The 64,888-nt window shown below is 34.7% G+C and overlaps 2 protein-coding genes across 2 annotated transcripts; one reads left to right on the top strand and one right to left on the bottom strand.

Annotated features, from left to right (window-relative positions):
• Positions 1 to 4,799: 4,799 nt before the first annotated feature.
• On the bottom strand, positions 4,800 to 8,149 carry LOC132312961 (uncharacterized). Its single transcript, XM_059811534.1, has 2 exons — positions 5,512 to 8,149; positions 4,800 to 5,257 (listed from the first exon to the last, which is right to left on the bottom strand). Exons 1-2 carry the CDS (start codon positions 5,741 to 5,743, stop codon positions 4,929 to 4,931), a joined length of 561 nt encoding a protein of 186 aa, XP_059667517.1. The 5' UTR covers positions 5,744 to 8,149; the 3' UTR covers positions 4,800 to 4,928.
• Positions 8,150 to 8,176: 27 nt separating this feature from the next.
• LOC132312960 (UPF0481 protein At3g47200-like) lies at positions 8,177 to 12,747 on the top strand. The gene is made up of 2 exons (XM_059811533.1): positions 8,177 to 9,325; positions 11,182 to 12,747. The coding sequence occupies exon 2, from the start codon at positions 11,183 to 11,185 to the stop codon at positions 12,647 to 12,649; it is 1,467 nt and encodes a 488-aa protein (XP_059667516.1). The 5' UTR covers positions 8,177 to 9,325; position 11,182; the 3' UTR covers positions 12,650 to 12,747.
• Positions 12,748 to 64,888: the final 52,141 nt, after the last annotated feature.

Here is a 64,888-nt window from a genome sequence, read left to right as displayed (position 1 = left end):
TGGACTACTGTACATTTACACATATGCTTCACATTCCGAGAGAAACAAAAACAAAAAAAAACAAAACAGAAAAAGGCCAAAAAAAATCAAACAAAATACAAAAAAAAAAAAAAAAAAAAAAAAAGAATTCTGCTTTTGTATTTTTAACTTGACCTCTATCATAAACAAAAAAGTATATATATATATATACTCCAATGATGATCCACTCCACAGTTGGGCCTCACCTGCCAGTGGGATGGTCTCCGATGCATAGAGAGTCAAATCCAATTAGAATTTTATGTTTCAACCCAACCAATTAGGGTTTACAGGCCTTTTGATACATTTGCATGCGACCCAGGCATTTTTTATAACTGCAATTACATTACGACTCGACTTCGCAAAATTAAGGCACAAAATTATGGTCAATAATTCGGTCACAAAAAGGGGCGACATTTGTAACGCAATATGAGGCGTCCTAAAACGTTATTTATTTCTAGAGTTGATGATCAAGAATAGTAAGAGAAAGAAAAAGTCTTGGCAATTTTAAGAGTACCAACTTTTATTTCAGAAGAAAAGAAAAAAAAAAAAGAAATTCGATTTGATAATAAGAAAGTAAATTCCAGGTTCAATTATTGAATTAAAGCATGTTGTTCTTCGTGGAAGTAGACAATTTGCCATAAATTTCGTTTTTGTTTATGCTTTTATCTGTTAAAGTTGTCAATTGAGTGTGAGCGATCATAGCATAGTTCTCACTGCGAATAGAATGTCAAAGCATGAAAATGAAGAATAAAGTAAACATAATAATTAAACAACTTTGGCTATAATGAATCTTAAATCTATTATATTGTTTTTCTTCTCTCCTTTTTTCCCGGACATCTTCATGAAAACATGCATAGACTTCAAGAATATAAAAACTTGTTAAGGTAGCATCTGTCTGTCTCCACAAGGCCAAAATGGTCATCGCCAATGCTAGAATGAATGACTTTACAGTCTATATATACTGTTTTACAAAAATCATTTTGCTTTAGATTTAGTTATAATTTCTAAATTTCTATCCAAATTCACTCAAATTTGAATAGAAGTTCAAGGGTCTCATATCTCTTATAAATTTATAATATGCCAACAATGGATTATCCTCAATCATTAACGCACAAAATCCCAACTTCATCCAACCCTCCTCACATTCCATTAGCTACTTATCTTTATTGATGACAAATATAGGTTCCACCAAGTTCGTCCTTTCTCACACCCTCGAGACTCTTTAATCCTCCAACCCCAATTATCCCATGAATTTTAATTGTGTGGTTTAAAGCTTTTGTTCCTAAACACAACTTTATTTTATGGCTTTAAATCAAGAACAGATTACAAAGCTATGATAAATAATCCTTTCTTTTTTTTTTTTTTTTTTCTCCTTCTACATCTTCAACAAGTGCATTCTCTGTCTAAACAACCTAAAATCTCACACCTCTTCTTCCAATGTCCCTCTACTTCAGAAGCTTGGAATGTGAGTCGATCAATATTTGGATTTTCAGTTTCTGATAAGTTGGGCATCTGATTTCTGAAAGTTGGATATAGTGAACTCCCTTGGTAAGTAGATGAACACACTTACGAGATTGAAACGTATTGATATTCAAATGAATATTTGAATTTTTTGTTTTTAACAAGACTGTAAAATTATTCCATAAACAATGATACAACCTCCCAATTGTGAGAATGTATTATTATCGTTGTTCTATTATGAGATGGTACGATGGGTTGACCATTTGATTTGATATTTTGTCCTTATTTGCTTTTATCTTTCTTAAATATATTTAAAATGATACTTTAATATAGAAATTTTAAATTCTGACACAATTTCTTAGATGCGCGAGAAAGACGGCATGAGGTGCTGAATTTTATTTTATTTTTGTCCCATTTGTTCTTTTCTTCTGCATTGACCCATTAAAGTCGATGCAAAGTCTTTGTTTAACAAAGATATGCGCTGGAGTCCATGCAGGCTTCATGAAGAGATATGGATAAATGGAGAAGAAAAATAAAATAAAATAAAGTAATAAATTAAGATCCATTAGCAAATTAATTAAATTACTATATTTATTTTATCATGTTTTCACATTCTAATCCAACCGTGAACTAGATTAAGATTCAGGTGCAACCTCGAAGTACAGAGATTGATTTTTATTATTGTAGAGCTCCTCTTAATGCGCGTAGAAGTAGAACCCGTATATTGTTGACTTTTATTCTATTAATTTTAGCATCATATGAATAAAATAATAATACTTGTTATTGACTTGGGAAACAAATTTTGGATAGATATGTCATGGTTATGGCTACTTCATTGGACGTTCAGTTAAGTACTGACTTGAGTAGTTCTGTTTCCTGTTATCCTGTTGAACTTGAGTTCTTTGATGATAGTGTAATACCATTGAATAATTCTCCATTCTCAAAGTTGACGAATGGGCTCTAACACAATAACAGAGTAATATCATTGAATAATCGAGGCATTTTCAAAGATGAGTGGCGAGATTCGAACCCAAATATACAATAAAATGTGTGTGAATGAACGTTTGAATGTATTGCTTAACAATAATAATTATAACATGATTTATAGTACTTGCAAATACGCGTCGGTTCAAAATTATTTTTTAAGGGTTCAATACCATTACACATTTTCATAAATCGGTGAATTCAATCGATTTATATCAATATTTGCTTGAATTCGTTACACCACGACTATAAATCATAAATAATAATAATAATAATTTAAGGCGCATTTTATATTTATTTTCAATCATGGTCCAACGTTGAATCTCCTCTTAAAAGAAAAAAGAGACCTTATACCATCTAAGTTATAGCGCATTATTTGAGATTCTAATACATTGTAATTAATTTGTTTTGAGTAGTTTAGATCAATTATAAAAATTAGGAACAAATTACCTTCTGAGTAGTAAATCAGACCAAAGGCAAATCTTGCCTTCCAAAATAGAAAGTCAATAATTCAAGTATAAGAAAAAATGAGTGTATGAATGTATTTCTTCTTAAAAAAAAAAAAATTACAATAAACCAGTCAACTTACAAAAACTAAACTATTCTTCTTTGACAAGCATTCATATCCTCAAATAAATGATTTCCATCTTTAATTGGTCATTTACCATTAGAGAGATTACGATTTAATGCATTGAACTACTCCCTCATAAAATAATAATATATAATTTAGGATGTATTTATAAAATAATAATAAATTAAAGAGAAAAAAGTGGATCCCATTGAGTTATGTTTTTATTATATTAATTTCATAAGTAAAAGAATTAACACTGGCAGGCGTAGGATTTGAGGTCACCGTTACACTAGTTACGCAAGCTGATGGAATTTGCAGTGACTTCATCCACCTCGGTAAACATCCGACCTAATAAATTAATTAATCCTTTATTACATTCATTATAATAGACGGCATTCGTTTACCAACTTTACTTAGAATGGGCCTATATGTTGTCTTCTTGTATAATATTTGGTTTTTTGGATTATTAGATAAACAAATCACTTGCATCTCTCCCTGAATAGATTTTTACTGCCCGGTGCAGCTTGGTCCTGATTAGTTCGGTTTACAATGCACCATGCAGACTGAATGGATACCCTTACTATCCTGGTGTAACAAGGGAAAGTTTATCCCACGTTAAATTAGAATGAAAAAGTGAATTGGTATATTTAGGTTGGTTTGGGTGTTACTTAATAGTTTTTTTTTTTTTTTTTGGTAAATGGGTAAATGTGTACGTATTACAGTTAATATTAGAGTTAGACCCAATATTTGATTTAGTGTCAGGTCAAGCGCCTAATCCGGAGGTCGTCCGGGTCTGCACACCAGGTAGGCAAGGTGGTTCGAGTAGCAACAAGAGTGTTGCAAGTTCGGGTGAAGGAATATGTAATAAGGGACAGCTTGTCTCATCAAATCCGAATAAAAAAGTAAATGAAAAGTCCACTTAATAACTTAAACTTTTTAATAAATGAACAAACTTCCACGGGTTACACTTGCCATTTGTTTTTCATCAACTTTAATCAAAATTTAAAGTCATGTGCTGAGGCAGTGCTTAGCGTGTGCCGTTCCGGAATCCTACGCGATTGGACTTAGTCAACCATAGTGGGATATTAGTGAAAATCAAAGTGCTTCATAGCCGGTCGTCATATCACAGGTCGTTTTAGTAATACACGAAGTTTTGCATTATCAACAGAACAAACGCAGGGGTAAAACAGCGCATATGGTTCTCAAGGTGGGCAAGTAAGGCATATGATCGGGATTGAATGGTCTTTCTTGGTGGTTATCCTTCCGAAGATGGATTTGAACCCTCACTTGATTCATTTTATTTTTGAATGAATCCATAAGGACGACCTTTTTAGCCCGAAAGAAGCATGAAAATGAATTCGCTGTGACTCCTAATCTAATTATCATGAAGAGTTTGCTTTTGCCTTGAAGCTGCTAACAAAGTTTTGCCTTTTCTTACCGACCAAAAAAAAAAAAAGAAGTTTTGCTGCCTCGTTATGAAACAAAGTTCGTGTGAAGTTACTTGGACTAAGTTTGATTGATACATTGAGATGGAATGTAATTGGAAATAAAACGTGAATGGTGCACAAATGAAATAGTGATTCTGATTTCATTGGTTGGTTGTAATCATGTAACAATATAGAAATGACATACAGAGTAATAATTTATATTTTTCTATTTGGTCAAATAATTTTAAAAGTCATAATGAAATTAATTTTTTCAGTTCCCTTGTTGAATTAAATTTAATAAATAGTTAGAAATTACCAAATAAAAGAAAAGAATCATCTGAACTCAAATTGGATACACACTTCAAATTAAAGATCAAGCACAGCACGTACAACAACATTAATTGAAAATAGACCAAAATGAAAAAGAAACATAACATAGGCCTTGATCTAGAATTGATCACTCAGACTCAGAGGGAGCTCTTTAACATGCCCTTTACGGCAGATCTTAAGAGCTCGTGACCTTCTTTCACCTGCATCAATCCTTCACGCAACTTCTTTTCTCCATTGCCAGCCTTGTTAAAAAAATCTTCAAACTGAGGATTTGAAAACCTGAAGAGGGACAGGACATTTGCTGAATCAGCTATCTCAAGGCAATGTTCCATATCAAGATCATTTTTCGAGAGTTCTTCTAGAAGTGTCCGAAGACTGGGTTCCATAGTCTTCTTAAAATCATTCAAAATTCTCCTCATTGTAGGCCACTTGGAGAATCTTTGCCCTTCCTGATTATTTCTCTGATCTGTATAAAGAAGGGCAAAAAGATCAATATTCTTCGGAAGTTGCACTAAGAACTCATTTGCTAGAAAAGATCCTTTTGATAATACATATATATATATATATATATATCATGTGTGCATGTCATATATGTATATATTTAAGTGATCCACATACAAAGATGAATTTTGTTTAAGATCGATCATGATCTATGAACTACAAATTGGTATTGCTGGCTGAATTAATGCTTGGTGATATGTAGATTAAACTACAAATTACCTGGAGCTTTGCCATTGTTTGGAAAAGGTTTGAGAGCCTTCTCGTTTGGAGTAGTAGCGAGTCGAGATCTAGGGTTTTGAAGACCTGCCTCCACTCCTTGGGGTGGAGTGTTAGTAAGGATGACGCCGGCGTCACTAGTTTTTCGTTTCTTACTTACGGGACTGCCGGGTTCATGAATAAGGTCATAGGCATAGTCGTCGCTAGATTTCAGAAGGTATTTTTTCCCATCCATCAGGACTTCCTAATTCACCACTCACATTTTCTAAACTCGCTATATGTATATATAGCTCGATACTCATCCAACATGCTAGATGTTAATAAATGAATAAATATCTGCAATTTTTTAAAGTGAGCAACTAAGGACATTTAAAGAGTAAAATGCATTTAAGACGAAGACGAAAAAAAAAAAATAAAAACTCTCCCCCTCAAAATCAAAAATGATATTTTGAAATTTTATAATAATAATAACAAAAATATGTCAAAATTTGATTGTCAAGAAATATTTCGAAAACAATTTGGACAACAAAATTTTCAAATATTGAAGGGTTGTTTATATAAATATACTCATACTTAACATGTAACATGAGGAGTATTTTGTGCATAATTTTTATATAAAGAGAGTTTCTTGCACTTTACCATTGTATATAAATCGGTGGCATGATAGAAAGAAAGAAAAGAAGTGATAAATTTCTGATTTATATATAAATTGGTGGCACGCTAGTCTTCTCATCATTATTTATCTTGGAAGTCACACTCGCACACATCAGATAGCTATAGATGTCAGGAGACTCAGAACAATACTTCCATCCTGCGGGGGGCGGATGAACTTCATCCTCCCTGCATACGTGGCAACATATTATTGTGCCACGTATCCAATACTAAAACAAATATGAAGATGGGTCATGCCCATTTTTGCGGTTTAAACCCGCTCTTCTCTTTCTCTCTAAATGTAAAAGACTCCATTCTCATTCTCAGCCTCTGCCTTTCCACCACTCCTCCCACCACCATCAACGCCATCATCCTCAACGACGTCGCATCGGCACACTCTGCCAGAGAGATCGGCCACAGGTCCTACGGCGAGACCATCCGCTAGAAAAGTAAAGGTACGATATAAAATTTGAAACCCTTTTTGAACCCTAAAATCAATTGGTTTTTACTTGAAACACAAAATTTGAACAACTCATCTGATGCGTACCTCCCAAACTACAACCACTGTCAAGAGAGAGACCAATAAAACAAAAACCAACTAAGAAATCGCAAATACCCACCCCACCACAAAATCTGCTTTCCTTTTTATGGTCTGAATAAGACTGGAAAATTGACAATAGGCATTAAAAGAAAATCATAAAATTAAAAAATTTACAGGCCCGTGAAAGCAAAACAACAAACTACATAAAAAAATAAAAAAATTTACAGACCCGTGAAAGCAAACCATGGTCTCTGTCTTTATATGCCCGGTTCAAGGTCCATGAGGACGGCGCGTGGGAAGAGCCTCTCACAACTGGCCTCGTTGTAGTACACATTGACTTGCCTTGGTGGTGGGAGAAGGAGTGGAAAGGCGGATACATTAAGGCTTCTTTTGGATTGAGAAATTTAGAGGGATTTGGAGAAAAAAAAAAACAGGGAAGGATAGAGATGAGTGTGTTTGGATGGAAGGAATAGGAAAAAAAAGAAATGATTTGGAGAGATTTGGAGGGATAACAATCCCTCATTTGGAATCCCTCCAAAATTGACAAGATTTGAAAAAAAATAGAGCAAATTACAGAAGGGGCAAGGAGTTGAGAGACAGTCGACTGAAACTTTGTGAACAGCGACCAAACTAGAACAACAGGTGATAGAAATTGATTGATATGGGTTTTGATTTTTTTAACAATCTGAAATGATATGCGGATATAGGTTTTGATATACAGTTGCAGCGAGAGAGAGGGAGACTGAGAAGGAGATGGAGGCTATTGGGCAGGCTAATATATATATATATATGCAGTTGCAGAGAAAGAGAGAGAGAAAGAGAGAGTTGCGCAGTTGCAAAGAGAGAGAAAGTTGCAAAACAAGAATTACAAACCTTGATTAGTTGATTTTAGAAAAAAATTTAAATTAAAACCCATACATACAAGTTAGCAGTTGCAGAGTGTATATACATCTATACAAACACAAACATATATATATATATATATATCGTTATTTTGATGTGTGTGTCTATGAATGATCTCATCGATGAGCTCAAGTCAGCTTCAGCGGAAATTTTAGATGTATCTATCAACATTCAATAGAAAAAAAAAAAAATTACAAGAAAAACCTTGAAATCAGATGAAACCCATACATATAAGTTAGCAGTTGCAGAGAGAGGGGGGCAAGCTTGAAATATATGGGTTTTGATTTTTGGAACAAATTAAAATGATATGCCGATATGCAGTTGGAGAGAGAGAGGATCAGAGATAGAGGCGATGAGAGGCTGAAATGATTTTGTCCTACTAACCTTATCAAAAAGGGTAAGATGGTAATTCATTATTATCTTTTTTTTTCTTTTCTCTCCTTTGTGTTACTTAAACAACAATATTATCAATTCATTTTTTTTCTTTCATATGTATTCTAATATAAATATAAATTATAATTATCATTTCATTTTTTTTTTTTTATTTTTTTTTTTTTTTATAATCATTTCCTTTCTTTTCTCCGTGTATCCAAATGAAGCCTGAGAGAGGTCGTTGTGGCTGAAATTGCCCATAACTGTGGCTGATTCGAAGGTCCAGCAATGGCAGCAACGGCAGGAGGAATCATGAAAAATTCTTTGTCAGGGATGGCGTTCGGCAGAAGAACCCTCCCGCCACTGCCAACGGCCCACACCGGCACGAGACCTTGCTGCGTCACCGGCGCGACCGACGCGAAATTGGAAGAGACCGAATCATTTACGCCGTAGAAATCGCTGTTACACGCTTGCTTTCTCTTCTTCCTCGAGCTGTCTCCTTCCGATGTGGTCGTCGGTGTGGATGATGGCGTTGATGGTGGTGGGAGAAGGAGTGGAAAGGCGGAGGCTGAGACTGAGATTCGGGTTTCTGCATTTAGCGAGAGAGAGAGGAAAAAACCGGTTTAACTCGCAAAAATGGGCATGACCCATTTTCATAATTATTTTAGTATTGAACACGTGACGCAATAATATGTTGCCAAGTACGCCGGGAGGATGAACGCAGGATAGAAGTATTCTCCTAGATGTCACTGCTTACGCATGCTACAGTTAACTTCTAAATGGTATTAGATCTGCAGCATATTTTGTTTAGACTTAAACAAACCTTAAAACAAGTGCAGCTTCACTTCACATGGCCCATCCTTGGTTCATGTGATATTTGCCTTAATCAAGGCATGGTAATTTCAATGGCTATTTAGCCAAACGTCTGTATTACTATTCACGAGGTTGTCCGGACTATTTCTTATTTAATTATTTTAATAGGCAAATTCGGATATATAGCAAGAAGACAGGTCGTACTCGATCTTTATGTTTTTTCATGATATATTTGATTAATTTTAATTAAGCTATATATCCGAATTTGCCTCATACCAATAAATCCCCATTTAAGTATATTAAAATAATTAAATAAGAAATAATCCAGCTGTTACAAACTCTTCTCTTCAATAATTTGCAATTAATTAGATTCTAGTGGGAAATATAAATGGTATATATTCAGGATTTAAGTGAGACTGAGAACCACGATCAGTGCCAAAGAGGAGACCATAAGCAAAGCCAAGTCAAACTGAAGCATAAGGTTGGCAGCAGAACAGCATAAAGAAATCCTTTCCGGTAAAGAGAGGCAAGATCCAGGTAATATTTCAACTAATTGGTACCAAATTAGATATATATTAAGAGTACAGTCCTTGCCATCGTCCATCCTTCACTAGCTATTAGATTAACTCCTGTCCTATTGCTCCAATAGAGACAACTCAATCATCTAATATCCTTCCCCCAGCAATGCAATGGGTTCATCAGAAATCCATGGCCTATAGTCCACTGACTTCATCGTCTTTGGTCCTCCCTATTTGTACCTTGCCACTGTTTCGTCCTTCCGTTAGTTTGCAAGATTAATAGAATATCACCCATTTAAGATAGCTCTACAATGGCCAATTTTCATCACCAGCAAAATCTTTGTGGCTTTTTTCATACACTGATCCAATTGTTCGGCTTCCTTTCTTCTTTGGGCCAAGACTGCAATTCAACAGTATTTAATTTTAAGTTAGACTAACAAGTGTGTCCATCATATAAGGCCGAGCAAAACATACCCCAGTATTTTTTTTTTTTTAACTCCTCTCAATTCAAGTCAATCTAGACCTCTAGCTTGGCTTGTGGAATCTTCCATTTCATTATTTTTATTCTTATTCTTATTCTTATTATTTTGAAGCTTAAAGAAAGTGGAATTTTCCGTTATTCGGTTTGTGCCCCTTCTCATGATTTTTAGATCATCACCTCACTTCCAACACCTATTTTTATAGTAACTCTTACCTGGGCTGCTTCAATTGTGTCTTACCTGTCGCTGCTCCTGGTACGTTTGCCTTCTTGTTGGAGTGCGGCTCCCAAATTTTTATTTTTTTTGGGTCCAATTTGAGATTGGTTTCAATTTCCTTGTGTTTTCTGGCTTCTTGGTTAGCCATTTGGCTTGCTTTGTTCCCCTTATGTCTCTCGTATATGTCTTGAGTAATAATATTGTACATATAAATTCCACTTGAAAGATATTGTACATAGTGTTTTAGGTTTAACACCCACTTTCGTTTAAATATCATATTTCTTTGTGTTTTGATTGGCTTTTTTTAGTTTCAGTTGTTTGCTGTACTTGTCCTGTCTTCATGCACACAATATTTTGTTCATAAACCGATTTTAGGTTGTAGTCTGTGGCACTTTTCAAGTTTCAAAGTAAAATATTGAGTGTTTGAGTCCCTATAAAATTAGTGGGTGCTAAATAAACCTGTCAATGGATTGAAGATAGAAATGGAACAAAAATTTCAATAACCATTCGAATCCGATAAGCCATTGGCCTAACAAATCCAATATAGATTATGTATATATATAATAATATTTTATATTAATATTTTATATTATATCAATACTCCATTCAGATTTGTATTAGAGTTAACAAAATAATAATAATAATAATCATAATCTTATACGTATAATAGTGTGGTGTTCTCATCCATACACTAATAATAAATCTCCTGATATACATACTAATTATGTTATAATAAGTATTCATTAACAAAAATTAAATGATCTTTTTTTTCTTTTCTTTTCCTTCCATATTTTATTTATTTTTTATTTTCTATCATTGTTTTTTAATTTTTTTGACATTAATTTCTTTTCTTTTTATAAAAAAGAACACCTTTATAGAATGTGATATACATTTATTAACAAATCGAATATGAATTTACTTACCAAAAAAAAAAAAAAACATCTCCAATTATCGGATCGGATCGAGTACCGTTGACAGGTCTAGGTGCCAGGGTTATTTAGAAAGATAAAAAAAAAAAAAAAAAAAAAGAAAAAGTAAGTTTATAATTCAGAAAATTATAATTACACGAGCAGTATGAAAAAAATATATATATTAAAAAATAAATAAAAAATTAAAAAAAAGTGTGTTGTTTCTATGTCCCTACATTTACTTCCCATTTTTATTTCTAATAACTTTGCAGGATGTCCGAGGAAGAGGAAGTTAAATATGATGGAATCAAGGAAGAGGAAGAGGAAGAGGAAGTTAAATATGGAATCAGCTTTCAAGAATATAAAAATAAAATACGAATCGGAGATACTGGAACTGATGAATTTTGGACAAAAACAATTGAAAAAACGCTTCTTGTTTTAAAAAAAAGGTCATTGAACTTCAGTATCTATAGGGTTCCAAGCAAACTACGAAACATCAACGAAGATGCCTATAGCCCACGTATGGTTTCAATTGGACCTTTTCATCAAAGCCGAAAAGATCTGCTGAAAATGGAAGAGCACAAGTGGCGTTACATGCTTTTCCTTCTTGCTCGAACAAAAGATCGTGCAAAACTAAAAGAGGCACTGAAAGAGTGTGTCAAAGCTATTAATGGTTTGAAGCAAGAAGTAACTGGATGCTATGCAGAAGACCTCAACAACGTGACCTGGAATGAGCTGAGGGAAATTGTGCTGGTCGATGGCTGCTTCATAGTCGAACTTATTATCAGGTACTCCGAGAAAAATATTGGACAAAACCCAGATGAAGTAATCAATGGTGTTTGGATGATTCCAACCCTAAAACATGATTTGGCACTACTCGAGAACCAAATTCCCTTTTTTGTTCTCCAAAAGTTGTTTAAAATTATAGAGAGATCCATTGGCGAAGACTTCCGGTTCCCCTGTTCTCTCACTGAATATGCTCTACTTTTCTTCTTCCCCGAGTCGAATTCAAAGCAGGTCCAGGCTTTGAATTCAAAGAAAGTAAAAAAAGTTCTAAAGAGTGGCAGCCTAAATAGAGCCAGGCATTTACTCGAAATCTTGCACATTTTTTACCTCCCATCATCTCTAGATATCAATCCTAGAGTCCATCATACTTGGGGATTTAAGCATGGTGCAGCAAAACTCTTAGAGGCTGGAATTGGGATTGAGAAGGTCGCCACGAGTGATTTACTGGAGATAACATTCAGTGGCAGTGAAGGAGTGATTAAATTGCCACCGTTAAGCATCGATGAAACAATGGAAACAGTGTTTAGGAACCTCATTGCTTTTGAGCAATGCAGCGTCGGCGTTACACATCACATTACATCATACGCCATGCTCATAAAAAGTCTCATAGCTTCCACACAAGACATGGAGTTACTTCAGAACAAGCAAATAATTGAAAAATCTGCCAGCAGTGGTGAAGATGTTCCGACATTCTTCAAAAGGATGAGCAGGGAAGTGGTTCTCAAAGAGTTCTGCTTTGCTGAGTTATGCGATGATGTGGATAAATACAGTCGATCCTGGTTGCATTGTCGCAGAATCAAAGCATACTCAGGCGTCAGATGCCGCAGATACATTACCGCATTAAGAAATGATTATTTCTCCAATCCATGGACAATCATATCATTCGTTGCTGCCGTTGTGCTTCTAGTTCTCACTCTCTTGCAGACCATGTATGCCATGCTTTCTTATTACTAGAATCAACGTTAATCTTGTTTTTTGTGTTTTTAGTTCTCTCTCCAATAAAATGCATTATGAATCTTTGCTTGGGAAAAGAAATGTATTATGCATCTTTAATTTATTCAATTGTCTGCCTTTGTAATTATTTTGTTTGCTCTGTAATGTTCTTGATTAAATTTTGGTCGGAGCTACTGTTTCCACTGGGCCTAAGGTGGCTCCATCACTGATGGGGTGAGCACAATAATGAGGTCTTAGTAAGTCGCATAATCTTCTCAGGGAGTGTCACTCTCACATTTTGTACTTTAGTCTTATTTTTATTCTGTGTGATTTAAATTTTATCATTTATCAACCGATCAGTGACCTAATGGTATAAGCCTCTTACTTTCTAAAGAAAGGTCAGGAGTTCAAATCTCAAGAGAGACACATGTGTGAGTACCCTCTCTTTTTCTTACTTTGTGTGACTTACAAGTTGTAAAACTAACTCACTCAATATCATTTCGTGAGTTAGGGTCTAATAAATTGATGAACTTTACCTTATTATTGTCTTATTAAATTTATATTTTGTTTGTTGTAAGGTTGTTTTCAACTGATGCAAAAATCATGCGCTCTTGTTATACATGCTGACATTTAGAGTTGCATTTTAATTATATTAATTTCAGACGTTAAAGAATTCACACTAGCAGGCATAGAATTTGAGGTCGCCCGTCATACTGGTTGCGCAAGCTAATGGTGCATTGACTTCATCCACATTAGTTAATTTGAGGTCATCATCACATGTGATTAGGTCTGTCAAAGGATCTCGATTGGTTAAATTAGTATCTGATTTGTTAAGTTGACATATAATTAAATTCAAATTGTCAACGGATTATCAGATTGACTGTTCAATTCATTGTTAACACGTTATCCGATTGAATATTCAATTCATATCATATTTAACTTGGATTCCAGACGAATTCGGACTCCGATTATTTTTATTTTTTTGACAAATATTAAAATGACATTTATAACTATATGGTTAGATAGAGTAGATAATTGTTAATATATAGGATGTTGCATAATATAACTATGCGATCAAATGAATATAGTAATAAATAATTATATACATATAAATTGAGGGAGGCGGTACTCCACTTTTCAATATTTGCACTTTTCAACATTTGTACTATAATTTTAAATGAAATAGTAATTTTAACCCTAACTTTACAAGTAAATAATTATATTTTTAAAATGATACAACGGTCATTTTAAATTTATTCTCTTTATCTCTAATCTTTAATGAATCATAAATTTTTTAAGGAGTGTCGAACTTACTTTTATTTCGGCCATGAGGGAACTTGTGTACTACTTTTCGTGCTCAGAATATACTTATTTAATTTACAAGAGATCTCGTAATTATGTATGTCGGCAAATAGATATGTATTTTTTATTTATTCATTACTCCGTATTATACAGAATAAAACACTAGATTTTTATTTTTATTTTTTTTATTTTTTATTTTTAAATCTGATCTTCTTATTACATAATTATTTATTACTATATTCAACATTTGCACTTTTTAACATTTGTATTATAATTTTAAATGAAATGATAATTCTAACTTTAACTTTACAAGGAAATAATTATATTTTTAAAATGATACAAGTGTTATTTTAAATTTACTCTCTCTATTTTTAATCTTTAATGAATCATAAATTTTTTAAGGTGTGTGGAACTTACTTTTATTTCAGCCATGAGGGAACTTGTGTACTACTTTTCGTGCTCAGAATATACTTACTTAATTTAAGAGAGATCTCGTAATTATGTACTGTCAGCAAATAGATATATATTTTTTATTTATTCATTACTCCGTATTATACAGAATAAAACACTAGATTTTTTTTTTTTTTTTTTTTTTAATTTTAAAATCTGATCTTCTTATTACAAGGGTGGGAAATCTTAACAAAGTCCACCCATTGGACAAGATTGACCAAGAAAATAGCTTTCAATAGATGGAACTGGATCAATTGCTTAAGATAAGGACAAACAAAAGAAATGTATTATGAATCAATTGCTTACTAGAATCAACGTTAATCTTGTTTTTGTGTTTTTAGTTCTCTCTCCAATAAAATGCATTATGAATCTTTGCTTGGGAAAAGAAATGTATTATGCATCTTTAATTTATTCAATTGTCTGCCTTTGTAATTATTTTGTTTGCTCTGTAATGTTCTTGATTAAATTTTGGTCGGAGCTACTGTTTCCACTGGGCCTAAGGTGGCTCCATCACTGATGGGGTGAGCACAATAATGAGGTCTTAGTAAGTCACATAATCTTCTTAGTGAGTGTCACTCTCGCGTTTTGCACTTTCGCTCTTATTTTTATTCTATATGACTTAAATTGGATCATTTATTAACGGACCAGTAGTTTAATAGTATCAGTCTCTTACTTCTTAAAGAAAGGTCAGGGATTCAAATCTCAGAAGAGACATATGTGTAAGTACTACCAATAAAAATAAAAATAAAAAATAAAAAATTATTATTTTTGTACTTTAACTCTCAGATTTGTTCTCTTTCTCTCTTTCATGTTATGTGTGACTTACAAGTCGTAAACCTAACTCACTCAATATCATTTCGTGAGTTAGGGTCTAATAAATTGATGAACTTCACCCTATTATTGTCTTATTAAATTTATATTTTGTTTGTTGTAAGGTTGTTTTCAACCGATGCAAAACTCATTCGCTCTTGTTATAAATACTGACATTTAGAGTTGCATTTTAATTATATTAATTTCAAACGTTAAAGAATTCACACTAGCAGGCGTAGAATTTGAGGTCGCCCGTCATACTGGTTACGCAAGCTAATGGTGCATTGACTTCATCTGCATTAGTTAATTTGAGGTCATCATCACGTGATTAGGTCTGTCAAAGGATCTCGGATTGGTTAAATTCATATCTGATTTATTCAGTTAATATATAATTAAATTCGAATTGTCAGCGGATTATCAGATTGAATGTTCAATTCATTGCTAACACATTCTCTGATTGAATATTCAATTCATATCATATTTAACTTGGATTCCGATCAAAACAAATTCGGACTCCGATTATTTTCCCTTATTTTGGGAAAATTATATTTTGGTGACCAAAACTTAACATAATTGGTGTAAAGTATAAAGTCAAGAAAAGGTGAATAGTCACCATACTTAAAATTTAATTACTAATAAGTGACCATTTGAGGATTTATTATCTGAATAACCTTCTTATAATATATTATTATGTAAGTGGACAAACTTACCCTTGTACATTAAGCTAAATAAACACTTACTTAAATTGACTAACAAATAAACCACATCTTGTAGCCGTGACCTATCATTCTGAAAAAAGATGATATATTAAAGTAACAAAATAAGAAGGACCCGCCTCTATAAATATTATATAAAGAGCATTTTGGGATGAAACTATTTTTCTTGATTTGTCACTGTAAATATTATGTTTTGCGATTATCGTGGAGAGCCTTGGAAAAGAGAGAAAAAGGGTGCAGAAAGAGAATGTTCATAAAGAAACCCTAATTTTTTAAATTGGTAAATTGGAAACTAAAAAGGAAAAAAGAAAACGTTGGATGAGAGAGAGAATAGGAGATGAATTCAATGAGCTATTATTTGTATTAGATGGCAATATTGTCATTTAAAATTTATTTTAAAATGTTTTTGACCAAATTATCCTTAAATGGTCACTTAATATCAATTAAGTTTCAACATTGGTCACTACACATCTTTTTTTGACTTTAAGGTCACTATAAAGCAATTATGTTTAATTTTGGTCACAAAAATATAATTTTCCCTTATTTTTTTGACAAAGATTAAAATGACATTTATAGCTATATGGTTAGATAAAGTAGATAATTGCTAATATATAGGATGTTGCATAATATAACTATACGATTAAATGAATATAGTAATAAATAATTATTTACATATGAATTTAGGGAGGCGGTACTCCACTTTTCCACATTTGCACTACAATCTTAAATGAAATGGTAATTCTAACCATTTCAGTAATGTTTAAATTATATATATATATATATATGTATATATATATATATATATTAAAGGATGGTGGAGGGACCCACAGTCTTTTTTAAAGTAGTTATAAGACCACTTTTTTTTTTTTTTTTTTCTTTCTCATTCTCTGCTATCTCACTCTCTCCCCGCTGCCTGTCTTCCTCTCTGTATTTCTTTTTTTCTTTTTCTTTTGTAACTTCCACTCTTAATTTCTTCCTCAATCCTTGGTAGAATTGAAAGCCGTTTGAGGCAAAACAAAGCCCACGACGAGCTCTACGCACTAATGTAAGCAATTTCAGATTTGGTGCTTCCTAGGGAGTTCGAAATTAGAGACCTATTTCAAGGGTTTTGTACAATCTTGAGGTAGGGGCTCTTAATCTACAATTTTCTTACTCCTATGTGAATTATATCTTCTAAATTGTTGCAGGACATGCTTATTTGTGCTAGTTGTAGTTTAGAAGTAGTTAGAACATGTGTATGTAGCTATGTGAGAGCTTGTATTAAATGTTTTATGTGGAAAACTTACCTATGTGATGATTTATATATGTTCGTTAGGCTAGATGTATTGTTGTATAAGAGCATATTGAAATTCCTTAAGAAATTCTTGTGAAATTATGCCTTACTTACTTAAATTGAGTTAGTTGTAGAATGATGAGTATATTCACGGTACTGATGCACTCATGCACTTACATTGGGCATGAAATGGGAGAAATTATTTTGGAACAAAAAGGAAAATTTTGGGAAAAGAGTTTTTACGAAATGGTTTTATGAAATTCCGGTCGCCGTAGGGGTACCAAAGGGCCAGAGTGTTAATATAGCTTAGAGGGGACTAAGGAGTTGTCCTAGCGTGGTTGAGCTATCTGGGCCCCTCGATGACGCTGTGGGGTTACCAAAGGTCTAGGGACAGTAGCCAATCCTCCTCTCGTGCCGCTGTGGGGTCACCAAAGGGCGGGTTGTATTAACAGTTTGAAAGTGATGGTTTGAAATGTGAAAATGGGGAGCGACATCAGCATGCATTTGCATTCCATGGCATTGTATTGTTTGCACTTGAGTTTGGTTGAAATGTTGTATTATCCCGACATTGTATGATCCCTATTCCTATTGATCTATTCTTTGTATGGACTCACAAGGACACAAGATGCGTGTCTTAAGTGCTACCTACTGAGCTTTATGCTCACTGGTGCGACCGAGCGTGTGCACAAAATAATGCACAACACTTAAGGTTTTGAAATAATGTCAAGTGGGCACCATATTTTATAATTTACATAACTACTAAACACTTATACTATGGAGTATGAAGTGAGCAGGGATCGTCCCAAGAGATCTAAACAGTTATAGGCTTTTCAGAATTGAATTCTACTTTAGTGCTTATGTGATTACTAAAAAGGTTTGGTTTTGTGATTGACTAATTTTAAACTAAATGATTTCAATAAAATAAATAGAGTTTACTAGATTGGGAAGAGACTTAGGGTGTAGGATTCACCACTAAACAAATTCCCTAACTCACTAACTTTCAATTAATTGGGGAAATAAAATGTATAATCTAAATGTGGCTAACAATTGCAATGAAAAGTATGAAACATCAATTTAAAGCTTGAATCATTTACCTAATGACAATTAACTAAATGTAAATCAATTCACCAATTCAAAGCATGGTCCATCAATTCAGTTAGCAATTTCAACTCACATTAATCTAGAGGATAATGTAAATTGTGGCAACAAGCATGGAAATCAAACATAAGCATGGATTGTCTACTTACCTAAGAATGAAAGTGCAATTAAACTAATTAAGCTTGAAATTAACTAAATTCAACAAGAATTTAACCCAATTAAATTAACTATGTAGTACAACCCATCTAATAGAAGAAAATTCCATCAAATTAAAACACAATTATATCTAATTAACACAATGCATAGCCATCACAAGATTCAATTCACAAAGAAATCAAGTGTAGAGATTAATTATCAATCAAAAACATATAAGACAATATAAAATTGACATAGATAATTAAATGAAAGAATTAATATATATTTCAAGGCTATACAAAAATTACACAAATAAATCCTCAAAAAGTGAAAAGAGAGAGAGATTAGGTTACATGCTTAGGGTTTATCCAACCCTAAGTAGAAGATTTAGCCGCTCATAGTTGATGGATTCAAGGTGTCAACAAGTTCCATCATCTGCTTCATCATCTCTAAGTGATGCGGGCTCGTCGTGCCGCCACATCAAGCTTGATGAGTGTGCATTTAGGCGAGGGCCAAGAGTTTTACATTTATAGAAGCCACTACTACCTTTCACTAAAAATATAGCTAGGGCGAGTAGGGATCGTTCCAAGGGATTATGAGGATCGAGCAATGTCATGGAATTGTTATTAGGGCTAGTAGGTCAAGTGATCAAACAATTGGTTGGTTGGTTGATTAAAGAGCAACTAGATTAAGCTAAATGATAACAAAAGAATGCAATTAAGAGTAAGTAAAAGAGAGAGAGGTCTTGGAGTTTAGATATCACCACCAAGCAATACATTTCTATATCATTGACAAGTGATTAATGAGGGTAAATGGTGTGTTGCAATATTGGTGTGTGTGTGTTTGGTTGATTCAATAAGCAATGATGACTAGTTAAGTATGTATTGTCTAAACATCATGTGAAAGGCACAATATATCTAAGCAATCAAGCATATATTGTCTAAACAACATGTGAAGGGCACAATAAATCAAAACAAGTCTTTAATCCTTTCATTAAGCTCACAATCCAAATACAACACAAGGATAGAGACATATGCTACTTGCATTCAAAAGCTTGGATCATCAAACAACAAGCATAGAATGTCCTCTCATTTAATACTACACTACAATTACACTACATCTACACTACTAGCATGAAAATAAACTAGGGGAGAGGCACAATCCATCAAGGCACAAGCATGAACCATCAAGAGAATCACAAGAGCATTCCTTTAAACATTATGCTTTGACAATTTCCAAATCTATGGCATCAATACACATAGACATGCATCAATAACACAAAAGCTAGAGACAAGCACATGAACATCTATTATAGCATACATAGACATATGGATAGAATAAAATGATAAATTAGAAGCATTAAACCATATAAATAATTGAATAAATAAAATCTATATATATCAAAGTGTTAAAACATCAATTACAACACTAATCCTTCAATAATATACAAGATTAAGATATAGAAAGTATGCTTGGGGTTAACTCTAGCCCTAAGAGAATGTCTAGCCACTCATGATGATGATGCTCCAACCCTCAAAGGCTAACTCCATGGTTGAAATCTGCTCCATGTTGATGAAGAACTCCAATGGTGTCTCTAGCCTCCTCCTCCTCCTCTAAGCTTGCTCTCCAAGAGATGATATGAAAATAATGTTGGCTCTTTTTTTGTAAAAAGCAATCCTTATCCTTATATAGGTAGGTCAAAATAACACCCAAAATGAGCTGGGGTTGTGCACACAATATTCCATAATGATTGGAGAAAGGACAACTTTCAATGAGGTGAAATTTTAACTTTTTCGCACTGGAGGAAGTTCGATCGATCGAACCTTGGTCTTGGATCGATCGAACTGGTTGAGATCTGTAATACCCCGATAATTTTAAAAGATTTATTAATTAGGATTAATTATTTTATTTTATTTTTCAATGATTTATTTTATTTTATTGAGTGCTAGATTAATTATCTTATTTTAATTAAGTTATATTTCGTGATTATGTATGATGATTGATTGTTTGTGTGGTTGATTATTGATTGAATTATTGGTATGTTGATTTTATTGGTATTATATGACTTAGTTGTAAATTCTTATTTGTTTATGTGCTTCATGTAATTAGTTATTTTAATTTCTGTATTTAATTAATTATCTTATTTATTTAAATTAATTGGATTGGGCTTAAGGAAAGTTGGACCAAAAGATGTGGTCTTGGGCTTGTATGAAACCTTATTAGGTTAATTAATGAAGGTCCGTGGTTATTTAATTATTTAAATGGTCACTTTTGTACCAATTATATATATATATATATATATATATATATATATATATATAATTATATATAAATATAATTAATTAATAATTGTTATGGAAAGATATATATATAGATATATATTTATTGATATTTATAAGTATATATGATTTAATTAACTAATGAGTTAATTATGGAAGGAATATATATATATATATATATATATATATATATATATATATATATATGTTTATAGATATAAATTATTTAAAGATTATTATTTTAATTCATAATACTAGTTGGAATAGGATTTGGAATTTAAGGTGTATAAAAATACACATAAGGCTTTAGGGTTAAAGGTTTTACACGTTAGAAAAATAAAACAGACAGAGAGAGAGGAAGAAAAAGGGCTGACAAGGAGGAGGTCGGATCTGAAAAGAAGGACGTCGGAATTGGAAGAGATAATTAAAGCTTAAAGCGTCGGTTTCGTTTCGAAACCTTCAGGCGAGTTTTCTCTAACTTTCCTCTTAGAACTCATAAGGATTTCACCTTGAATATCAAGGCTTTAATTAAATTTATTTGTTTAAAAATTATGGTTAGATCGGAATAATTAAAAAGTATAAACTATTATATTTGATTTTTAGATTATTGGATTTTAATTGATATATATAGGTGTTATGTATATTTTAAAATCAATCTATAGGTGGATTTGTGACCCAAGAGAGTTAATTATGGTTTCTTTATTTTCTAGAATTGTTCTGTAATTTTCTGGAATTTTTCTGATATTTTTAGGAATTTATTAGGATTTAATTTCCTATTATTTGTTAGGAAAATAATTATATATATATATATATATATATATACACTAGGTAACTGGCGCATGCGGAGCGGCGGCACAATAAAGAGTTGGTCCAGTGCGGCGCGGTGTAGGATAATAGGGTGTATACGCCAATTAGGGCCATTTGATTAATTAAACTTATGTGAATTGATATGGTGCATCGCGGCGCATAAAACTTTGGTGCGCATGTGTATCTGGACCATAGAAGTGGTCTGGTCAACTATGGGATTATTTGGTGTATTGCAGACCATGAGAAGATGGTGCACTCGCTGATCTGGACCTTAGATCTATTATAGTTAATAGAAAATAATCTAGTGTGAGCGTGTTCATTTGCGCACTCATTTATGACCATTGGATGCGGCATAAAGGAAGTGATGGATTCAGTGTGGTGAGCTCACGGTAGCTGAAAGAGCTTAGCCAATACCAGCACACAAGGAGGCTTGAATCCAGTGCGTGCAAGTGCATAGTAAGCACGTGGGCGCGCGTGGGAAACTATGTTGGCCTAATTCGACACTAGAAATTAAAACGGTCATAACTTAGTTATTTTAAATCGAAATTGGGTCATTCTTGAGCTCAAATTCAAGGATTTTTCGTCTTCTTTCCAATGGTACCAATTACATTATCAGATTCCCATCCTACTAGGAGATATTTATGTTTTAGTGAGAAAGTGTCGGAAAACTATTTAAACCAATATGGAGTATTTAAAGGAAACTATTTCTGACATATTTAGTTGCACTAATTTGTGTAAATATAATAAATTAATAATTTGTTATGGAAGAAAGTGTATATATATATATATAATTATTTATATATGGGTATATATAGTTTAATTTGTCTATGAGTTGTATGGAAGGATGAATATATATATATATGTATGTATGTATGTATGTATATTGATTTTAAATAATCAAGGATTATTAAAGAAGGTGTTAAACACATATATACATTAAATAACATATGTGTAGGTATATATATATATAAATCATTTAAGATGATTAATATTATCATTCTTATTTGGCATATCTTAATAGGCTGGTTGTTAAATTAATGATATGCGTATAATATGCATGTGATGGCTATGTATGATTTAGCGTATTGTTAATTTTAAAGTTAATTCATGGTTAAAGTGTGGGCATGGATAAATTGTCAAATGATTAAATATATTACCTAAATATTTGTATGAATAGGATACATATATGGAAAGTATGGATGAATTGCTAATTAAATGTATGAATAAATATACCTGTGGAGGCATGGTTGAATTGCCAATGTATAAATATACATACACGGAGGCATGGTTGAATTGCCAATGTATAAATAAATATACTTATGGAGGCATGGTTGAATTGCCAATATATAAATAAAAATATTTACAATGGCATGGTTGATTTGCCAAAGCATAATTACGTTGTTATGTGTTAGATGATTAAAATATCATCTATGGTTGTTGTATTTATGGATTGGATTAGGGTTAGATATTCTTAAATGAGAATAGTTTAGTACTTACTGGTTAGTGTATTATTTTACATTAATAAAATAATATTGGGGAAGACGTGGATGATTTGTCAAAACTTGGATTTTGGATATGTGATTTAAACAATTAAAATCATTATCGGGTTGGGATTAAATAGAGTATTTCTTTTATTATAATTTGTTGTTTAAATGATTAAACAACTGACTAGGATGGGATTAAGGTCAAAGGAGTTTTTATAAAATGAAATGGTAGATTGGTCTAGGTATGAATATTATTTTAATAATTATTTAATAGGTATGGAAATTTAATAAACCTATTAATGGATGTGATTAGTATAGTATATATAATTATATATAGACATGTATATCGTGCTTTATTAAAGTTAAAACTTTATTAGGTTTGGTTTTGATCAGAGATGATCTGCTTGTTGGTTTTCAGAGGCCTGGTAGAGTGAACTTGCTCGTAGGGTTTAACCCACGATTTATTTTTCAGGTTATTAGAGGTTCCAGTCTCGAGGTTGAGGATCCGCAGCTGGGAGACTGTCATTCGTCTATTCATCTTGTGTACTTTTAAATAGTATTGGATTATTGGATAATGTTTTAAGGGGTCCTTGAGTTATGGGATTTCCGAATTGTAATTGTTGGAGAATTTTTAAGTAATATTTATTTATTAGTTTTCTTCAGCGGTTTATTTATTCTTTATTATTCATCTTTGTATTCTGTGCTTGTTAAATACTTAAATTGTTTTGATATCCCTTGATTTTGTGCGCGGACTTGATCAATCCGTGTTCCAAAATTAGGGGGTATCACAGTTGGTATCAGAGCACTCCAGGTTCAAGTGTCCCTAGGGTGTCTTTCGTTGTGTGACTTCCGCGTTGTGTACTCTTTTACTTAGAGCTTAAGTTTAGGATTCATTGTATTCTATATTCGGTCCGTTAGTGTGTCCTAATGGTAAATCATTGAGTCTTATCAGGAAAATGGTAAGACACCGATTTAGAAGGTATTGGTAAATCGTTGAGTCTTCCCCTAATTTTGGAGTATGGGTTTTATGGATTTATGCACCAATAAAATAATACAGTGGCATTTCAGGGACGGATTAACCAAAGAAGTTACGTCCTACCTATATATTTATAAGGGAACGGATTAACCATAGCGTTAAGTCCTACTTATTCGTGTCAGGTCAACGGAATAGTTGGATGGTATGCCATTGAAATAATATGGTTGGATAGTTTACTTTTATGTGGATATAATGGATTTTATATATATATATATACATACACACACACATATATGGGCCATGATATAAGCTTGAGTCTCAGGATCAGTGGTTAGGATGGAGGCGTATATTGCCGATTGAGATGGGTAGCTGGGTTTAAGGATGTGTGGGCTCTGGTAGAAGGAGGACTCGTAACCACTTTTGTGTGCGTTTTACATAAGATACCCACTATCCGGTTGAAACTGCTTTAGTCCAGTGAGAGTCTCTAGTGTGTACTTATATTTATCAATTATATAAATATGGAATTAGCTAATTACGTGATGTGTCTGCTAATAATGAATATGTGTGGATGGGTTAATTTCCACACGGATAAAAGGAATAATGAAATTTGAAATTAAATAATCAAAGTTTTTATTTCATGGATTTGTGAATTCCGAGGACGGAATTCCGTTTGTTAGGGGGGAAGAATGTAATACCCCGATAATTTTAAAAGATTTATTAATTAGGATTAATTATTTTATTTTATTTTTCAATGATTTATTTTATTTTATTGAGTGCTAGATTAATTATCTTATTTTAATTAAGTTATATTTCGTGATTATGTATGATGATTGATTGTTTGTGTGGTTGATTATTGATTGAATTATTGGTATGTTGATTTTATTGGTATTATATGACTTAGTTGTAAATTCTTGTTTGTTTATGTGCTTCATGTAATTAGTTATTTTAATTTCTGTATTTAATTAATTATCTTATTTATTTAAATTAATTGGATTGGGCTTAAGGAAAGTTGGACCAAAAGATGTGGTCTTGGGCTTGTATGAAACCTTATTAGGTTAATTAATGAAGGTCCGTGGTTATTTAATTATTTAAATGATCACTTTTGTATCAATTATATATATATATATATATATATATATATATAATTATATATAAATATAATTAATTAATAATTGTTATGGAAAGATATATATATAGATATATATTTATTGATATTTATAAGTATATATGATTTAATTAACTAATGAGTTAATTATGGAAGGAATATATATTTATATATATATATATATGTTTATAGATATAAATTATTTAAAGATTATTATTTTAATTCATAATACTAGTTGGAATAGGATTTGGAATTTAAGGTGTATAAAAATACACATAAGGCTTTAGGGTTAAAGGTTTTACACGTTAGAAAAATAAAACAGACAGAGAGAGAGGAAGAAGAAGGGCTGACAAGGAGGAGGTCGGATCTGAAAAGGAGGACGTCGGAATTGGAAGAGATAATTAAAGCTTAAAGCGTCGGTTTCGTTTCGAAACCTTCAGGCGAGTTTTCTCTAACTTTCCTCTTAGAACTCATAAGGATTTCACCTTGAGTATCAAGGCTTTAATTAAATTTATTTGTTTAAAAATTATGGTTAGATTGGAATAATTAAAAAGTATAAACTATTATATTTGATTTTTAGATTATTGGATTTTAATTGATATATATAGGTGTTATGTATATTTTAAAATCAATCTATAGGTGGATTTGTGACCCAAGAGAGTTAATTATGGTTTCTTTATTTTCTAGAATTGTTCTGTAATTTTCTGGAATTTTTCTGATATTTTTAGGAATTTATTAGGATTTAATTTCCTATTATTTGTTAGGAAAATAATTATATATATATATATATATATATATACTAGGTAACTGGCGCATGCGGAGCGGCGGCACAATAAAGAGTTGATCCAGTGCGGCGCGGTGTAGGATAATAGGGTATATACGCCAATTAGGGCCATTTGATTAATTAAACTTATGTGAATTGATATGGTGCATCGCGGCGCATAAAACTTTGGTGCGCATGTGTATCTGGACCATAGAAGTGGTCTGGTCAACTATGGGATTATTTGGTGTATTGCAGACCATGAGAAGATGGTGCACTCGCTGATCTGGACCTTAGATCTATTATAGTTAATAGAAAATAATCTAGTGTGAGCGTGTTCATTTGCGCACTCATTTATGACCATTGGATGCGGCATAAAGGAAGTGATGGATTCAGTGTGGTGAGCTCACGGTAGCTGAAAGAGCTTAGCCAATACCAGCACACAAGGAGGCTTGAATCCAGTGCGTGCAAGTGCATAGTAAGCACGTGGGCGCGCGTGGGAAACTATGTTGGCCTAATTCGACACTAGAAATTAAAACGGTCATAACTTAGTCATTTTAAATCGAAATTGGGTCATTCTTGAGCTCAAATTCAAGGATTTTTCGTCTTCTTTCCAATGGTACCAATTTCATTATCAGATTCCCATCCTACTAGGAGATATTTAAGTTTTAGTGAGAAAGTGTCAGAAAACTATTTAAACCAATATGGAGTATTTAAAGGAAACTATTTCTGACATATTTAGTTGCACTAATTTGTGTAAATATAATAAATTAATAATTTGTTATGGAAGGAAGTGTATATATATATATATGTATGTATGTATGTATGTATATTGATTTTAAATAATCAAGGATTATTAAAGAAGGTGTTAAACACATATATACATTAAATAACATATGTGTAGGTATATATATATATATAAATCATTTAAGATGATTAATATTATCATTCTTATTTGACATATCTTAATAGGCTAGTTGTTAAATTAATGATATGCGTATAATATGCATGTGATGGCTATGTATGATTTAGCGTATTGTTAATTTTAAAGTTAATTCATGGTTAAAGTGTGGGCATGGATAAATTGTCAAATGATTAAATATATTACCTAAATATTTGTATGAATAGAATACATATATGGAAAGCATGGATGAATTGCTAATTAAATGTATGAATAAATATACCTGTGGAGGCATGGTTGAATTGCCAATGTATAAATATACATACACGGAGGCATGGTTGAATTGCCAATGTATAAATAAATATACTTATGGAGGCATGGTTGAATTGCCAATATATAAATAAAAATATTTATAATGGCATGGTTGATTTGCCAAAGCATAATTACGTTGTTATGTGTTAGATGATTAAAATATCATCTATAGTTGTTGTATTTATGGATTGGATTAGGGTTAGATATTCTTAAATGAGAATAGTTTAGTACTTACTGGTTAGTGTATTATTTTACATTAATAAAATAATATTGGGGAAGACGTGGATGATTTGTCAAAACTTGGATTTTGGATATGTGATTTAAACAATTAAAATCATTATCGGGTTGGGATTAAATAGAGTATTTCTTTTATTATAATTTGTTGTTTAAATGATTAAACAACTGACTAGGATGGGATTAAGGTCAAAGGAGTTTTTATAAAATGAAATGATAGATTGGTCTAGGTATGAATATTATTTTAATAATTATTTAATAGGTATGGAAATTTAATAAACCTATTAATGGATGTGATTAGTATAGTATATATAATTATATATAGACATGTATATCGTGCTTTATTAAAGTTAAAACTTTATTAGGTTTGGTTTTGATCAGAGATGATCTGCTTGTTGGTTTTCAGAGGCCTGGTAGAGTGAATTTGCTCGTAGGGTTTAACCCACGATTTATTTTTCAGGTTATTAGAGGTTCCAGTCTCGAGGTTGAGGATCCGCAGCTGGGAGACTGTCATTCGTCTATTCATCTTGTGTACTTTTAAATAGTATTGGATTATTGGATAATGTTTTAAGGGGTCCTTGAGTTATGGGATTTCCGAATTGTAATTGTTGGAGAATCATTAAGTAATATTTATTTATTAGTTTTCTTCAGCGGTTTATTTATTCTTTATTATTCATCTTTGTATTCTGTGCTTGTTAAATACTTAAATTGTTTTGATATCCCTTGATTTTGTGCGCGGACTTGATCAATCCGTGTTCCAAAATTAGGGGGTATCACAAGATCTATCAAACTTAGGCTGGATCGATCCAACTGGCTAAGCTTTTTGGAAAAAAACAAATCTGAGATATTTTTGGGAGATTTTTATGGAAAAAAGACAAAAGTGGTTAGTGGGTGGTACAGCTGTGGATAGGATCAATCATTTGAATAAGGACAAAAGTGTTCGATCGATCGAAGGATGGTGTTCGATCGATCGAACTTTTGGAACTTTATACTTTTGGGTCAAGGCTTGTATCTATCTTGAAGTGCTGAGATCGATCATTGTTCGATCAATCGAACCTTGAACTTGGATTGATCGAACTTTGCTGCTTCCCACCTTTGGCTTCATTTGCTTCCCTCTTTCTCCACTTTGCTCCTTCATTTGTTTAATCCCAGAATTGCTTCAATTAAGCTCTTATTTGGCTGAGTTAGCTTATTTTCGGGATAAGTGCCTGAAAATGGAAATAATACAAAATCAATCTAAAATGGTAAAGTAAGATAGATAAAGGTACTAGAATGTCTAAGCTTAAGGGGTTCAAATATACACTTTTCAGCGCTCATCACACTCCCAAACTTAAATATTGCTAGTCCCTAGCAATGAATTAGAAAGTAAAGGAATGAAATAAATAACTATACAAGTATGAACTAGAAAACAATAAATGGATAACGCCACTTTCGTAGGGAACACGATTGCACTTAGCACATGCAACAAGCCTTTTAAACCCCTATGTTACCCCTAGTGGACGAGTGAAGTCTCGTGAGGGTTTCTAGAAATGGTACCCACAAACATTAAGCTCATTCTTTTAAAAGAGTCACCAATATTGCAAACAAGTATTGAGAGAAAACTACCTCAAGTATGTAATTTTTCAACCCTTTCCAAGCAATCTCCCAAAATTTCAACATCAAGTAAACAAGTATGATCCCCCACACATCAAGAAAATGATCATGCAAATCAAAACAACTCTAGAATCCTTTTGAGTGGACTGGCATCAAATGTGTTGCTATCTAAGCCAACTAAAGAATTAATCACATCCTTACCCTCAAACTAGCACACAAATATAGTACCGATCATCAAGACAAAAAGTGGACCTTTTATTAAAGCTTTATTGTTTTAGGTGTACTTATTCTTTTCCCTCAATTTTTTTTTTTTTTTTTTTTTTAGGATCAAAGATGGAAGTATGGTGGAATGTATTGATCTCTTAAGCTTTCTAGTGATTCATGAGATCGAGTGTTAAGTCAATGACTCCCAAACCAGACGGCTTTAGGGCATTAGGCATTCAAATACCCCTACAGACTTACAAGCTCAAATCAACTAGGCTACAAATTAAGACAACAACCATCTAATCATTTCCTACTTCTCACCTTTTTGGGAGAAGCCCTCACTTTTTTTCTTTTTTCTTTTTTGAATAAAGTTCAATTATTAACCTAGAGTTTGGGCCCTCCACCTTTCAGCGCGAGAAGTTCAATGCTTGATGAGGCTAAAATCCCGGCTACTTAGTGAAAAGGGGTTATTATCCACCTTTATCAAGGATGAAAACTTTCAATACACTACTATCTCAATTGGGATATAACCAATTCAATAATCAACAAAGCATGTACCCCACAAATGAATGCTAGTGTGCATTGGTGCTAGTGCAGAATCCTAAAATGAATCTCAAAACAATCACAAAATCATGATGATGTGGACCACAAATGCAAGTAAGATATCAATCTTTCAAAAAATTTACTTCTAAATGGCATTCATAAGGTACACAAGGAATATTGGACTCTCAAGTCAAGCAATTTTTAAATTTTAAGCAATATAGTCCTCAAAAGATCAAAATCATAGCTAGATATAGACCAATCATAGAAATATCCCTTAAATACACAAGTCATGCTCAAAATTTGAATTTAAAACTAACACTGTAAAGTACCATTCCCCCCCAAACTTAAATTGCACAATGTCCTTAATGTGCAAAGAGAACAAAGGAAAGAGTATACCAGTGCAACTAAGTAAGAATGATCGGGACTAAAATATCCAAAGTGGGTGGCATGGCCCCCCCAAACTTGGGATGAACTGTGGTCCTGAAAATTGGCACATTGATAAATTCATCAGATAACAAAAATGGGATAATCAGTGCATGGTGGTCATGCAAGTGTAAATGGGATAAACAGATAAAGAAATGAGAGAAGTTAAGGGTGGTCCTGAAAATTAGATAACACTTTCTCACTGAAGTCACTGTAATGCACCTGATGGAGTCAAACATACAGATATGAGAATACAATCATATGACATCTATAGCAAAAATAGATATATATAAAATGGATAAAGTGTAGGTACAACAAAAATATCAAAGCTGACAGACCAGGTTTAAAAATAATAATGTATAGTGACAATAGTAAAGTATCAAAAGGAGAGAGGGATCATAAGATAGAAAAGACTATGAGCTTAGGAGGATGAGGTAGGACGGGTAAGTTTGGCTCCGCGGATGTCTCTGGATAAATCTTTGAACATAGTCGCAATATCCGTGCGAAAGGCAGCAAAATCAGCTCTGTGGGCTGTGAGGTCAGCTCGGATGGAAACAATAGCATCCTTAAGCATCTGCAAATGTACTCTAAAGCCGGCGGTTATATCTGGAGTCTCAGGCATAGATGAATCAGAAGAAAGCTCCTTAGTCTGCTCCTGCTCATGAATGGGCGACCTGGATGAAAAATCCTGCTCTGCATCGTCTGTAGGGCGCTCTAAGTCTATGTCTAAATGCTCGGCAGCTGGATCGACTGGTGCGTTGTTCGCTGCGGGATGTGCTGTTGCTACCTCTACCGGTGCCTCTGCCTCTGCCTGGGCCTGGGCCTGTACCTGTGCTTCCTTTAGCTCTAACTCCACTGCAGCCAGTACTGCGTGGTCCAATAACCTAGTAATAATGGAGCGGTAGGTCTTGTTCCAGTCTTTTTTGAGGTAGTGACAGGAACCTCTCTCGGGGTATTCCCAAGGATGGATGGGGTAGCGTTGGTCGATGAAGATCTGGGTGATGAGGTGGCTGAAAGGAAGAGACTTAGCCCATTCGGGCGTCTCCTTGCTGATGTACTCGTCATACAGCTTCCTCATCACGCTTCAGATGAGCGCGGGTATGGACACCCAGTGCCCGGTGTAGAAAGAGTAAAAGGCTGTCAGATAATCGCCCCTCCTCTGAATCTTGTGCCCGCCATGTATATATTCCGATAGAGAACGGAATCAATAAACCATAGGTCGTCTGGAAGGAATATCTGGGTGGCGAAGGTCTCGCCACTGGCATGGTGACCTATGAGGAAAACTGCCATGTCGGTATATGAAGGCCTGAATAGCCTCTGATACGTGTCCTGAAGCTCTAGGGGACATCTATGTGGACAGCGGCAAGAGCTGGCTAAAATATCCACTGTAATGGTGATCGGATGGCCATCGATAGAAGTGACCATCTCGGCTATGGTACGCGGCGATGGTCGGAGGTTCTGGTAGAACAACCGAACCAGCCGTGGGTAGACCAGCTCTGTAACGAGGGCAAGAATAGCGGCTAGGCCCCTCTGAATAATATCCTGGTAGGCAGATCGGGTCAGCACCGATCGAGAGAAGAAAGCCTTGTCAAACTCTGACTCATGGTCGAGTGTCATGTGCGTATATCGAGGCGTGGGCCTATCACGCCCCAGATAAGCTGGCTGAGCTGGCTGAGGTGGTATATGTGAATGCTCGCTCCAGTCTGCGATGGAGATAGTGATGGAGTAAAAGCAGGATGAGCCGCAGAAGTGGATGGTATGTGGTCATCCTCAGGCTCATGAGATGGTGACTGAGGCGGGGTAACCTGTGCTTGCTCCCGCTGTGCATAAGAGGGCTCTGCTGGCTCCTCTGTCCATGGCCTAGTATGTCAAGTGGGCCCGTGTTGCCTGTTGGCAATGGTCTTCCTTTTTACCATGGCCTGCAAAAAGAAAAAGAAAAACTTACAATGGGAGTTAATGCCAGAATAAGAAATTTAAAAGCACGAAATAAAATCATATATGTCAAGTAAAATAGACAGAATAAATATGACATGAATCTATGCAAGTGGTAGAATATGAAACATGCTAAACAATGTAAGTATGAAATGCATCCAATGTGGAATATTACAGGCATTGGGCATAGATATGATAGCATGAACATAAGATATGATGAATGAAGTGTGTGTGTGAGATCTGTGAAGTTCGATCGATCATAAAAAGAAGTGAGATCGATCACAAAAGTTGGATCGATCTAAAGTAAGTGAGATCGATCTCACTACTTTGATCGATCGAAAACATGAGTTCGATCGATCTCTCAGGATCGATCGGAGATACTAGTTCGATCGATCGAACTGTGCGACGTTGAAAACTCAAAGGTCACAGATCTGTGACTTAGGAAGCATGGAGCCCACACGAACGTGTTCGTGGGCCCAACAACACATCAAATCAACAAGTATCCATCATAAATCGAGGCCCAAACTCCCAAGGATAGATCAAAAACACATATATATACATAAAAGCATACACATATATATACATATAAAAACTCAGGGCTTCGAAGCTTTAAAAATGGAGATTTAACCATCTAAGCAACCTAAATCGACTATGTAAATCATTCAATCATCAAATCGAAGATCAAATCTCAAAGTGGATTTCGGTTCTTACCTTGAACGAGTGAGAAAAGTGGATGCGAAGAGGGAAAGATGGAATCTGAGATGAGAGAGAGATGTGAAGCTTGGAAACTCGCCGGAAAGCTTCGCCGGAGATGGTAAAGTGGTTGGACAGTGACAGCGACGAAGAGAGGTTAGGGTTTTGAGGATGAGGATGAGTTAGATCGATCTTTGTAATCGATCTTGCAAACCCTCGGTTCTATTTTTAAAAACATTCCCGACAGAGTTCGATCGATCGAACTTTGATGAACTCTTTTCAAAGTATTTTTTTATTTTTATTTTTTTTTTTTGAAATTTTTAAAAAATTGCAAAATGAAAATTAAAAATTGGGATTAAAGTTAAAAATTGGAAAATAAAATTATATATATATATATATAATCATTGAATTTAATTGAAGAAACACTAATAATTAAAAATTAATTAAAATAGAACATTTTTGAATTTTTGAAACCTTTTGAAAATTAAAATAAAATGAAATAAAATAAAATGAAAATAATATGAAATACAAATGCAAATATTTTTGGATTTTTGAAATTTTGAAAAGTCAAAACAAAGTCAAAATAATGAAATGAAGATTAAGATCGATCGAAAAAATCGATTAGACAGAAAGCAAAAATATGCAAGTTTTTGGCTTAGAAAATTGGCTAAGTGTTAGAACATGAGATCGATCGAACTGGGAAGTTGGATCGATCGAAGAACTTTCAGATCGATCTTGGAATGTTTCGAGCGATCAGACAAAGAGCTGAAATATGCAGGTTGATGCAGGCTCAAAATTTTTCTAAGTGTTGAGTCATGAGATCGATCGAACTTGGAAGTTGGATCGATCGAATGTCTTTTGATTGATCTAAGAGTTAGTTCGAACGATAGGACAGAGAGGTGATTTGGATGCAGGTTTCTACAGGTCAAAATTTTTTCTAAGTGTTGGATGCAGAGAGGAGTCCGATCGATCGAACTCAGGTTTGAGATCGATCGAACTATGCAGAATGCTCAATAATGACATGATCGAACTATACAGAATGCTCAATAATGACATGATCGAACTATACAGAATGTTCAATAATGACATGAAAGCTTATGCAATCCTCACCAAAGTTCCTTGAAATGTATATGAACCAAAAACAAGTATCTAGACTTCGCAAGAAATGAAATGAAAGATAGAAATGGGGGAGGAATAGGGTTTTGACACCCTACGAATGCTTTTACTAGTCTTTAACGTCTCTAGCAAGACATTGGGTTCTTTTAGTCCAGATCAATGATCTTATAATGCATCCCCTTCTTGTTGGGGTAATAGATGCTTTGAACTCTTCCAAACAAATGGTTCTTTAAAGAACTTGTTGGATTAAGCTCAAAAGAAATCTTTGGTCCCTTGTCTATGCAATTACAACCTTTGGGCTTCCATGCCCTTTCAAAGCAAGAATTTGCAACAAGATTTTGAGAATGCAAGGTTGAAGATGATCCTTTGGAAGTTTTAGTTTTACACAAAAGCTCATTTCCTTAATATTGAAGATCATGGCATTCCTCTACAACATTAACTTTTCTTTCATATTTGTCAAATGAATTGGGTGTGGGATTAAAGATATTCAACTTCACCTTTATGTGGCCAAATGAGATCTTCATTATCCCCGTCCTACAATTGATGTTGGCATTAGCGGTTGCCAAGAAAGGACGGCCAAGGATAACGGGAATTTGGCTTTTAGGATTGGGAACTGGTTCCGTGTCTATAACAACAAAATCAACCGGGAAGAAGAATTTGTCAATCTTTATCAAAACATCCTCAATTATACCCCTAGGCTTCTTAATGGATCGGTCGGCAAGTTACAAAACTACCGACGTCGGTTTCAATTCACCTAAGCCTAATTTGACATAAACCGAGTATGGAAGAAGGTTAACACTTGCTCCTAAGTCAAGAAGCGCCCGATTAATGACATGATCACCAATAATGCATGATGTAGTAGGTGAACCGGGGTCTTAAAACTTTGGAAGAGTGTTATGTTACAAAATTGAGCTTACTTGCTCGGTCAAAACCACTTTTCTCGGTGCTTGGCTCTTATTCTTTCGCTTTTGGGTGCACAAGTCTTTTAAGAATTTGACATAAGCCGAAATTTACTTGATTGCATCCAATAGTGGAAAATTAACTTTCACTTGCCTAAACATTTCCATGATTTCTTTGGTTTTTGCCTTTTGCTTGTCTTTTGAAATGGATCATTTTAAGGCATCCGGAAATGGAACCTTTGGTTCAAACACTTTTTCAAAATTCTCTTTTGAACTCTCTTCAACACAAGAAGTTTTCAAATCATTTTTCAATAAAACCTTTTTAATATCATTTTTTAAAACTTCTTTTTCAAACACATCTTTCAAGACTTTCTCATTTACAAGGTCATGTATATGTAATGAAGGAGGAATAGGATGTGAAACGGGACAGGTGACAATTTGAGGTTGCACCGGTTCACTCTCTTCATTGGACATTCCAACTTGGTTATCCACAATCCTACCACTTCGCAAGGTAGTCACCGCATTAACATGTTCAATGGTGTGGCCTTCTGATGAAGAATAGGTTTACACAACACATTGTTGCTTAGGTGGGGCATTTATAGGCATCTTTCCCTTTTCTCTTGCATTGAGAGTGCTTGCTATTTGCCCTACTTGGGTTTTTAGCCTCGCAATAGATTGAGAATGAGAATGAAGTAATTGAGTGTTAGCCTTTAAAGTGCCCAAAGCATTCAAAACTTTCTCTTCAAAGGCGGGACTTCTAGTATTATCTTGGGAATAAGATTGGTTGGGAAAATGAGAATTAGCAAATTGATTCCCTTGTGATTGATAAGGTCTATAACCTTGGGATCTTTGGTTTGAAATGGAGGTGGAATATACTTCCCTTGAAAACCGTATTTGGAAGGGTTTGAGCCCTCTTCTTGGTTATTCCAAGAGAAATTCGAATGATTCCTCCAACTTGGATTATAATGAGTGCCATAAGGATTGTTCCATTGGTTCACAAAAGCCGCATTGACTTGTTTATTAGGTTCACTTTGTACTTGTCCGTGAGGACAATGAGAAGTAGAATAAAGAACACTAGAACAAGTCATACATGTTTCATTTGATGCACGATGAGAATGGTTAGGGAAGGAAGATACTTGGTTCGCCGAGTTTTGGTTAATCAAAAATTGATTAAACCTTTGAGATAAAGATTTTATTTCGGCAGCTATTTTATTTGAATGGTCGACTTGATATAAGCCAACACTCTTCCTACCTTGTGAATTTCGACCATTCTTGGATGATAGTGTTCTATGCAAAGAATTTTCACTCATGCTCTCATAGAGACGCCACACGTCATCCTCATGCCGATCAATGTATGAGCCACCTATGGAAGCATCAACCATACCCTTATAGTTGTCCAATAAGCTCTCAAAGAAGTGTTGAACTGATTGCCATTTAGGCATGTCATGATGTGGACACTTCCTAAGCAATTCATTGAAGCGTTCACATGCCTCATGAAACGTTTCTCCATCCCCATGTGAAAATTCTCGAATTGAGGTCCTCATAGCATTGGTCTTAGAAACCAGATAGTACTTCTTCAAGAACTTGTGTTGCATTTTTGCCCAAGAAGTGATTAAAAAAGGCCTAAGATTGTTAAACCAATATTTTGCCATATCTTTTAAGGTGAATGGAAAAAGTTTGAATCTTAAAACTTCTTCCGGCATGTCCATATATTTTACGATGGAACATACCTCAAAAAACTCATCCAAATGCTTGTAAGGTTCTTCACTTGGAAGTCCATGATAGTTAGGAAGCATTTGAACGGTTTGTGACTTAATTTCATAATGATGTGCTATAAATGGAGGCAATTGGATGCATGTAGGTGCATTATACTCATTAGGCACATAATGGTCTCTTAAAGCAAAAGGTAGATTAGCTACTTGAGGTGCAACATGAACACCTTTGTTTTAAATTCCTTGATTATTGATGGGAGGTTATGGAGCATACATTGGCCTTGGCATTCCATATGGAACTTGGCCTTGTTGTTGTGGTAGTTGGTGAATGAATGGCCTAGGCATGCCTAATGGTACTTGTATGTTCTCATTGTGCACATTGGGATGAAGAAAACCTTGTTGGTTTATGTGACCAAGGTCCTCAACATGATTATCATTATGGTCATCAATTGATAGATTGGCTCTATTTGAACTTCTTCTTCCCCTAGGATTTCTAACGATAGATTCAAGATGCAAATCAAGAGGGACAAGAGTTGGTCTCAATGAACGACGCTTATGCATGCACAATGCAAAACACAACAAACACAAAGAATGACAAACATTATGCCTTTACAACAATGTAATTAGACTTCTTCCACAAACATTTAATTCATACTCCCATGCTTTAACAACAATGATGCAAGACAATTAAAAATAAGCCTCCACGCGGGCCGATAATTTAACTAAGGGATTGAGTAAAGAAAATCTCACAAAGGTTCTTTAGCACTTCAACTCCAAATTTTAAAGCTTAGCTTAGCAATTTTAGAATTTTTAGCTTTTTGCTTTCTTTCCTTGCTTGAATTGAATGCTTAATGGCTCATTTGCTTGCTTCATCTCCAATAATACTCCTAGTCAAGTAATTAACACAATAAGTAACTAACAAGAAAAATATAAGTAAAGTAAAGACACGATCAAAAGAGTACTAATCCTAATCAATTCTACAAATCCGACGTTGCCAAATCTAATCAATCAATCCCCGGTAACGGTGACAAAAACTGATGCGGGCTCGTCGTGCCGCCACATCAAGCTTGATGAGTGTGCATTTAGGCAAGGGCCAAAAGTTTTACATTTATAGAAGCCACTACTACTTTTCACTAAAAATATAGCTAGGGTGAGTAGGGATCGTCCCAAGGGATTATGAGGATCGAGCAATGTCGTGGAATTGTTATTAGGGCTAGTAGGTCGAGTGATCAAATAATTGGTTGGTTGGTTTATTAAAGAGCAACTAGATTAAGCTAAATGATAGCAAAAGAATGCAATTAAGAGTAAGTAAGAGAGAGAGAGGTCTTGGGGTTTAGAGATCGCCACCAAGCAATGCATTTCTATATCATTGACAAGTGATTTATGAGGGCAAATGGTGTGTTGTAATATTGGTGTGTGCGTGTTTAGTTGATTCAACAAACAATGATGACCAGTTAAGTATGTATTGTCTAAACATCATGTGAAAGGCACAATATATCTAAGCAATCAAGCATATATTGTCTAAACAACATGTGAAAGGCACAATAAATCAAAACAAGTCATTATTCCTTTTATTAAGCTCACAATCCAAATACAACACAAGAATAGAGACATATGCTACTTGCATTCAAAAGCTTGGATCATTAACCAACAAGCATAGATTGTCCTCCCATTTAATACTACACTACAATTACACTACATCTACACTACTAGCATGAAAATAAACTAGGGGAGAGGCACAATCCATCAAGGCACAAGCATGAACCATCAAGAGAATCACAAGAGCATTCCTTTAAACATTATGCTTTGACAATTTCCAAATCTATGGCATCAATACACATAGACATGCATCAATAACACAAAAGCTAGAGACAAGCACATGAACATCTATTATAGCATACATAGACATATGGATAGAATAAAATGATAAATTAGAAACATTAAACCATATAAATAATTGAATAAATAAAATCTATATATATCAAAGTGTTAAAACATCAATTACAACACTAATCCTTCAATAATATACAAGATTAAGATATAGAAAGTATGCTTGGGGTTAACTCTAGCCCTAAGAGAATGTCTAGCCACTCATGATGATGATGCTCCAACCCTCAAAGGCTAACTCCATGGTTGAAATCTGCTCCATGTTGATGAAGAACTCCAATGGTGTCTCTAGCCTCCTCCTCCTCCTCTAAGCTTGCTCTCCAAGAGATGATATGAAAATAATGTTGGCTCTTTTTTTGTAAAAAGCAATCCTTATCCTTATATAGGTAGGTCAAAATAACACCCAAAATGAGCTGGGGTTGTGCACACAATATTCCATAATGATTGGAGAAAGGACAACTTTCAATGAGGTGAAATTTTAACTTTTTCGCACTGGAGGAAGTTCGATCGATCGAACCTTGGTCTTGGATCGATCGAACTGGTTGAGATCTATCAAAATTAGGCTGGATCGATCCAACTGGCTAAGCTTTTTGGAAAAAAACAAATCTGAGATATTTTTGGGAGATTTTTATGGAAAAAGGACAAAAGTGGTTAGTGGGTGGTACAGCTGTGGATAGGATCAATCATTTGAATAAGGACAAAAGTGTTCGATCGATCAAAGGATGGTGTTCGATCGATCGAACTTTTGGAACTTTATACTTTTGGGTCAAGGCTTGTATCTATCTTGAAGTGCTGAGATCGATCATTGTTCGATCAATCGAACCTTGAACTTGGATTGATCGAACTTTGCTGCTTCCCACCTTTGGCTTCATTTGCTTCCCTCTTTCTCCACTTTGCTCCTTCATTTGTTTAATCCCAGAATTGCTTCAATTAAGCTCTTATTTGGCTGAGTTAGCTTATTTTCGGGATAAGTGCCTGAAAATGGAAATAATACAAAATCAATCTAAAATGGTAAAGTAAGATAGATAAAGGTACTAGAATGTCTAAGCTTAAGGGGTTCAAATATACACTTTTCAGCGCTCATCACACTCCCAAACTTAAATATTGCTAGTCCCTAGCAATAAATTAGAAAGTAAAGGAATGAAATAAATAACTATACAAGTATGAACTAGAAAACAATAAATGGATAACGCCACTTTCGTAGGGAACACGATTGCACTTAGCACATGCAACAAGCCTTTTAAACCCCTATGTTACCCCTAGTGGACGAGTGAAGTCTCGTGAGGGTTTCTAGAAATGGTACCCACAAACATTAAGCTCATTCTTTTAAAAGAGTCACCAATATTGCAAACAAGTATTGAGAGAAAACTACCTCAAGTATGTAATTTTTCAACCCTTTCCAAGCAATCTCCCAAAATTTCAACATCAAGTAAACAAGTATGATCCCCCACACATCAAGAAAATGATCATGCAAATCAAAACAACTCTAGAATCCTTTTGAGTGGACTGGCATCAAATGTGTTGCTATCTAAGCCAACTAAAGAATTAATCACATCCTTACCCTCAAACTAGCACACAAATATAGTACCGATCATCAAGACAAAAAGTGGACCTTTTATTAAAGCTTTATTGTTTTAGGTGTACTTATTCTTTTCGCTCAATTTTTTTTTTTTTTTTTTTTTAGGATCAAAGATGGAAGTATGGTGGAATGTGTTGATCTCTTAAGCTTTCTAGTGATTCATGAGATCGAGTGTTAAGTCAATGACTCCCAAACCAGACGGCTTTAGGGCATTAGGCATTCAAATACCCCTACAGATTTACAAGCTCAAATCAACTAGGCTACAAATTAAGACAACAACCATCTAATCATTTCCTACTTCTCACCTTTTTGGGAGAAGCCCTCACTTTTTTTCTTTTTTCTTTTTTGAATAAAGTTCAATTATTAACCTAGAGTTTGGGCCCTCCACCTTTCGGCGCGAGAAGTTCAATGCTTGATGAGGCTAAAATCCCGGCTACTTAGTGAAAAGGGGTTATTATCCACCTTTATCAAGGATGAAAACTTTCAATACACTACTATCTCAATTGGGATATAACCAATTCAATAATCAACAAAGCATGTACCCCACAAATGAATGCTAGTGTGCATTGGTGCTAGTGCAGAATCCTAGAATGAATCTCAAAACAATCACAAAATCATGATGATGTGGACCACAAATGCAAGTAAGATATCAATCTTTCAAAAAATTTACTTCTAAATGGCATTCATAAGGTACACAAGGAATATTGGACTCTCAAGTCAAGCAATTTTTAAATTTTAAGCAATATAGTCCTCAAAAGATCAAAATCATAGCTAGATATAGACCAATCATAGAAATATCCCTTAAATACACAAGTCATGCTCAAAATTTGAATTTAAAACTAACACTGTAAAGTACCATTCCCCCCCAAACTTAAATTGCACAATGTCCTTAATGTGCAAAGAGAACAAAGGAAAGAGTATACCAGTACAACTAAGTAAGAATGATCGGGACTGAAGTATCCAAAGTGGGTGGCATGGCCCCCCCAAACTTGGGATGAACTGTGGTCCTGAAAATTGGCACATTGATATTTTTGGGAGATTGTTATGGAAAAAGGACAAAAGTGGTTAGTGGGTGGTACAGCTGTGGATAGGATCAATCATTTGAATAAGGACAAAAGTGTTCGATCGATCGAAGGATGGTGTTGGATCGATCGAACTTTTAGAACTTTATGTTTTTGGGTCAAGGCTTGGATCTATCTTGAAGTGCTGAGATCGATCATTGTTCGATCAATCGAACCTTGAACTTGGATCGATCGAACTTTTCTGCTTCCTACCTTTGGGTTCATTTGCTTCCTTCTTTCTCTACTTTGCTCCTTCTTTTGTTTAATCCCATAATTGCTTCAATTAAGCTCTTATTTGGCTGAGTTAGCTTATTTTCGGGATAAGTGCCTGAAAATGGAAATAATACGAAATCAATCTAAAATGGTAAAGTAAGATAGATAAAGGTACTAGAATGTCTAAGCTTAAGGGGTTTAAATACGCACTTTTTAGCGCTCATTACTAAGCTTCTTCTCAAAACCCTAGCCTGTTCTTGCTTTTTCTCCTCTTTTGCGTGTTTTTCCAGGGAGAACGTGATATCGGTATAGAATATAAAACTTAATAATTAAAATAATAATCTCCACCTCAATAAAATAAAAACTAACCCTAAACTAATGGCTCACTGGGTCATAAGTAATAACCCTATTAAAGCCCAATAGGTCACAAAATAAGCCCAAACAATAAGAAAATCCTATAATGTTACCAAGTCCTGGAGGATCGATCCCCCACCTTGGGGGATCGATCCCCCAAGAGTTGAAAATTTCCTTTAAGCCTTATTTAGCTCCATTTTGTCCCCGAGCTCATTGGTTTGCTTCTTCATCTTTGGGAACATCATCAAAGGCCTAAGATTGACCGCTTTTGAAGAATAAATACACTATACGAGCAATGGGCTGCGACCTCCTTTTTGCCATTTTCTGAACTTTTTATGAATATCTTTGCTTGACTCCAAAAAGACTTTAGTGAACCAAAATTAGCTCATTTTAACTTTATTACCCTGAAATACACATAAACATAAATTAGGACTAAAACATGAACTTAAGATAGATGCAAAGACTGAAATACCCTAACTTAGGTGCTGAAATGTGCAACATTTAAGTGCTTATCACTCACCCTATGTAATACCCCGTATTTTTGGAAGTGATTATTTAAATTAATGTTATAATGTGTAGGTTTATTCATCTTTTAATGTTAGATTATTAAATTAATTATTTGTGCGTGAAATGTTGATTATGTGCACTACGTATTATAATGCTAATTTTTATATTTTATTTATTTGTGTTTTATAATAATATAAAATAAGAATAATAAATAATAAAATAATATTTTATCGTGCTCTGTATATTACGTTTTTATGTGCTCTACCTATCCTAAGGTTAGTATTTATATTTTATGGATTATGTTTTATAAAAAAAATTAGAATATAAGAATAATAATAATATAATAATAATTAGAATATAATAAGAATATAATATTATTGTGGAAATAATAATAATAATATTATTAAGCCAAAGTCATGATGTATGTTTGAAATGAAACTTTCATTTATGTGAAATAGAGGACTTTGGGGCATTAGGCTTAATGGATTATAGGTGAGAGGATGGGGAGGTTAAGGAAGTAATGATAAGTAGATATTTGTAATATTTAAATTATATAAATTAGTTATATATAGAAGTTAGCTATCTTTGGGTTGAGGTTTCACGGAGGAAGAAGAGAAATAAGTAATTGTGAGTTACTTGATAAGAGTGAAAGGAAGAGAGAGAAAGAAGGGAGCTGGTACCGGTGTAGGCAATTTTACCCGATTTCGCGCCACCGACGGATTTATTTAAATCCTAAAAGGCAAGTTATTATCTACTTTTCCCCTTTGAATCCATAAATTAATTGTTTAGATTATTTAAATAATTATAGAGCTTAGAGATCATGCTAGGAAATTTATTAAATTAATTTTTTAATTTATTAAAGAAAGAAAATTTTAATTATTAAAGGTGGTAGATAATTATTTTATGGCCTATGTAATCAAAATATAGCTAAAAATAATTATTATGGCCTTTGGGATTTTTTTTAGAATTTTCTAGAATTTTCCGGTAAGTTTCTGCAATTTCCGGCGACCTTCCGGCGAGTTTTCCGGTCGCCGGCAATGGGGGAGATGACCGGAGTGATCCGGTGTGATGCGGCGTACTGCAGGTTGGTGTGCGCGCACATCTTGGCCCTTGAGAATGTTAGATTGATCCGGTGCATCGCGGTCCATGTTAGCGCGATACACCCGGATCAATAACCGTTGGATTAGGTGTAAGATGATAGATGGATCCGGTGTAGCGCGCCTGCAGCAAAGCACATGCAACCAACGAATTAGGATCCGCCACGTCTGCAGGAGTATTCAACGCGTGCGTGTAAGGGCGGGCGCGCGCGTGGACGATGCCATACGCGCGTGGCGGCACGTATGGGCGCGTGAACGCGTGGGAAACCTAGGGCTGCGCGTGGGGAACCTCTGGGAGGCGCGTAGGGGTGCGTGTGGGACCCCTACAGCTACTGGAAATGGCCAGAATACCCCTAGGGCCTGTTTTGTAAATTCCAAAACCTTAAACTATGTTTTTAGGGCCGGTGTCGGTATTTACGGGTTTAACGGGCCACAAAATTATTATTTTATTACCCGTTAATTATTATTATGGCCGATTAATATTTCCAAACATTAATTGCCCCGTTTACAGTACGGATCGCTATTAAATGAATGTGATTAATTTAATAACACCGTCATATACTAATTGTGTTATTAAATGGTATTTAATCATTAATGTTACGATTCCATGGTTAGTCATGTAAATTATCCATTATATATTATGGGATGTTTATACTGTTAATCATATATAAACCATGATTATTATGCTGTGTGCATTTCAGAGAATAAATGGACTGTTTAAATTATGTCGCATTTACATTATATGGATGTGTTGCCCTATAGAACCATGTAAGCTGGCTAATAAGTTTAGACTCATTTATACCTTATGCATTCGTTGCGATAGACAGATGTGTGGCTGTCGGGGTATGTGGTTTAATATTATTGGCATGTGTTGCCTAATTGACATACTCGGTATATTTATTAATATTGTTGGCATGTGTTGCCTAATTGATATGCTCAGTATATTCATTTGTACATGGAGATGCGTTACTACTGTGTAGTCTTTACAGTCTGTGTTGTCAGTACCGTGTACCATGTATAATAGCTGATTTCCCGGGTAGGGAAAGGCGACACTTAACCACCTAGCGTGAGTCTAAGTGATCACCGTTTATTCTGGTTGAGGTCATGTTATACATTGGATAGTTCCATTAGGATGTATACAGATATAGTACTCATCCGGATATAAATGATTAATTTATTTGATTCTCTGATTTGAGTCATAGTAGAGAGGACTTGCTCGTGGGGTTGACCCACTATTGTTGTTATTTCAGGATACGGTCAGTACCCGTTCCAAGGTTGAGGCTAGCAGTGTGGGACCACCATCCGAATTCATCCACTCTTACGATCCAGTTCAGGGTAGAAGTTTTATGTATTACTTCAGTTTCAGTTTTTATTTACTTTTGACGTTGAACTCTCAGGTTTATATTTAGGGATCCTTGACATAGGATTTCCAAGTTGTAATGGAGTACTGTATTAAATAAATGATGGATGGATGTTGTATTATTTAGTGTTCCTGTCCTGTCTAAATTCTTTTATTATTATCATTTTGTATTCCATGCTTGTATGTTGCCAATTGTTTTTGATATCCCTCGTTTTTCGTATATAAGCCTGATCAACTTATGCATGGAAAATGTGGGGGTGTTACACCCTATTAGTTAATAATTTTTTTCAGGAAACGGGAAAGAAGTGGCGAATGACTTTCCACCATAGGCCTAATTTGGATTAGAAGATTTCTTTTTGCTATCTTTGTATTAAGTCCCATATTTTTGTAAAATTTTAGTTTGTTATATTTGGTATAGAGGTTTGTGAACTCTTGTTATTATAATTATACCTATGGGCTGTAACTTTTATATGAGCTATTTAAATGTTATAAAATATGGACATTTGATATTAATCTTATATTTTGGGACTGTAATTATGATATTCGGATGATATAGTATGTGGTTGTACCACTATGGAATGAACTAAGTTAAGGCATGGTGAATAGATGAAAGGGATGTTGGAATATATTATATGTTTATTGTGCTAGGACAGGTTAAAAATGCATTTAAACAGGTTGTGGTAGGCCTATTTTTTTATGGGAGGTCATGCCGAATTTTTTTTTTTTTTTAAATGGTATCAGTTTAGGGTCGTTACAAATTTAGTATCAGAGCGATGGTTCGAATACCATTAGGACGACGGGTAGAGGCTTACCTAGGGAAGTCATTTGTATTGTTATTTCCTTATTTGTAAAAGTGTTTTGCTATGTGAAAAAGTATGCTTAACCACTTACTTGCTTACGTGCTTATGTGTTTATATGCTTATATTAATGTGTTCATTGCATAGTATTACATACTAAATGTTTGTACAGTATCTTTTTGTGTTAGCTTGTTCACGGTTGGACCTTAGTGTTATTGTTATTGAACTGCTTTCTTTGTTTTATAGAACGATGTCACGGCGTGAGGAAACCAGGGAAGTTGTCTCTAGACTAACTAGGGGTGATGTTGGCGAGAGCTCCAGCTCCATTCCGGAGAAGCTAAATGATGAGGACACACTTCTTAAGGACTTAATTCCCCCGAGAGTTGTCCCCACAAGGAGAGATAATGTTAAAGCACCCGTAGAAATGGGTGAAGGTTCTTTGGCACTGGAGTTGAATCGTTTGTTGCAAAATGCTGTGAGGGAAACGATTGCTGCTCAGTCGCAGTCGGCACCACAACCTACAGTTCAAGTTGAGGAGACGCTAGCTCAGAAGCGTCTCAAGATCATTAAGGGGTTTTCCCAGTTGATGCCAGTTATGTTTGAAGGTCATGCGGATCCAATGGTAGCAGATGACTACCTGGATCAAGTTGAGACTCAACTAATTTCAATAGATATGACAGAGGATCATTTGAAGATCATCCTAGCTACTTATAAGTTTGCTAAGGATGCCAAACTATGGTGGAAGTCGGTTACGAGCCAGTATAAGGTGGAGGAAATGAGTTGGGATAAGTTCAAAAAATTGCTTTATGAAGAGTATTTTCTGATTTTCTAAAATATGGGAGCTAAAGGAGCAGTTTCATAACCTTATCCAGGGCAATATGTCGGTGGTGGAATATGAGAACAAGTTTACTTCACTTTCTCGTTTTGCTCCAGAAATGGTGAGAGATGAAGTTGACAAGACTCAAAAGTTTGTTTTCCGTCTTAATGATCAAATGAGACCATTGAGCACAGCACAGTTCATTAAGGTTTATTCTGAAGCAATGGAAAGGGCTTTAATGCTGGAGGCTGACATTAAAGATAAGGATGCGAGAAGAGAGCAATGGAAGCAAAAGAGGGGTGCAGGGCCATCTTCAGAAGGATCTTCTTGGAAAAGGAACAGGGGCGATCTATCTCAGTTTCAGGGGCAGCAGTCTGCACAATCCGCTCCTACCACTCCTTTGCCAGTTGGGTCTGATAAGAGTGGAGTCATTTGTTTTTAGTGCCAGCAGCCTGGACATTATAAGTCCAGATGTCCTATGAACTCGACCACAGTTTTTGTGCCATCGAAAGCTTGTTATGGGTGTGACCAGCAGGGCCATCTGATCCGGGATTGTCCTACTCGAGGAGCAGGCACTGGTAGTGACAGAGGGTCACAGCAGAGGCCATCATAATCGGCTACAGTTCAGTCATGTTTCAGACTACCGCCACCACCACAGCCTGCCGTGTCTTCTCAGGGTTCACGACCAGCAAGGAGGGATACTCCTACTGTGTCGGCACAACAGTCTGGTATTCAGATTAGTAGTTCACAGGCATAGGCACTGTAGGGACGTGTCTTTGCACTTGCACCGATTGATGCATCTCTTGGATCTTCAGTTCTTCGAGGTATATTTCTAGTGTTTGGTTGTTGGGCCCGTGTTTTGTTTGACTTTAGTGCATCTCATTCCTTTATATCATCATCATTTTTACTTGCATCCGGGTTAGAGGTCAGTTTCGCGGATTGGGCATTGTATGTTGATACGCCAGATGGGGTTTTAGTGTCTTTGAGCCGAGTTGTGAAGGATTGTTCTATTATAATAGCTGGACGGACTTTTTTGTTTGACCTTATCCTCCTGGAGATGACTAGCTTTGATGTCATTCTCGGGATGGATTGGTTAGCTTCCTTTTATGCCATGATCGACTGTTTTAGAGGGAGAGTCACAGTTTGCACTTCTGAGGGAGACTGTTTCTTTTTCGTGGGAGATCGGAGTGATTCCCACATTTCATCATTTTATGGAGTTCGTGGACGGAGTCGTGGTGATTATTTCTTGGTTAGTCTTCTAACCGAAGAAGATGATGTTGTGAAAGAGGGTTACCCTATAGTTGTTCGCGATTTTCTGGATGTGTTTCCAGAGGATTTGACAGAGTTGCCTCCACACCGAGAAGTGGAGTTTTCTATGGCACCGTATCGCATGGCACCAACTGAGTTGGAAAAATTGAAGAAGCAGCTTGATGACCTGAAGATGAAAGGTTTTATCAGACTGAGTGTGTCGCCGTGGGGCGCACCGGTCTTGTTTGCTAAGAAGAAAGATGGTTTTTTGAGGTTGTGCATCAATTATCAGAAGTTGAATCATGCCATCGTCAAGAATAAGTATCCCTTGCCAAGGATAGATGATTTGTTTGATCAGTTGAGAGGAGCCAGTTATTTTTCGAAGATTGACTTGAGGTTAGGCTACTATCAGTTACGGGTCAGGGATGAGGATATCCCAAAGACAGTATTCCGTACACGGTATGGACACTTTAAGTTCCTTGTTATGCCTTTTGGCTTGACTAATACACCAGCGGCATTCATGGACTTAATGAACCGCATCTTTCACGATTACTTGGACTAGTTTGTGGTAGTTTTCGTGGATGACATTCTTATGTACTCACAGACTCGGGAGGAGCACGAGGTCCATTTAAGTATTGTTTTAAAGATTTTATGGGAACACCGATTGTATGCCAAATATGAGAAATGTGAGTTTTAGTTACAGGAGGTGATATTTTTTTGGGGCATGTTGTTTCAGAAGGGGAGTGTCAGTGGATCCATCAAAGGTTGAAACAGTTTTAAATTGGGAACAACCCAAGAATGTGTTTGAGATCCGCAGTTTTCTTGGTTTAGCGGGTTACTATAGGAGATTTATGAAGGATTTCTCCTATTTGGTAGCTCCTATGACCCGTTTGACCCGGAAAGGGATCAAGTTTGTCTGGAATGAAGCTTGTGAGTTATCTTTTCAGTAGTTGAAGACAAGGTTGACTACAGCTCCAGTGTTGGTGATACCTGAGCGTGGCTTGGGTTATGTGATTTATTATGACGCTTTACGTGATGGTTTGGAATGTGTGTTGATGCAGGATGGTAGAGTAGTAGCTTATGGGTCTCGACAGTTGAAGATTTACGAGCTTAACTACCCTACTCATGATTTGGAGTTAGCGACAGTTGTATTTGCCTTGAAGTGTTGGAAACATTACTTGTATGACGAGAGATTCGAGGTGTACTCGGATCATAAAAGTCTCAAGTACCTTTTCTCCCAAAAGGACTTGAATGATAGACAGAGAAGATGGGTTGAATTCTTGGAAGATTGTAATTTTGACTTGCAGTATCATCCGGGCAAGGCAAATGTGGTAGCAAATGCCTTAAGCCGAAAATCTTGTGGGACTCTGGCCAGTTTGGCTATTCAAAAGTGGAAGATACTTAAGGATTTAGTAGAGATGGGATTATATTGTTTTGATGACGATGTTGACAGTGAGTCGGCATTCTTATTTAGTCTTGTGGCTCAGCCCACTTTTGTCAGACGAGTGATTGAGTCGCAGAGACAGGATCCGGATTTAGATGTTATTCACGCTTTGATCTCCAGTGGTAAGACAGTAAAAGATTGGGTCTTGCATGCAGATGGGGGTCTATGGTTCAGGGGTTTGTTGGTAGTTTCCACAGTTTGTCGTGAGGACGTCTTACGGGAGTTTCACACTTCCTGCTTTGCAGTTTATCCAGGTGGTACCAAGATGTATCACAATTTGAGAAGTTAGTATTGGTGGAACGGGATGAAAAAAGATGTTGCACAGTTTGTGGCTAGATGCTTTACCTGTCAACAGGTAAAGGCCGAGCATCAGAAACTAGCTAGTTTATTGCAACCATTACCTGTAACGTAGTGAAAATGAAAACATATTGCTATGGATTTTGTGACAGGTCTTCCAAGGTCACGGAGGGGCAATGAAGCCGTACGGGTCATCATTGATAGGTTGACCAAGACGGCTCATTTTTTCCCTATTAAGGCAACAGATGATGCAAAGAAGCTTAGTGTACTTTATGTGAAGGATATTGTAAGGTTGCATGGAGTTCAAGTAACCATTGTCTCAGATAGGGATGCCAAGTTCACTTCGAAGTTCTGGGAAGGATTTCAAGCAGTGTTTGGTTCAGTGTTGCATCTCAGTACGGCATTCTATCCACAGACAGACGGCCAGTCAGAGCGTACTATCCAGATCTCGGAGGATATGCTTAGGGCATGTGTGCTTGATTTGGGAGGTAGTTGAGAGGATCACCTTCCACTTATTGAGTTTGCCTACAACAACAGTTATCAGGCGAGCATTCATATGGCTCCATTTGAGGCGTTGTACGGTAGACCTTGTAAGTCTCCTGTTTGTTGGACTGAGGTGGGGGAGACAGCCGCCTTAGGACCAGACATAGTACTTGAGACTACCGAGAAAATTAAGCTGATAAGATAGAGGTTGCTCACAGCTCATAGTCGGCAGAAGAGTTATGTAGAAAATTAGTACTTGAGACTTCCGGCTCGTACTTCCGTAACATCGATACATGAAAGACATTGCGAACCCTATCCAACTGTGGTGGCAAAGCAAGTCTGTAGGCAACCTCTCCTACTCGGTCCAAAATCTCAAATGGTCCAATGAATCATGGCAACAACTTTCCACTTTTCCCGAATCTTATCAATCCCTTCCGTGGAGAAACCCACAGAAAAACATGGTCTCCCACCTCAAAGGATAACGGCCAACTCAAAGTGTGAGATACATGAAAGATGTTTCCTATGAGGAGGGATTAGTTCAGATCCTTGACACACAGCAGAAAGTGTTAAGGAATAAGACGATACCAATGGTGAAAGTACTTTGGAGGCACCACGGAGTCGAAGAGGCTACTTGGGAGCTCGAACAGGAGGTTTGCTCCAAATATCCAGCATTGTTTTCTTCCTCAGATATGTCTTGATTTTGGAGATGAAATTTTTTAAAGTTGGGGAGAATGTAATGTTTAAGTTATATATATATATATATATGTATGTATGTATATTAAAAGATGGTGGAGGGACCCACAGTCTTTTTTAAAGTGGTTATAAGACCACCTTTTTTTTTTTCTTTCTCATTCTCTGCTATCTCACTCTCTCCCCGCTGCCTGTCTTCCTCTCTGTATTTCTTTTTTTCCTTTTCTTTTGCAACTTTCACTCTTGATTTCTTCCTCAATCCTTGGTAGATTTGAGAGCCGTTTGAGGCAAAACAAAGCCCACAACGAGCTCTACGCGCTAGTGTAAGCAATTTCAGATTTGGTACTTCCTAGAGAGTTCGAAATTAGAGACCCATTTCAAGGGTTTTGTACAATCTTGAGATAGGGGCTCTCAATCCACAATTTTCTTACTCCTATGTGAATTATATCTTCTAAATTGTTGCAGGACATGCTTATTTGTGCTAGTTGTAGTTTAGAAGTAGTTAGAACATGTGTGTGTGGTTATGTGAGAGTTTATATTAAATGTTTTATGTGGAAAACTTGCCTATGTGATGATTTATATATGTTCGTTAGGCTAGATGTATTGCTGTATAAGAGCATGTTGAAATACCTTGAGAAATTCTTGTGAAATTATGCCTTGCTTACTTAAATTGAGTTGGTTGTGGAATGATGAGTATATTCATGGTACTAATGCACTCATGCACTTACATTGGGCATGAAATGGGAGAAACTGTTTTGGAACAAAAAGGGAAATTTTGGGAAAAGAGTTTTTACGAAATGGTTTTATGAAAACCCGGTCGCCACGGGAGTATCAAAGGGCCAGAGTTTTTACTAGGGAGTTGCCCTAGAGTGGTTGAGTTATTTGGGCCCCTCGATGACGTTGCGGGGTTACCAAAGGTCTAAGGATAGTAGCCAATCCTTCTCTCGTGCCGCTGCGGGGTCACCAAAGGGTGGGTTGTATTAACAATTTGAAAGTGATGGTTTGAAATGTGAAAATGGGGAGCGACATCGGCATACATTTGCATTCCATGGCATTGTATTGTTTGCACTTGAGTTTGGTTGAAATGTTGTATTATCCCAACATTGTATGATCCATATTCCTATTGATCTATTCTTTGTATGGATTCACAAGGATACAAGATGCGTGTCTTAAGTGCTACCTACAGAGCTTTATGCTTACCCTATTATTTAATAAATTTTTTTCAGGAAACGGGAAAGAAGTAGCGGATGACTTTCCACCATAGGCCTAATTTGGATTAGAAGACTTCTTTTGCTATTTTTGTATTAAGTCCTATATTTTTGTAAAATTTTAGTTTGTTATATTTGGTATAGAGGTTTATGGACTTTTGTTATTATAATTATACCTATGGGTTGTAACTTTTGTATGAATTGTTTAAATGTTGTAAAATATGGACATTTAATAATAATCTTGTATTTTGGGACTGTAATTATGATATTCGGATAATATAGTATGTGGTTGTACCACTATGGAATGAACTAAGTTAAGGCATGGTGAATGGATGAAAAGGATGTTGGAATGTATTATATGTTTATTATACCGGGATAGGTTAAAAATGCATTTAAACAGGTTGTGGTATCTTCATTTTTTTAGGAGAAGTCATGCTGAAATTTTTTTTTAAATGGTATCAGTTTAGGGTCGTTACAATAACATTATAAGTAAATAATTATCATTTTTTAAATAATACAACTGCCCTTCTAAATTTATTTTCTTTATTTCTAATCTTTAATGAATCATAAATTTTGTAAGGCGGGTCGAACTTACTTTTATTTCAGCCATGAGGGAACTTGTGTACTACTTTTCGTCCGCAGAATATACTTACTTAATTTACAAGAGATCTCGTAATCATGTACGGTCAGCAAATAGATATATTTTTTTTATTTATTCATTACTCCGTATTATACAGAATAAAACACTAGATTTTATTTTTTATTTTCTTTTCAGAATTAGATGTTCAGTGGGAGGATGGACAGAGTGAAAAACCTTATCTTCAGATGTGGTCCATGGTTTGAGAAAATCATCCAATATGTTTATATTAACAAGAGAATGATTGGTCATGAAGAACCAAGAAACAAAAGGTATAACCATTTTGCGTTCTTGTAGAAAATCATAAAATTGAGTTTTAAAAAGCTGTAATTGATTTTGGTCAAAAGCTTTAAAATACCAATTTCTAAATTCTTTATATTGATCTTGTTGAAATTCAGTATTAATGGCAATTCTATCTGGGACAAAATCCATTAAAACTAATATTCATGAGGGTCATTGATGTCTGTAGGATCATCAAATTGATCCTTGACAGATTCATTTCCGATTCCCATTTCAGATGGAGTTGGGCTGAATTCAAGTCCAAATTGGCGACGAGACATACCTATTGGGGCTTTCTCGTAGACTCCTCTTGGAATTTGATTCTGAGATTGCTGTATTCCTTTCAACTTAAGGCGATTGGCATCAACCACTTCAGGGAGATCTTCCTTTCGGTAATCCGACGAGATCGAATGGCGAGAAGGAGGACAAGAAACATGATAAGGAAGATGACTTCCTTTAGATGATGTAGATCTAGGTAGATCTATGGATTTTCTGAAATTCAGAAAAACATCACCATCTTGGTCCTGAATAACACAGTCCAAGCTATGATTAGCAATTGGCTTTGCCAGAACTGCGTTAGAAATCGTCCAATGTTCAGGAAATGTTATTTCTCTCCAAGGAATCATCCTTTTTGTGGCAACATTGGATGTGTACATGTTAGTGTCCCATAACGCTGTTACTCCTTTAGAGTCTTTGCGTATAGCATTGGGACACATAGTATCCAGTACTTTGTAATGGATGCGATAAATAACACTTATCACTTCCGATCCAGGTAAGTAATCATACCCATAGGTCTGAACCCAAAGACTAACTGCCTCATGGATATTTTTATCTGTTAAAGATAAATTCAGACTAGGATATACATTAAAATAAACCGGTCCATGACATAGACTGGTTTCCAGTGCACCCATCAAGGAAGGGTGAAATTTCAGACATCGAGCATCCCGAAGGGTTGCTTGAATACAAGCATCCATACCTAACAAGGTTAAAGGTTTAAAAACAATTTGAATTAAACCTATATGGATGTACTTATATTTGTGCATATGCCTCTGAAGGTCACGAGAAGACAATAACTTAATTATTGTATCCTTAGTGCTTAATTGCATGGTCTGTTCCATGGTCTTGATAGTCCATAAATCAGTTAAATTAAGCATTCCGATTTTGTAAATGCTCTTAGCACTTACTGGAGGAATAGTCCATCTGTTCAATTTATTTTGAACATTGGTCCATTCTACTAATTCAGTATTTTTTACCAATTTTGAATCCTGGTTTTCCTGTACTCTTGAAGAGGAGGAAGAAGATGGTTGTAACATGTCTGTTAATTATTGTTAATGCTTTAAGGTCTGTATAGTATAAATATTATAATATTATATAGTGAACAGTAAGTTACTATTCTGTCGTCTTTCTGCTTAAAAGAGATTCGATTACTCGTCTGTCAACGATTTACTGGAAACAATACCCTGTGCAGCAATTTAATGCAAAAGTGGGTTAAACATTCCAACGCGACTTTTGGACGACCCATAATGGAATCTGGGATAAACATAAGTTAGACAGAATAATATGCATATTGTTCATTACATAATTACGATAATAATCATGCTACCAGAACCTAAAAAGCATTAACAATAATAAATTAAGCCATCATGGCTCTGATACCAAATATTAGTAGGATCGATGTATTATTATCGATGTATGATTAATAATAATAAGTTATTAATTACAATAATAAGAACTATGAATAATGTAAACAGACTTACAGAAAACCTTCTTTATTGAACTTCCAAGCTAGTACAGAGAAATATTACAAAAGAGAGAAAAGGAAATTGAAAGATACATTGGAGGGAACCTTGCCCTCTATTTATACATAAAATGGACTTGAAATTAATATTTTGAAGTCCGCATAGTGCATGGGATCGTGTGCTGGAATAATGCAGTCGGTCGGCCCACCACTAAGTGCTGTCTCCTTATCTGATGGAAAGTAGACATCTGATAAAGGACATACTGTAGAACTAAAGACTTTTGGGAAAAGTTCTTTGTCTTCTTCTGTCGGCAGGATAAGAGGAATCTTTACTTTTTGGGTGGATTCATCTTGTCCATCAAGTGACTGGTGAGAGAGTCCCAATAGTCTGCTACTGTAGGCTCATCTTCATAAATAAGATCTTCATTGGGATCTTGTGCATAACCGGCTAGACAGGAAAACTGATTACCGTCTTGACTGGTCTGGCTAGAGACTGACACCATGGATGCATCATCTCGTACTGTAGGAGTGGAGGAATCAAAGGATTTAACAAATTTGGTCCTCATAAAATCCATGCAAAATCAGCTTCGGTAATTAATGGTTGTTGTTTTCTAATCATATCTTTAACAAGTTCAAATGGGTTAAAGATTTCAGGTTCTGGAATAGTTAACTTTGGAATCTTATCCATGTATTCCATTGTTTTCTTTCTGATCTGATGGAGGAGGGCTTGGATAGGATCTTGAGTCATGCCTGACCACCATCTGTAATAAAAGATCCTCTGGAGGACCGGTAACTTGTCAGTGGTATAACCACATTGGAAATTCCATTTCCAAATCCAAGGGATTCCAAATTCAGTAAAGAACAATAGGGTGGATTTCCCTACAGGAATATTATCCTGTCCCCGTAATTGAGGATGAAATTATTGCCATGGCAAGTATAATTGTCTGACTGATTCGGGCAACATATCCAGATCAGGGCCAAAGATAGCCCACCAGGGTATAACCCAGTTTGGGAAATCAGCCTTAACTGATTGAGGGCATATCTTGAAGAACCAAGAATGCTTATGCTTCGGATTTTGATAAAAGAACGAATATGTCCAAGCTGAGATATAATCCCAATAATTGTAACTGTGTCCATAGGATATTTTCCTTGGCAAATTTGGATTTAATCCCCAGTCACTAGGCCGTATAAGCCTCTTAAAGATAGCTTTACTATAAGTAAGAGGACTATCTTTGGCATTCGGAAATTGTTTCGTGTGGTTGATCTCCACAGAGGAAGTTTCAGTAAGAATGGCTTCATAGATATATCTATGGCGACCATCCGGTGCAGCATATTGTTGAGTTTGGAAATATCTGGATTTTACTTCCCAATGATCTGGCTTCCATTGCTCATCTTGAGAATCCAGTACCAATACTGTTTGAATATACCTTTGATTAGGTATCCATGGAGTTTCTTGTTCAAGAACCTCTTTTATGGTTGGTTTCTGTTGTTTTTGCTGGGTACTGCTGCTTCCTTTAGAAGGTGTGTTGAGCAGATCAGCAACATGCTCCAAATATGGAAATTGATCATCAGTAAGTGGTATAACCACTTTGGCCTTAGCCTTATTTTTGCCACGAGCCTTTGGAGTATTACCCCGGCCCTGCCCATAGGGGGGCGGATTCATGAACCCTGAAAAAATCACGAGTGAGAAAATCAGGTAAAGAATTAGAACTGCCTTTAATATATTCAATAGAAAAATCAAAAGCAGATAAATCAGCTTGCCAACCAGCAAATATCTGTTTAGAGACCAAATTCTTTACATCTTTTTCCAGTACTTGTTTAGCAGCACTACAATCAATGCGTAACAAGAATTTCTGATTGATTAAATCATTTTAGAATTTATAAATGCATTTAACCAAAGAAAGAATTTCCTTTTTGATGGTTGAATAATTTAATTGTGCATTTTTCCAAGTTCCTGAAGTGAAGCGAACAAGCTCCTCTGTTCCTGTGTTTGGATTTTTCTGTTTAAGAATACCACCGTATCCAATATTGGAGGCATCTGTTTCTACAATTTTGAACCATGAAGAATTGGCTAAAGCTAAGCAAGGAATTTGTTTTGCTCCGAGTTTAATCTTCTGAACTGCCTTGGTGTGTTCCAAAGTCCATGGGGAAGGAGATTTCCTTAACCTGGTGTACAAAATTGCTGTATCCTATGCAAGATCTCTGTAGTGATTTCGAATATAATTCAAACTACCCAGAAACCTTTGAAGCTGAGTTTTATCCTTAATTTCATCGGGAAATTTAGAAGCAAACTCAATACTGCGATTAATAGGTCTAATTTTCCCATCACAAATTTCATGACCAAGAAATCGGACCTTAGTTAAAAACAGTTTTAGTTTAGGAGCAGAAACTACTAAACCACTTCGGTAAATAACATGTTTGAAAATTTTCAAGTGTTTATAATGCTGATCGATTGATTTGGAAAATATGAGAATATCATCAGTATAAACTATAGAAAATTCAGTAAAAGGATTAAATATGTCATTCAAAATATGTTGAAATTCTGAAGGGGCATTTTTTAATCCAAATGGCATCACTGTCCATTCATACTGTCCAAAAGGTACGCAAAAAGCTATTTTGTACCTGTCCTCTTCTGCAATCTGTACCTGGTAATATCCAGATTTAAGATCAAATTTAGAAAAGATTACAGCAGATTGTAACCTATCTAAAAGATCTTTGATGTTAGGAATTGGGTATCGGATTCAACTTAAAGCAAGATTGAGTGGCCGATAATCAATAACTAATTGAGGAATTCCTCGTTCTTTTTCAGCATTTTTATTGACATAAAAAGCTCTGCAACTCCAGGGGGAGTAGCTAGTAGTGACAAGCTTCTTTGCCATTAAAGAGCTGATTTCAGTTTTACATAATTCCAAGTAGTCAGCTTTCATGTGGCTGGGACTAGCTTTAGAAGGAATCATGCGATCGGTAAATCCCTTTTCATAGGGTAAAGAAACAATATGCTTCTTTCTGGCCCAAAAAGCATTAGGAATCTCACTACAGATTTCCTTTAGAAAGTTTTGTCGTAGTGACTCAATTTTCTGTTGCTCAGTGGGTTGTACCAATCTTTGATTAATTGCTAAGGAGGATACCTCCTTTTGCAAATAATTTAGTTGCTTTTCCTTAAAGATAATGTTATCTTTAAAAGCATTGATATGTTTATTTACTGGTGGGGTCAAGAACTGGAAAGTAATTGACTGGCCATGTAAATTAGAGCATATTCCATGAGAATCAATTTTGTCAATTGGCATGATTAAAGCTAAAAAGGGAGTACCCAAAATAACCTGTTGTGCCATATTTCTGATGAGTAAGAAAGTAGATGGTAGACAAATACCTTCTTTACAAATGAAAACATGATTAAGTTTATACTTAATCTGCATCTTACCTCCACTTGCACTGGTAAGACCTTGAGTGGTTTTCTCAAAATATTGAGTAGGAACCAATCCTTCCTGTATGCAGTTCATGTCTGCACCACTATCAACTAAGGCAATTGCATTAGTGATTGTGTACTCCTGATTAATTACCAAATTGATAGATATATACCATTTTTGGTAAGTAACTTGATTCAAGAGTTGAAGATAATTAGTACCTTCTGATTGAGAGACTTCATCTTGGGATGATGAAGGTGTAATTGCAGATTGTGCTTTTAAAAGAGTAATTTCCAAATCCATCTTAGTCTGGCGAGACTTTAATTGACGAATTTCTTCTTTTAAAAGATTAATCTCCATTCTGAGATCAGGGAGATTAGCAGGACGATAATTTTGTCCTTGGTGTTCTAATCTGTTTAGAACTTCTTTCATGCTGTAATGATTTTCTGCTCTCAGAAAATCTGGATTATCAGTATCCTCATTAGATCGTGCCAGAGCAGAACCTATTTCAAAGACTTTCATCTTGAGTTGAGGATCCTGGATATGATCTATAAGATCCAATAAGGATTGTTGAGTCGAAGTCAAAACATTTAAGCTTAACCCATTCATCTCAACAATTGCCTTATAATAATCATCATGAGAGGGATTACAGGAACATTTTGGATTTCCAATTTCTGCTTCAGAGGAAGAAGAAGACTGTAATTCCATAACAACATCCCCATAATCACTTGATGATTCTGATTCAGAAGAACTAGTATTAAGTAACAATTTACTTAATTGAAGTCTTAGTTCATCTTCTATGTGAAGACTACTGAGTTTCTCCTTAGTTCTGCACTTGTTTGCATAGTGGCCAATACGTCCACATTTGAAACATTTAGCCTCAGCTTTGGGCTTTCCTTTACCCTTTGCTTTAGGAATATATTTCCTTTTAGGCTTAGTATACTGTCTAGAATTATCCTTTTCCTTTGAATAATTCGTTCTTTTGGAATACTTCCTTTTATAAGGTTTTTCAACCTTATTTCTTTTCCTAGGTTTAGGATGAGATAAGGGAGTCTGGTAGGCAAATTGATCACAAAATTCACCTACTTCCTTTCGACCCGTTAATCTTTGTGATTTTAACTGGGATTGTAACTTCAGATCATTACAGAGAGCTAGACCTTCCTGGATTACAATGTTGACTAATCCACCATAGGTATAGTTTCTGCAAGGGATAGAGATACCATTATTCATATTTCTAAGCTTTTTCATGATTCTTTCAGCAAAGAAGGTTGGTAAACCATCTACAAATTTGGCTTTCCAGTGCTCATGATTTGCATCATTGAGTTGGAGAACCTTTGCCAAGAATACATCTGAAAAGGATTGACCATGACAGTGGTTCCAAAGTGGAAACCAAGGCTTATAGCCAACCTGGAATAATTGATTCATCCTGTAATGCTACTAAAAAGGACATTTCTCATGTTTACAGGCAGAACAATTATACTAATGTTTGCTTACAAACGGTAGGGTCCCAACTTGGGAGAATTGAAACAGGCATCGACACGGTATTAAATACAATTAATACTAAGTGTATTACTGTTAAAACTTCTCCTCCAGAAGCTTCCTTATCCAAAGCATTGGTGAAACCTGCAATTGAAGTTCAAGGCTTCAATCTTACACATCCTAAGAAGAATGAAGAATTTCTTACTCTTTTTACTCAGAAAATTCAAGGACTTAAACTTCATACTTTATCCCATGATGAATCTGAAATTGGTTCTGATTCTGAAAATGTGTTACCTCATCTTGAGGTATTCCAAAATGATTTTACTCAGAAGCCTGAGTTAAACCGAATCGTCTATGATAAGAATATCCACTCTAATACAGCCCCTGCTCCGAGTAGATATTATTATCCCAGACCCACACCTCAAAATATTTTGTATGAAGAAGATTATTTCCATACACAGAAATCTTTTCATGGCAAGACCATTTATGAATGGAACATAGATGGCAAATCTGATTATCAGATTTACGAGGTTATTCATCAAATATTGATGTATAGCCAAGTTTGTAAAATCAACAACAACACTGACCCAACCATTGCAAAGTTTGTCGTTGCTGGTTTTACAGGAATCCTTAAAGGATAGTGGGATAATGTCCTCACTGACATTCAGAAAGCTGAAATCTTTTCTGCTACCAAGTTTGTTAAAGATGAAGCTACTCAACAATCAGGACCTGCTCCAGATGCGGTTTATACCCTCATCACCACCATAATCCAACATTTTGTTGGCCCTGAAGGTGCTAATAATGAACGCAGTCGTGAACTTCTACAGAACCTACGATGTCCATCTTTAACTCATTTCAGGTGGTATAAAGATGTATTCTTGACAAGATTGACCAAGAAAATAGCTTTCAATAGATGGAAATGGATCAATTGCTTAAGATAAGGACAAACAAAAGTTTTTGTCATCATTCTTGTCTGCGATGGTGTGCATATTAAATGGGGTCATTTGCTTGCTTTTTTATTTTTTTTTTTATTTTTTTTTACCAGACTTGGACCAAATTCTTAATATTATGTTTAGAAGCACTATCTAATTAAATTTCTTTTAATTTTAAATATAAAGTATTAATAGGGTATTCTAAATGCAACATTAGATCATTTCTATGTTAACATAATCAACCTTAAATGAAAATAATTTTTTTTTTTAAATTTTGTAAAACTTTTTCAAAGAATCAAAGTTAACATAATGAAAAGATTGTAACCTGTGTGGTTTAGATAACAAAAAAAATTATTATCTAAACCACACAGCCTTCTTGGGTAAAGCCCTAAAAAAGGAGAATAAATAAATAAACCACACAGCCTACTATCTTTTCATTATATTTTTTTATTTTAGCATCATTTTTTTAACAATTTTGCAATTTTGTTTAGAATTGATTATTAAAATCTAATTTTTTATTTTAATTGTCAAAATTAGATACAGGCACGCAATTATTAACAATAAAAAGAGCTAGTTAATCCTATTTTTTTATTGCAAGGACAAGTGGGCTATTAAATTTTGCTTAGATAATAAAATTATTTATTTATTTTTTTAGTTGAATGGGGTAAGCTTGTATAAAAAGATACTAATAAAGTTTCATTTTAATAAAAGTCCTATTTTGTATTTGTTGTACGGTTGTATTCAATTGAGGCAATATCCTGTGCTTTCGAATTCAATTATTGGGGTTGCTTTTTAATTATTTCAATTTGTATATAAGTAAAAGAATTCACACTAGCAGGCGTAGGATTTGATGTCACTGGTTACGAAAGTTAGGTAGGAATTTCATGTCATCAAAAAAATAATAATACATAAAAATAATAATAGGGTCTTTGTAACTCAAGTGACAGAGTTGCTCATCAGATTTCTAACTTTCCACCTCCTTCCCACTAACTTCTAACATTCCTGTTATAAAAATAAATATTTAAATTTTGAAACTAGTCACGTTAGCACCCTCCGACTAACCCTCCTACTATTATTTGTTTTGCATTGACTTGATTAATCAGCTTTTAAGCTGACATGGAGCAAAAATTGTGGAAAAAAAATTCCTAAAGAAAAAATTAATAAAGATTATCAATGTATTTTAAAGCTCCGTTTATTTGAGCGAAAATTATTTTATGTATTTTTTGGTGTTTGATTGTCATAAAATATTTACAAAAAAAAAAAAAAAATTAAAACGAAACAAAAATAACATATTTATCAAATTTCGTCTGAGTTATTTTACACGCCCTATTCGATGAATTCGATCTCATCCTTAACTTAAATCTTTGCCAAATACAGAAATAAAAGTATATATTTTATCGGATAAAAATAAAATATTTTTCGAAATGTCGAAACAAGTGAAGCCTAAGTATCAAGCTTAATTACTTAGCTGATAGTGACAATTGATGGTAAGTTAATTTGTCTCAAATTACCCGAAAAACAATTAATTTTGTTGCATGCCTAAAAAAAATTATCAACAACATCAAGGGCATCTTTTTCAATGGAACAAACTCCCCATTTTGAAAGAGATAGGGAGGGGTTGGAGTCTAAGTATGGACAAAACATATGGAATAAATATGTTTCTTGTTAATATAAAAAATAATAATAATAATAAAACAAAAATTATCAACGTCAACTTGGGAGGAAATCCGCATCCCCACACATCTCCATTTCTAAAAGGTTCCCTAAAAGGCCGTCCTAGCTGAAGGGCTTCCCGTTAATCTCCTATCATTTTTTGAATCTGTATTTACATGATGTATGTGTTGTGTCGGTAAAAATATTCAAATTGTCACAATTTACTAGTCAAGTCTGTCATTCTTACAAAATTAATCTTTTTACTAATAATTCCTGAATTATGTAATAATTTTTGACCTGCAAGGGTAAGAACGAAAAAATACAGACACTTGAGTAATAGGAATGACAAAATTTTAAGTAAAGCTGAATCGTAAGATACAGGGCAAAAGACTAGAGTAGTTCAAACTCAAAATTCAGTGACACTTGAACAAACACAGAGCCATATGGCGAATAATAGAAATTTTGCCGCTGTCGGCGGAATACATGAGAAATCTCAGCTTTTGGAGTACCTGCGGATAAATATCGCCGGCAAGAAAGAAAGATAGATTCTCTCGAGCATTTCACAGAACACAAATCTATTTCCACCATTTACAGGGTTCGAGATGAGTTACATAAGATGAATGAACGTGCATACAGTCCTAGTCAGGGGCGGAGGGAAGGGGGGGCTAGCAGGGCCCATGACGCCCTCCTAATTTTTTGGATTTTTTTTAGTATAGGTAAAAATAAAATAGTATAGCGTATATGGTATAAGATCTATACTTAACCCCGCTAAGAAATTTTTTTTTCTTTCTTTAATTAGCATTTAACAAAAGATAGTTTATATATAATCTAAAAGAAAGTAATTTTATTGACGACTATAAAACTCCGATAAAAATTTAATGTGACTATCTTAAAATTTCAATTCAAACACCATTCTTTTCATAATGTGACTATTTTAAAATCCTTCCAACTCAAGCATAATTCTTTCCATAACATTATTTTCCTAAAATTTCAACTCATACATGATTCGTTCCATTACTTTTTTATTTTATTTTATTTATTTATTGGAATGCTTTTATAAAAATTTTATAAGAAATTAATTTTTACAAAATCTAGAACAAAAATTTCATTTGAAGTTTTGAATATCAACAAAAATCGATGATTTAAGAATCTAAATTCTTATTTTATTAATTTGTTTGTGTTTTTTTTTTTTTTCATTGTTATTGTTTTGTTAAATTTTAAATTTTGTAATTTTTTTTCTTTTCGATAAATAAAGAGAGTTATTTAATTGATTTTTTTTTATTTTATTTATAATTTTGGCATAAATTTTATTTATGTTTATTCAGAAAGTTTGATAAAAAATTTATTTAAATAACTAGTTTTTCTTTTTTGAGATAGATATATTTTTGTATGAATATGCTAAATAGTAAAATATTTTTGCTTATGTAATATTTTTTTTTTTTTCAAAAGTTCTAATGTTGTTTATAATTTTAATCCCTCCCCCAATCTCAAGATTAGTGTGGTAGCTATTGGGCCTCTTCACAGAGGGAAGAAACATCTGCAACCAATGGAGGCGGAGAAGCTTAGCTACATGCATTTCCTATTTAATCGAACACCAGATTTTAAGGGTACACAAGATGCTTGTGTGGAATCCATCTAAATAGTACGTATTACTCTTTGTGGTTATCTTAAACTTGACCTTTTGTGTTGTCTTTGTATTAAGAGGGTATTATGGTAATTTAAAAGATGAAAACAGGCCAAAATATATACTATATATATAGCGTGTTCAGCTGGTTTTACTAACGTGGATGAGGTCACTCCAATTCCCATTAGCTTGCGTAACCCGTGTGACGGTGGTGACCTCGAATCCTACGCCTGCCAGTGTGAATTCTTTTACTTATGAAATTAATATAATCAAAACGTAACTCTAAATGTCAGCAATTACAGGCAAACAAAAGTATATGACTTTTGCGTCAATTGACTATAACCCTACAACAAACGCAATATAAATATAATAAAACAGTAACAAGGTTGAAGAGAATGGAAGCATGCAGGTGCATGAGAGCATTAAATTTGTAAATTTCTTGCATCAACATATGATGAATAATCTCAAATTAATTTTTTACCTATAACATTTAACAAAAAATTCTGATTATGTTGTTTTAATATATCAATGTTTAATTTTGAATTTTGGATAAAATTATTAACCAGCAAAATTTTATTTTTTAAGTTAATAATTAACCAGCAATTATTTTACCGTGTTAACTGAGAAATCTTTCTCCAAGTCACGCATTCAATTCTCATATAAGTAATTATTAGTATTTCTACTATTTAATAAATTAAGCTTTTGAAAGTGTATAGTCCTCTAACACGTGAGGGCTATTGCATTTTAGTTTTTCAACGGTTGATTTAGTCCGTCTCGTGGGTATATGACTTTAAATGCTGATTAAGTTAATGAAGAAACAAATAAGAAGTAGGAGGCTTCATGCTGATGGCCATACCAGTGCATCACTAACATTCAACGGTTAAGAAAATAACTAAAAATTTTGTACAGGCAGGCTCTCATGCGGTCCAAAAAAACAAATTTTTTAACTAATCAATAGTCAAATAATCAATTATACATAATACTTTATCAGACCTAACTATAGTTAATATTTGTTACCTTAATAGTCGATTTACCATATTTAGTCAATACCTTTATTCAATCTCTCTTTCCTTAATCTCTTCCTACTTATGAAAAAGTCCCCCTAAATTGAAAAGAAAAAAAATTAAATGAGCAAAAAAGTTAAAAAAAAGCTTATTCACGAACCCTAAAAAATTGGTATCGTTTGAACCCATGAAAAAAACTTATTCAGTAATTATTCCACACTTCGTTCTCAATTTGTTCTTTTAACCCTGCAATGCAATCTTAGTTATTTTCGATTAGATATTGAGCATCATTTGGAAACTAATTTAAGAATTGTCCCACATGTATCTAGAGTACAGGGAACCCATTGGCATATTGGAAACATATGATAGATTAATGGCATGAGAAGGAATTTCAAATTTACATTGCAAATTGATAAATAACCTTTAGTTTGATATACCTATGCAAGTAATATCATGAATTGCTAGACTTATAGTATTAAAGTTCTTGTTAATGACGATCTAAATTGGAGAAATTGTGAAGTGGTAAATGGGGAGTGTGTGTGTTATATATACGCACTTGACATGGCTTGGCCAAAATGTTTCTACATGATTATTTTCAATCACCAAAAAAAGTAAAAAAGAAGTTGAGTAATAGAAATAGTTTTTGAGATATTTTAAAATTTTGAACGTGAATTTTTTGATACCATAAACTATTTCCAAAATTAGAATGAT

The sequence above is a fragment of the Cornus florida genome, unplaced genomic scaffold, assembly GCF_030987335.1.
Source record: "Cornus florida cultivar Cherokee Brave unplaced genomic scaffold, ASM3098733v1 CherokeeBrave_3.0.0_Hap2_Chr06, whole genome shotgun sequence".
Classification (NCBI taxonomy): Eukaryota; Viridiplantae; Streptophyta; class Magnoliopsida; order Cornales; family Cornaceae; genus Cornus; species Cornus florida.
The sequence above is the reverse complement of the archived record's forward strand: the minus strand, read 5'-3'. Positions and strand labels throughout refer to the sequence as shown.

Coding starts and splice junctions, on each gene's coding strand:
- LOC132312961 (XM_059811534.1), bottom strand. CDS start 5,743: ATGGATGGGAAAAAATACCTTCTGAAATCTAGCGACGACTATGCCTAT. Junction 5,258..5,511: donor AAACAATGGCAAAGCTCCAG/GTAATTTGTAGT, acceptor TTCTTTATACAG/ATCAGAGAAATAATCAGGAA.
- LOC132312960 (XM_059811533.1), top strand. CDS start 11,183: ATGTCCGAGGAAGAGGAAGTTAAATATGATGGAATCAAGGAAGAGGAA.